The sequence below is a fragment of the Schistocerca cancellata genome, chromosome 8 (assembly GCF_023864275.1).
Source record: "Schistocerca cancellata isolate TAMUIC-IGC-003103 chromosome 8, iqSchCanc2.1, whole genome shotgun sequence".
In the NCBI taxonomy this organism is placed as follows: Eukaryota; Metazoa; Arthropoda; class Insecta; order Orthoptera; family Acrididae; genus Schistocerca; species Schistocerca cancellata.
In genome coordinates, this window is record NC_064633.1 from 54,579,375 (window position 1) to 54,651,463 (window position 72,089).

At 46.9% G+C, this 72,089-nt stretch overlaps 2 protein-coding genes across 2 annotated transcripts; both read right to left on the reverse strand.

The window, feature by feature from the left end:
• Positions 1–17,624: 17,624 nt before the first annotated feature.
• On the reverse strand, positions 17,625–23,280 carry LOC126095335 (mucin-4-like). The gene is made up of 7 exons (XM_049910140.1): positions 23,261–23,280; positions 22,013–22,940; positions 20,477–21,952; positions 19,517–20,032; positions 19,122–19,360; positions 18,749–19,004; positions 17,625–18,209 (listed from the first exon to the last, which is right to left on the reverse strand). Exons 1-7 carry the CDS (start codon positions 23,278–23,280, stop codon positions 17,625–17,627), a joined length of 4,020 nt encoding a protein of 1,339 aa, XP_049766097.1.
• Positions 23,281–24,736: 1,456 nt separating this feature from the next.
• Positions 24,737–37,235, reverse strand: LOC126095336 (mucin-4-like). Its single transcript, XM_049910141.1, has 17 exons — positions 36,210–37,235; positions 35,539–36,108; positions 34,952–35,383; positions 34,472–34,903; positions 34,100–34,423; positions 33,685–34,040; positions 33,045–33,603; positions 32,649–32,984; positions 32,277–32,600; positions 31,894–32,217; positions 30,744–31,546; positions 28,443–29,301; positions 28,059–28,382; positions 27,291–27,902; positions 26,270–27,066; positions 25,661–25,901; positions 24,737–25,600 (listed from the first exon to the last, which is right to left on the reverse strand). The coding sequence occupies exons 1-17, from the start codon at positions 37,233–37,235 to the stop codon at positions 24,737–24,739; spliced, it is 9,183 nt and encodes a 3,060-aa protein (XP_049766098.1).
• Between the last annotated feature and the right edge of the window lie 34,854 nt (positions 37,236–72,089).

Consider the following 72,089-nt stretch of genomic DNA (forward strand, 5'->3'; position numbering starts at 1 on the left):
AGTCGCAATAACTTCATATCTAAATAAATTACGTATATTTAATTTTGTGGAATGTAAATATAATTTTATAAATGTTGTTGTTGAGGTCTTCAGTCCTGAGACTGGTTTGATGCAGCTCTCCATGCTACTCTATCCTGTGCAAGCCTCTTCATCTCCCAGTACCTACTGCAACCTACATCTTTCTGGATCTGCTTAGTGTATTCATCTCTTGGTCTCCCCCTACGATTTTTACCCTCCACACTGCCCTCCAATACTAAATTGGTGATCCCTTGATGCCTCAGAACATGTCCTACCAACCGATCCCTTCTTCTGGTCAAGTTGTGCCACAAACTACTCTTCTCCCCAATCCTATTCAATACTTCCTCATTAGTTACGTGGTCTACCCATCTAATCTTCAGCATTCTTCTGTAGCACCACATTTCGAAAGCTTCTATTCTCTTCTTGTCCAAACTATTTACCGTCCATGTTTCACTTCCATACATGGCTACACTCCATACAAATACTTTCAGAAATGACTTCCTGACACTTAAATCTATACTCGATGTTAACAAATTTCTCTTCTTCAGAAACGCTTTCCTTGCCATTGCCAGTCTACATTTAATATCCTCTCTACTTCGACCATCATCAGTTATTTTGCTCCCCAAATAGCAAAACTCCTTTACTACTTTAAGTGACTCATTCCCTAATCTAATTCCCTCAGCATCACCCGACGTAATTCGACTTCATTCCATTATCCTCGTTTTGCTTTTGTTGATGTTCATCTTGTATCATTTTTTCAAGACACCATCCATTCCTTTCAACTGCTCTTCCAAGTCCTTTGCTGTCTCTGACATAATTACAATGTCATCGGCGAACCTCAAAGTTGTTATTTCTTCTCCATGGATTTTAATACCTACTCCAAATTTTTCTTTTGTTTCCTTTACTGCTTGCTCAATATACAGATTGCATAACATCGGGGAGAGGCTACAACCCTGTCTTACTCCCTTCCCAATAACTGCTTCCGTTTCATGTCCCTCGACTCTTATAACTCCCATCTGGTTTCTGTACAAATAGTATATAGCCTTTCGCTCCCTGTATTTTACCCCTGCCACATTTAGAATTTGAAATAGAGTATTCCAGTCAACATTGTCAAAAGCTTTCTCTAAGTCTACAAATGCTAGAAACGTAGGTTTGTCTTTCCTTAATCTTTCTTCTAAGATAAGTCGTAAGGTCAGTATTGCCTCACGTGTTCCAGTATTTCTACGGAATCCAAACTGATCTTCCCCGAGGTCGGCTTCTACTAGTTTTTCCATTCGTCTGTAAAGAATTCGTGTTAGTACTTTGCAGCTGTGGCTTATTAAGCTGATGTTCGGTAATTTTCACATCTGTCAACACCTGCTTTCTTTGGGATTGGAATTATTATATTCTTCTTGAAGTCTGAGGGTATTTCGCCTGTCTCATACTTCTTGCTCACCAGATGGTAGAGTTTTGTCAGGACTGGCTCTCCCAAGGCCGTCAGTAGTTCCAATGGAATGTTGTCTACTCTGGGGGCCTTATTTCGACTGAGGTCTTTCAGTGCTCTGTCAAACTCTTCACGCGGTATCGTATCTCCCATTTCATCTTCATCTACATCCTCTTCCATTTCCATAATTTTGTCCTCAAGTGCATCGCCCTTGTATAGACCCTCTATATACTCCGTCCACCTTTCTGCTTTCCCTTCTTTGCCTAGAACTGGGTTTCCATCTGAGCTCTTGATGTTCATACAAGTGGTTCTCTTATCTCCAAAGGTCTCTTTAATTTTCCTGTAGGCAGTATCGATCTCACCCCTAGTGAGATAAGCCTCTACATCCTTACATTTCAAAATTAGTGGCAGTCAGCCTGTGGATGATTTCGGTCGATTATAATATGTTTTTTTTCTTTTTTTTTCGAAAGTATGTGAAGAGCTCTCCTACTCGTCTGTTAGTCTTTGTTGTCATAGGACACGCTATAGCTGCATTCGTTGCACATCAATAACTAAGCTTTCTTTGGTGTAAACAAATCTAATGTTAGCTACCTAACCATTTGTAATTAAACTAAAGTGGATTAGTTAAGGCTCATGGGTTCTCATTTTAACAGTTCTCCTAATAGATATAAGAAAATTGAAATGCTTTATTGTTACAGCCAACTACCAACGTGAGCTTAACGAATCGTGGCGTGCAGATGCAACTTGGTACAGCGTTCCTGAGATTAACTGCCAACCATCACGAAGCGTTTTGCGAACTTGAATGCAAGCGCGTAACCATAAAGTATATGGCCACAGTGTACAAACTACGATTCCATTTCCCCGTCAATAATAGATACCGGCCCCGCAAAACAGATGGTGGCACTAAAAGTTATGATCTGCTCTAAATTTTACAGCATTTTCTTGAAGTCAGTTTGTCCACTAGCAAAAATTCACCCACCATCAACAATGGCTGTCTTGTCCTGTTATTTTAACAGTTTTCTTTCCAGTGATTAATTTTAATTCTTATAGAAAACTAAATTTAAGAAATCTTGCGTGAACAGACGCGTCATTTTGGTGCCCAACTTAAGCCGCGGAAAAATCGTTATACATGAATCATATATGTCTTTTCACTTTGTCATATATCCAGTGTGTGGGAGGACGTATTAATCTACAAATCTGGAGATCTCTGCGTACAGATGGAAACTGAATGTTAACCGGCGCGTATCTGATAAACCACTCGCCAGCATTGCTAGCCCGCCTTTCTATTCCGACTACTTCTTTCATAGTTCGCATATTTAAAGCGTGGCTTATGATGTATAAGATTTTTGAAAGGATTATTTTCATTATCGTTTTTGTACAACATTTCCGTATAAAGCATGGCTGTATCAGACGTTGCCGAGATGGCTGCTCTTGCACAGGGTGTCGGCATGATGGACAGTTACCCATTCTGCTGTCTCTGTAATTGGGCATCCGTCTTGTCTTTCGTAACTGTTAATCATTTTTTGCTGTGTTTATGTATTTCTGTCACAGCAGCTATTTCTAGAAATGCTGACCGGACACGGAAATGAATGAATGAATGATTTCGATTTCTGCAAATAATTTTACCTTACGTGGTTTATTGTGAGATTATGACAAAAATCGGAAAGGCTGAAAGCATGGATGCAAATCAGCAAAAACAAAACCAAACTCCAGTCTATGGCGACAATGCAGTCGAGCCGACTGAAGAGGTGGCAGATTCTTACACAGTAACCGGACCAGAAAATGTAAATGCCTTGTTCGAGAGAGTGGATGTACAATCGCAAATTTGCGAACCGGTCATGCCACCAGTACAGTCAGCTTCGCCGTTAGGCGACTTCATTGCGCGAATTAAATCGAGTTTCATGCAAGTTGTCAAAGAACGATCGACAATAATCTTAAACGACGATCTGATGAAATTGATAATAAATTCAGAGAAGAATCAGAAAATTTTCGGAAACAAAGTTCAGCTGTTATCAAATAACAGACAGAAAAGAAATTAAGAACAATTCGAAAGCATTGAAAATAAATTCAGACAACAATCCGAAAGCGTCGAAGATAAATTCAAACAACAATCTGAAAATTTATAACAGAAAAGTACCGCAATCGCCAATTATCAGTGCACACCACTGCATACAAAGTTCGGTGCCTTAGTAGAAGATACAAACACGCGGATCAATACGACATTGGACGAAGTCAAAGCAGAAATTTCAAATTTGACAGAAACGAAAGACAATCAATCCGAATATGAGACTAAAGTCTCGAGCCTCACTAACGGAGTAAATAAGCTGTCTGTTGAGCAGGGTCAGAAGGTGACACAAGAGCTAACTGCTCTGGGAGAAAAATACGTCAAAGCATTTCCGGAATGTGTTTCTAAAAAATAAACCGACACAACAAAAAGGTTGAACACGAAATACGTGCTGCGGTGCAAGCAGTAACCGCAGAGGTTGTGTACGAGCCTGCAAGCGAAACTTTTTAACAGAAGATTTGCTCCAATGGCGTGCTCAAGTAACTGACCTCAAACAACAGGAGTTGTTAACACTTCGCGTGACACAATACAGACTCCCTGGCGCATGCCGCAAACGTATGGGAATGTACCGGCGCACGAGCCGCAAGTTCAGAATGAAATAGGTCTTATATGGTGCAGGATGCAGTTATGATTCTACTGTCGCAGGACCGACATTAACAGCCGTGCTTTTGGAAGAAAGCCTTCTTAAGGGGCTCCGGAACGCCCTAAACTTGCAATGTTAAAATAACGCTTATAAATTACATCTTTCCTCACAAAGTATTTGAGGTAGGAAGTTGAACTTTTTACAGATTATTTATTGGAATATGGGCTACACCTTAACACATGGATTTTACAAAATTTTAGTTCAGTTATTAAAGATGATTTTTTTCAATTGTAATGAAAATTCACAACATTTTTTTGCAATTTTTTATTTATATATTCAAAAATATACAGTTTTTTGGAAAAAGGCTGTGTTAAATTATGCATAAGGTACTGTGTAACATTTACTGAAAGTTTGAAACAAATATGTTTGGAAGATCCTTAGAAAACATGTAATTCGTATGAGAAAATAAAAGTTTTGGGAATCGAGCGACAAAGATTGGATTAACTTTTTAGTGCATTCCAGGTCCATAGGATGGATTATCTTCATCCTCTGCAAACTCCTCCTCCAGCTTCCTCTTGTTCCTCCTCCTGTTTACTCTTGCTTGTATTTCTAGACTCTGTACAGCCCTGTCTGCAGCCCGAAGGCGTTCCTTGTCTAAAGCAAGCATCGCTCGTACCATGTTAGAACCTATCTTCATTCCCATATTTCTAAATACCTTGCACCCTACAATGTTGCCATCATTGAAAGTCGCAACAGCATCATACACACCAAAGTGAAGTGTTTCTATTCCAACAAATACAGTCTTGGGGATTCTCGACCATATAACACTATTTACACTTTCATTGGGGTTTTGAGTAAACATGAAACAATCGACAATCACACCAGCGATATATATTGAACCATCACAGGTTAGCCACAACACATACTTTATCTCACATCACTAAAATGTACCTGATGAACACGGACGTTAATAATAAGACCATTTGACAGCAGTTTAACAGCGCCACAGTGGGTCACGCCCATGTAGAACACATTTCAAAAAAAATTTAAAAATAGTTGTAGTCTTCGGAATTGAATAAATTATATATCTAGTAAAAGGTAATAGTCTGCAGATTCAGAAAACGCAAAAAAGTAAAAATTGAACTTTTCATGATTTTGAGCCTTCCGGAGCCCCTTAAGCACAGGCAGTTACTGTTGTTTATTCAAGGGGAAAAAAAAGTTCCCACTTCCTGTGATATTACACGCATTTTTAAGAACGTATTGCCAAAGACGTGGAACGAACGATAGAAAATTCAGTTTGTCGCCTCGTACATGCAGGGAAAATGCGCGTTGTACGCCGCGGCAACGGCAGAATCCTGTTCAACGTACGATAATATCGAAATATTCTAGTGCGCCATAGACGTGAAGCATTCAGCCCGGAGGCGTACAATGCTAAGCAAGGAAATCTTCCGAAATATCTTGAATAGTACACTGGGAAGACACGGTACTGGGACATTCCCATATGAAAGATGTGATACGCGTTTTAAAAGGTAAAGTGCCAATCAATATTCGGAAAAAACTAATACACACGCCCGAAGGTAATTCGGAAAATTTGTGGTGCATTCGACTGCTTTAATTTGAGACAACGAGAAAAGTATGAACCGTAACCGCACTGATGGCTCGCAATACACCACGAACCACAACAATGTCAATAGAGACGTTGTAAACGGCAACGTGCTGCGCCTGGTGGCGAGCACAAGAATGACAGCGCACACGCACAAAACCAGAAAAGTACCGGATTCATGCGTAGAAATAACAATAATACCCATAGGTATCACTGCGGGTATCAGAATAACAGACACTCTCAAAATGAGGGATACTGGGGGCAAAACCAAAACCAAACGGGAATCAGTGGCAGCCTAACGTTCGGGGGACACCGCCGACAAATTTTTCACACTCACCTCCCGGCTGGCAAGGCCAGCAGCATCAAGCCAGATATAACAACTAACCAATACAACAAAATAAAGCGTCAAACTATAAATTGTCCTATCTTTCTCCCTGGTATCGGCCACATAATAGAACGGTGGCGAAATGAATAATTTTATGACGCACATGATTCGTTACAACGAGGGAACTAACATAAAGGCTGAGTTATATAACAATCCAATGTCATGTTCAGAATGCTCTGAAGAGCAAGTTCAGGCAGCAATATACACTGTAGCAGGTGGAATAACAACCACCGTCATTGTAGATAAGGGATCGAAATTAAATGTACCTGCTTTAAATGTTTTTTAATAAAATATGTAAGACCAGATAGGTTCCGACTTGGCCTGTGCAGGATTATGTTGTCTCGGGAGCCTCTGGCGCGCGGCTACAAAAGACTAAAAACCAGGCAGAGATTGAAGTATTAATTAAAAGCAGAGCTGTAGAAAGCAAGTTTTTCATCGTTAAGGGCTTGTCTGTGTCCTGCCTATTCGGTATGGAATTTCTAGGAACGGGGCATGCAAATGTCGACCTCTGAAGTGGAACATGCCAAATAAATGTTGGAGGTAATGAATTTATTTTGAATTTGTTACTAACTCAGGCACGTCAAGGCAAATTTTGCCACAACCTTTAACTGAAGATTATAGGCAGCAAGGTGTTGTAGGCAAACCTTCATCTTGTTGACTATGAACATGGCAAGCTTGTACCTGATCATGGAAATGATGATTTACCTGATTCTAACATGATCTTCGCTAAGACACGAGAATCAGAATATCTTAGCGAATAACAGAAAGCTGAGCCGTCTGATTTGTTACTATCTTTTGTAAATGTGTTTCTTTGTAAACCTGAAGTCACAAGATAAACATTGTTCCACATGAAACATTTTCACGTCAAACTTATTCCATTCCGTGGTCGAAAATGGAGGCAGTCAAACGAGAAATACAAGAGATGCTTGTCTCAAATATTATTGTCAAAATACCTCATGAAGGATAATTTTTACTGGGGTGTCCAAATACAAACAAGATCAAAGTATTGTACCACCACCGCAGTATGGAAAAATTTATCCAGTAAAGATATGTCTTTACGCATTTTGAAGAACTTGTCCATAACCTGTTCTTATATACATACTTATTTTGTCATGTATGTTCGTGTATGTTTTATTTGTTTTTTCATCTTATACTATTCCTTGTTCCAATAAATTGACAAGATAATATTTGTAATTTGTAAAAGACTTCGTGTCTATGCGCGCTGACGAAATGTGTCCCATCAGTAGAAAGCTGAAAATCTAAAAAGTGTCATAATGAAGGAATTTATTCATTTCATGAGCATTAACTTGGAAGTAAGTCTTTTATTCTTAACAGATGAAAGAATTCTAAACAAACCTGCAATGAAGGAGAGCAATCAAATACATGTCAAACACTGACAAATCATTCATGTATAAAAACGAGGTGCTATGGATGAAACAATACCAAACTGTTTTGTGTAATGATGATTCCAAAAAAGAGTATGTTTCCGTGACAATGCACAGCTTGCACAGAATTTCATGTCAGTTTCAGACACTAGCAAGCAAATGTTATGTTTAGGATGGAGACGTATTACTAGTTTCCCATTTTTATGTTTTGTATAGAAGAAATAAAAACTTTGAGGTTCGCCGATGACATTGTTATTCTGTCAGAGACAGCAACGGACTTGGAAGAGCAGTTAAACGGAATGGATAGTGTCTTGAAAAAATGATATAAGATGAACATGAACAAAAGCAAAACGAGGATAATGGAATGTAGGCTAATTAAGTCGGCTGATGCTGAGGGAATTAGAGTAGGAAATGGGACACTTAAAGTAGTAAAGGAGTTTAGCTATTTGGGGTGCAAAATAACTGATGCTGGTCGAAGTAGGATATAAAATGTAGACTGGCAATGGCAAGGAAGGCATTTCTGAAGAAGAGAAATTTGTTAACATCGAGTATAGACTTAAGTGTCAGGAAGTCGTTTCTGAAAGTGTTTGTATGGAGTGTAGCCATGTATGGAAGTGAAACATGGACGATAAATAGTTTGGAAAAGAAGAGAATAGAAGCTTTTGAGACGTGGCGCTACAGAAGAATGCTGAAGATTAGATGGGTAGATCACATAACTAACGAGGAGGTACTGAATAGGATTGGGGAGAAGAGAAGTTTGTGGCACAACTTGACTAGAAGAAGGGATCGGTTGGTAGGACATGTTCTGAGGCATCAAGGGATCACCAATTTAGTGCTGGAGGGCAGCGTGGAGGGTAAAAATCATAGTGGGAGACAAAGAGATGAATACACTAAGCAGATTCAGAAGGATGTAGGTTGCAGTAGTTACTGGGAGATGAAGAAGCTTACACAGGATAGAGTAGCATGGAGAGCTGCATCAAACCAGTCTCAGGACTGAAGACCACAACATGTTTTGTATTAGAAATAAGATGTCATTGCATTTTTGTTGTGTATTTATTGCACTTTTCTCATATGTTTATGCATGTCTCGAATCTAAGGAGGGATGAGCCATGCGTTATTTACATGAAGGATGAAACCGCGATTGGAATTTGATTCTTTGCTGTTATTCGCGTGTAGCTGACGCTTTGTCACTTACATTTCCGTCACTTTAAGTCTGGAGCCTCGTACCACGCAATAGTTGTGCAACACAAATCTGGGTTCTAACCTTTTACTCCCGGAAAGGTATCTGAGAGTAGGAAAATCTGTCAAAACGAAAGCAAACAAACTGTTAGTTTTGTAAATTGTAAGGTAAATATCAAAACTTTTATGACGAGACTAAATTCTCGGCAGACAGTTGTCTAAGAGAAGTTCTACGGACTATATAGGCGAGAAAAAAGCAATATAGGAATGCAGAATAGAATGTCAAAGACAATTAAATGTGACGATCTGCTAGGGAAGTGAAACAAGCGAGGCTACTGTAAACAGTGCAGTACTCAGGTACGTCAAGCTGCGACGAGAAGAGACACGTGATTAAACAGTAAACGGGATGCTAGAAAACATAGACACAGTTCATAAAACACTCGTACATATGCAAACTTGGAGCTTCCATAAACGTTCGTCAATCAGTTCTGCCACGAACTACAGTGTGGAGCGCTACATGGAGTAACTGTTAGCGTGCAGTGTTGAGAGCGTGTTTTAAACCGAAAACTGTTACCGTGTGCGAGTGACTAAATGTTAAACAAGACACCCGTGTACGCACTGTAAATATGTGGTTAGTGCTATATATGAACTGTAAACGAATACTTACAGCAGTGAACAAACAAACTTTAGTTCGTGCTATGTGGTCTAACTAGTCACTGAAATGTGGCTTACCAACTTTATAAAAATGAAGAATACAAGTTTACACATACTTCTAAATAGTGATCCATCAACTAAATTCGAGTGCACTTGAAGAATATAAAAAGGCAGTCAGCGATTACAGCGTGTGCAGCTTAGCGTTTTCTAGCAGCTATTAAATAACTGGTACTGCTATTTTATCTTTTCCATAAACAATTTTGGACGCTGGTGAGCAAGTTGGCGACACTACAGCTGCTCGTTTCTCGCCAAGCCCGCCAAAGGGGGCGGGGCGCCTCCCGCACCTTAACGCCTTGCCCAGTCTGGGGTCGCGGAGTGACAAAACACAACGACAAACCTTTATAAATCCATATACCAACAGAACAACGAATCAGAATTGCATTACATAAATTCATATCGTCGAAATTCTACTTTTCTACACCTACAACCGCCGAACACCAAGTCAATAACAAACCTTCGTACTTACATCCAGTAGCAGAACAACTAGTCGACATAGCATTGTATAAATTCATATCGTCGAAATTCTCCGACCTCACGCCAACAGCCATCAGTCTTCAAGACATCACAAAACTTTGTAAATCCATCGCATAAGGTTCAAAATGGTTCAAATTTCAAATGGCTCTGAGCACTATGGGACTTAACATCTGAGGTCATCAGTCCCCTAGAACTTAGAACTACTGAAACGCAACTGTAGTAGTCGTGCGGTTCCGGACTGAAGCACCTACAACCGCTCGGCCACCGCGGCCGGCCATCGCATAGGGACAACGACTCGACATAACATTGTATAAAATCAAAACAACCGAATCTACAGAAATAAAACAAAGAGACTATGGTTGAACAGCAAATACCTGTGAAACATACCAGTTTAGGTGAAACGTTTATCCTTTACCATATATCCTATGTACTCTGATATACAGCATTCTGAATTATTTTTTTTCATCAGTCTACTGACTGGCTTGATGCGGCCCGCCACGAATTCCTTTCCTGTGCTAACTTCTTCATCTCAGAGTAGCACTTGCAACCTACGTCCTCAATTATTTGCCTGACGTATTCCAATCTCTGTCCTCCTCTACAGTTTTTGCCCTCTACTGCTCCCTCTAGTACCATGGAAGTCATTCCCTCATGTCTTAGCAGATGTCCTATCATCCTGTCCCTTCTCCTTATCGGTGTTTTCCACATATTCCTTTCCTCTCCGATTCTGCGTGGAACCTCCTCATTCCTTACCTTATCAGTCCACCTAATTTTCAACATTCGTCTATAGCACCACATCTCAAATGCTTCGATTCACTTCTGTTCCGGTTTTCCCACAGTCCATGTTTCACTACCATAAAATGCTGTACTCCAGACGTACATCCTCAGAAATTTCTTCCTCAAATTAAGGCCGGTATTTGATATTAGTAGACTTCTCTTGGCCAGAAATGCCTTTTTTGCCATAGCAAGTCTGCTTTTTATGTCCTCCTTGCTCCGTCCGTCATTGGTTATTTTACTGCCTAGGGTGCCGAATTCCTTAACTTCATTGACTTCGTGACCATCAATCCTGATGTTAAGTTTCTCGCTGTTCTCATTTCTACTACTTCTCATTACCTTCGTCTTTCTCCGATTTAATCTCAAACCATACTGTCTACTCATTAGACTGTTCACTCCGTTCAGCAGATCATTTAATTCTTCTTCACTTTCACTCAGGATAGCAATGTCATCAGCGAATCGTATCATTGATATCCTTTCACCTTGTATTTTAATTCCACTCCTGAACCTTTCTTTTATTTCCATCATTGCTTCCTCGATGTACAGATTGAAGAGTAGGGGCGAAAGGCTACAGCCTTGTCTTACACCCTTCTTAATACGAGCACTTCGTTCTTGATCGTCCACTCTTATTATTCCCTCTTGATTGTTGTACATATTGTATATGACCCGTCTCTCCCTATAGCTTACCTTTACTTTTTTCAGAATCTCGAACAGCTTGCACCATTTTATATTGTCGAACGCTTTTTCCAGGTCGACAAATCCTATGAAAGTGTCTTGATATTTCTTTAGCCTTGCTTCCATTATTAGCCGTAACATCAGAATTGGCTCTCTCGTCCCTTTACTTTTCCTAAAGCCAAACTGATCGTCACCTAGCGCATTCTCAATTTTCTTTTCCATTCTTCTGTATATCATTCTTGTAAGCAGCTTCGATGCATGAGATGTTAAGCTGATTGTGCGATAATTCTCGCACTTGTCAGCTCTTGCCGTCATCGGAATTGTGTGGATGATGCTTTTCCGAAAGTCAGATGGTATATCGCCAGACTCATATATTCTAAACACCAACGTGAATAGTCGTTTTGTTGCCACTTCCCCCAATGATTTTAGAAATTTTGATGGAATGTTATCTATCCCTTCTGCCCCATTAGACCGTAAGTCCTCCAAAGCTCTTTTAAATTCCGATTCTAATACTGGATCCCCTATCTCTTCTAAATCGACTCCTGTTTCTTCTTCTATCACATGAGACAAATCTTCACCCGCATAGAGGCTTTCAATGTATTCTTTCCACCTATCTGCTCTCTCCTTTGCATTTAACAGTGGAATTCCCGTTGCACTCTTAATGTTACCACCGTTGCTTTTAATGTCACCAAAGGTTGTTTTGACTTTCCTGTATGCTGAGTCTGTCCTTCCAACAATCACATCTTTTCGATGTCCTCACATTTTTCCTGCAGCCATTTCGTCTTAGCTTCCCTGCACTTCCTATTTATTTCATTCCTTAGCGACTTGTATTTCCGTATTCCTGATTTTCCCGGAACATGTTTGTCCTTCCTCCTTTCATCAATCAAATGAAGTATTTCTTCTGTTACCCATGGTTTCTTCGCAGCTACCTTCTTTGTACCTATGTTTTCCTTCCCAACTTCTGTGATGGCCCTTTTTAGAGATGTCCATTCCTCTTCAACTGTACTGCCTACTGCGCTATTCCTTATTGCTGTATCTATAGCGTTAGAGAACTTCAAAGGTATCTCGTCATTCCTTAGTACTTCCGTTTTCCACTTCTTTGCGTATTGATTCTGCCTGACTAATGTCTTGAACTTCAGCCTACTCTTCATCACTACTATATTGTGATCTGTGTCTATATCTGCTCCTGGGTATGCCTTACAATCCAGTATCTGATTTCGGAATCTCTGTCTGACCATGATGTAATCTAATTGAAATCTTCCCGTATCTCCCGGCCTTTTCCAAGTATACGTCCTCCTCTTGTGATTCTTGAACATGGTATTCGCTATTACTAGCTGAAACTTGTTACAGAACTCAATTAGTCTTTCTTCTCTTTCATTCCTTGTCCCAAGCCCATGTTCTCCCGTAATCTTTTCTTCTATTCCTTCCCCTACATCTGCATTCCACTCTCCCTTGACTATTAGATTTTCGTCCCCCTTTACATACAGCATTACCCTTTCAATATTGTCATACACTTTCTCTATCTGTTCATCTTCAGCTTGCGACGTCGGCATGTATACCTGAACTATCGTTGTCGGTGTTGGTCTGCTGTCAATTTTGATTAGAACAACCCGGTCACTGAACTGTTCACAGTAACACACCCTCTGCCCTACCTTCCTATTCATAACGAATCCTACACCTGTTATACCATTTTCTGCTGCTGTTTATATTACCCGATACTCATGTGACCAGAAATCCTTGTCTTCCTTCCACTTCACTTCACTGACCCCTACTATATCTAGATTGAGCCTTTGCATTTCCCTTTTCAGATTTTCTAGCTTCCCTACCACGTTCAAGCTTCTGACATTCCACGCCCCGATTCGTAGAACGTCATCCTTTCGTTGATTATTCAATCATTTTCTCATGGTAACCTCCCCTTTGGCAGTCCACTCCCGGAGATCTGGATGGGGGACTATTCCGGAATCTTTTGCCAATTGAGAGATCATCATGACACTTCTTCAATTACAGGCCACATGTTCTGTGGATACACGTTATGTGCCTTTAATGCAGTGGTTTCTATTGCATTCTGCATCCTCATGTCGTTGATCATTGCTGATTCTTCCGCCTTTAGGGGCAATTTCCCACCCCTAGGACAAGAGAGTGTCCTGAACCTCTATCCGCTCCTCCGCCCTCTTTGACAAGGCCGTTGGCAGAATGATGCTGACTTCTTATGCCGGAAGTATTCGGTCGCCAATGCTGATTATTTATCAAAATTTAGGCAATAGGATCGAACCCGGGACCAAAGACGTTTTGATTATTAATCAAAGACGCTACCCCTAGGCCACGGGTAGTTCTTCCGAAGTGTGCTACTAATGTAATCTTTTATTTACCTATTTATGTGCACATGTAAATACTTTTTCAATTAACCTTTATGTGAATGATTGAAACAGCTTTTTATGAGAATAAGCACTTTTAATTTTTCAAACATGTTGTATAAACAACAGCTCAGTGAAAAATACGTGCTTCTTAACTTTCCTGAAAGAAATATAAACAATTTCAAGTTCTGTGCCGAAGACTGGAAAGATATTTTGTAAATGAAGTAGCTTCAAGCCTTCGTGGGGACAAATGGAGCATTACACCGACAGAGCCAGTGCTGACCACGATATGATTACTTCTTATAAATTATGCAAACATAAACAAAAAGAAAACCTCTTCGATATACCACTATCCTAACACTTCTGGCTATCGTAGATGTTTAAATACTGAACCATGTTCATTGCTCTGGACAAAGCAAAACCAAATTACGAGAACCCCTAAACGTAGCTCTGTCACATTTGTAAGTACGCTGTTTAGGTTATTATGTTGGTAACGCCACGTAGCGCTCTGTATGAAAATCGCTGGCAGTGCTGTGTGCAGTCTGTGACGGGTTGGCATTTTTGGAATATTCGCTGTTGTAGTGTTGGGCAGTTGGATGTGAACAGCGCGTAGCGTTGCGCTGTTGGAGGTAAGCCGCCAGCAGTGGTGGATGTGGGGAGAGAGATGGCGAAGTTTTGAGAGAGGATGATCTGGACGTGTGTCCATCAGAGACAGTGAATTTGTAAGACTGGATGTCATGAACTGATATATATATTATGACTTTTGAACACTATTAAGGTAAATACACTGTTTGTTCTCTATCAAAATCTTTCATTTGCTCACTACGCCTATCAGCAGTTAGTGCCTTCAATAATTAGAAACTTTTATTTAGCTGGCAGTATTGGCGCTCGCTGTATTGCAGTAGTTCAGGTAACGAAGGTTTTTGGGAGGTAAGTGATTCATGTAAGGTATAGGTTATTGTTAGTCATTGCCATTCTTTTGTAGGGATTATTGAAAGTCAGAATGCGTTGCGCTAAAAATTTTGTGTGTCAGTTTAGTGTTGATCAGAATAAGTGAAGAGCGAAATGTCTGAGTACGTTCAGTTCTGCTCAGCTGTTTGAAAATCAAATAACGCAAGGGATTTACCAGCACAATAATGTATTAATTTTTCAAAGGGGACGTTTCACATTCTTCTTACTCTAATTTGATTACTGCCACTTGAGTGGCTACTCATAGTTACTGCTACACGCCGAAACAACCACTACGCTCAGCTTCACTCCCTGAGTCATTATTCGTGATTAACAGCTTACTCTGCCAGACAGTGAGCCACACCTATTGCCTGTGGCACCCTTATTGCCCACATCAACCTAGTGAAAATGAACACTCACATTTGGGCTTTCTGAAAAATACCATCGTTACACCTACCGAACTGACGAGTGCCACTGAACCCCTGGGAAAGACGGCCGGAGTGGCCGAGCGGTTAAAGGCACTACAGTCTGGATCCGCACGACCGCTACGGCCGCAGACTCGAATCCTGACTGAAGAGTGTGGGTACACTCAGTAGGATGAGTGGTGGTGAGAATGCATCGTGAGACACAGTGTATGCGCTGCCATCCGAAAGAAAAGCTTCTATTCAACTTTAATTACGCACTGAGTCATTGGCTCAGTGGGGACAGTCCACTGACCGTGGCCGTTGCTGGCTCATAGTCCGCTTCTCCCGTCTGGCGAGGAGATGCTAGTGTAGGGTCCCTTCGATGTGAATCACAGGCCAGTCCACTGACCGAGGCCGGTGCTGGCTCATAGTCCGCTTCTCCCGTCTGGCGACGTGATGCTAGTGTAGGGTCCCTTCGATGTGAATCACAGGCCAGTCCACTAACCAAGGCCGGTGCTCGCTCATAGTCCGCTTCTCCCGTCTGACGAGGAGATGCTAGTGTACGGTCCCTTCGTTGTCAATCACAGGCCAGTCCACTGACCATGGCCGGTGCTCGCTCATAGTCCGCTTCTCCCGTCTGGCGAGGAGATGCTAGTGTAGGGTCCCTTCGATGTGAATCACAGGCCAGTCCACTGACCAAGGCCGGTGTTGACTCATAGTCCGCTTCTCCTGTCTGGCAAGGAGATGTTAGTGTAGGCTCCCTTCGATGTGAATCACAGGCCAGTCCACTGACCGTGGCCGGTGCTGGCTCATAGTCTGCTTCTTCCATCTGGCGAGGAGATGCTAGTGTAGGGTCCCTTCGATGTGAATCACAGGCCAGTCCACTGACCAAGGCCGGTGTTGACTCATAGTCCGCTTCTCCTGTCTGGCAAGGAGATGTTAGTGTAGGGTCCCTTCGATATGAATCACAGGCCAGTCCACTGACCGAAGCCGGTGCTGGCTCATAGTCCGCTTCTCATGTCTGGCGAGGAGATGCTAGTGTAGGGTCCCTTCGATGTGAATCACAGGCCAGTACACTGACCGAGGCCGGTGCTGGCGCATAGTCCGCATCTCCCATCTGGTGAGGAGATGCTAGTGTAGGGTCCCTTCGATGTGAATCACAGGCCAGTCCACTGACCGTGGCCGGTACTGGCTCATAGTCCGCTTCTCCTGTCTGGCGAGGAGATGCTAGTGTACGGTCCCTTCAATGTCAATCACAGGCCAGTCCACTGACCATGGCCGGTGCTCGCTCATAGTCCGCTTCTCCCGTCTGGCGAGGAGATGCTAGTGTAGGGTCCCTTCGATTTGAATCACAGGCCAGTCCACTGACCAAGGCCGGTGTTGACTCATAGTCCGCTTCTCCTGTCTCGCGAGGAGATGCTAGTGTAGGCTCCCTCCGATGTGAATCACAGGCCAGTCCACTGACCGAGGCCGGTGCTGGCTCATAGTCCACTTCTCCCGTCTGACGAGGAGATGCTAGTGTAGGGTCCCCTCGATGTGAATCACAGGCCAGTCCACTGACCGTGGCCGGTGCTGGCTCATAGTCCGCTTCTCCAGTCTGGCGAGGAGATGCTAGTGTACGGTCCCTTTGATGTGATTCACAGGCCAGTCCACTGACCGAGATTGGTGCTGGCTCATAGTCCGCTTCTCCCGTCTGGCGAGGAGATGCTAGTGTAGGGTCCCTTCGATGTGAATCACAGGCCAGTACAATGATCGAGGCCGCTGCTGGCTCATAGTCCACTTCTCCCGTCTGGCGAGGAGATGCTAGTGTAGGCTCCCTTCGATGTGAATCACAGGCCAGTCCACTCACCGCAGCCAGTTTTGGCTCATAGTCCGCTTCTCCCGTCTGGAGAGGAGATGTTAGTGTAGGGTCGCTTCGATGTGAATCACAGGCCAGTCCACTGACCGTGGACGTTGCTTTCTCATAGTCCGCTTGCCCCGTCTGGCGAGGAGATGCTAGTGTAGGCTCCCTTCAATGTGAATCACATGCCAGTCCACTGACCGTGGCCGGTGGTGGCTCATAGTCCGCTTCTCCCGTCTGGCGAGGAGATGCTAGTGTAGGGTCCCTTCGATGTGAATCACAGGCCAGTCCAATGACCGAGGCCGGTGCTGGCTCATAGTCTGCTTCTCCCGTCTGGCGAGGAGATGCTAGTGTAGGGTCCCTTCGATGTGAATCACAGGCCAATCCACTGACCGAGGCCGGTGCTGGGTCATAGCCCGCTTCTCCTGTCTAGCGAGGAGATGCTAGTGTAGGGGCCCCTAGATGTGAATCACAGGCCAGTCCACTGACCGTGGCCGGTGCTGGCTCACAGTCCGCTTCTCCAGTCTGGCGAGGAGATGCTAGTGTAGGGTTACTTCGAAGTGAATCAAAGGGCAGTCCACCGACCGAGGCCGGTGCAGGCTCATAGTCCGCTTCTCCCGCCTGGCTAGGAGATGCTAGTGTAGGGGCCCAACGATGTGAATCACAGGCCAGTCATATGACCGAGGCCGGTGTGGATCATAGTCCGCTTCTCCCGTCTGGCGAGGAGATGCTAGTACAGGCTCCCTTTGATGTGAATCACAGGCCAGGCCACTGACCGTGGCCGGTGCTGGCTCATAGTCCGCTTATCCCGTCTGGCGAGGAGATGCTAGTGTAGGCTCCCTGCGATGTGATTCACTGGCCAGGATATTGACCATGGCCGATGGTGGCACATAGTCCGCTTCTCCCGTATGGTGAGGAGATGCTAGTGTAGGCCCCCTCCAATGTGAATCACTTGACAGGCCACTGACCGTGGCCGGTGCTGGCACATAGTCTGCTTCTCCCGTCTGGTGAGGAGATGCTAGTGTAGGCTCCCTTCGATGTGAATCACTGGACAGGCCACTGACCGTGACCGGTGCTGGCTCATAGTCCGCTTCTCCCGTCTGGTGAGGAGATAGTAGTGTAGGATAACTCAGATGTGATTCATTGGCCAGGCCAATGACCGTGGTCTGTGCTGGCTCATAGTCCGCTTCTCCCGTCTGGCAAGGAGATGCTAGTGTAGGGTCCCTTCGATGTGAATCACAGGCCAGTCCACTGACCAAGGCCGGTGTTGACTCATAGTCCGCTTCTCCTGTCTGGCGAGGAGATGCTAGAGAAGACCCCCTTCTATGTGAATCACAGGCCAGTCCACTGACCGAGGCCGGTGCTGGCTCATAGTCCGCTTCTCCTGTCTGGCGAGAAGATGCTTGTGTAGGCTCCCTTCATGTGAATCACAGGCCTGTCATCTGACCGAGGCCAGTGCTGGCTCATAGTCCGCTTCTCCCGTCTGGCGAGGAGATGCTAGTGTAGGGTCACTTCGATGTGAATCACAGGCCAGTCCACTGACCGAGGTCGGTGCTGGCTCATAGTCCGCTTCTCCTGTCTGGTGAGGAGATGCTAGTGTACGGTCATTTCGATGTGAATAACAGGCCAGCCCACTGACCGTGGCCGCTGCTGGCTCATAGTCCGCTTCTCCCGTCTGGCGAGGAGATGCTAGTATAGGGTCCCTTCGATGTGAATCACAGGCCAGTCCACAGACCGCGGCCGGTGTTGACTCATAGTCCGCTTCTCCTGTCTGGCGAGGAGATGCTAGTGTAGGGTCCCTTCGATGTGAATCAAGGGCCAGTCCACTGACCGCGGCCGGTTTTGGCTCCTAGTCCACTTCTCCTGTCTGGCAAGGATATGCTAGTGTATGGTTCCTTCGATGTGAATCACAGGCAAGTCCACTGACCATGGCCGGTGCTGGCTCATAGTCCGCTTCTCCCATGTGGCGAGGAGATGCTAGTGTAGGGTCCCTTCGATGTGAATTACAGCCCAGTCCACTGACCGAGGCCGGTGCTGGCTCATAGTCCGCTTCTCCCGGCTGGCGAGGAGATGCGAGTACAGGGTCCCCTCGATGTGAATCACAGTCCAGTCCACTGATCGAGGCCGGTGCAGGCTCATAGTCCACTTCTCCCGTCTGGCGAGGAGATGCTAGTGGTGGGTCCCTTCAATGTGAATCACAGGCCAGTCATATGATCGTGGCCGGTGCTGCCTCATAGTCCGCTTCTCCCGTATGGTGAGGAGATGGTAGTGTGGACTCCCTCCGATGTGAATCATTCTACAGGCCACTGACCGTGGCTGGTGCTGGCTCATAGTCTGCTTCTCCCGACTGACGAGGAGATGGTAGTGTAGGCTCCCTTTGATGTGAATCACAGGCCATGCCACTGACCGTGGCTGGTGCTGGCTCATAGTCCGCTTCTCCCGTCTGGTGCGGAAATGCTAGTGTAGGGTCCCTCCGATATGAATCACTGGCCGGGCCACTGACTGTGGCCGGTGCTGGCTCATAGTCCGCTTCTTCCATCTGGTGAGTAGATGCGAGTGTAGGCTCCGTCCGATGTTAATCACTGGCGAGGCCACTGACCGTGGCCGGTGCTGGCTCATAGTCCGCTTCTCAGGTCTGGTGAGGAGATGGTTGTGTTAGCTACCCCCGATGTGAATCACTGGCAAGGCCACTGACCGTGGCCGGTGCTGGCTCATAGTCCGCTTCTCCCGTCTGGCGAGGTGATGCTAGTGTAGGCTCCCTCTGATGTGAATCACTGGATAGGCCACTGACCGTGGCCGGTGCTATCCCATAGTCCACTTCTCCCGTCTGCTGAGGAGATGCTAGTGTAGGCTCCCTCCGATGTGAATCACTGGCCAGGCCACTGACCGTGGCCGGTGCTGGCTCATAGTCCGCTTCTCCCGTCTGGTGAGGAGATGCTAGGGTAGGTTCCCTCCGATGAGAATCACAGGCCAGGCCACTGACCGTGGCCGGTGCTGGCTCATAGTCCGCTTCTCCCGTCTGGCGAGGAGATGCTAGTTTAGGCTCCCTTTGATGCGAATCACAGGCCAGTCCACTGACCGAGGCCGGTGCTGGCTCATAGTATGCTTCTCCCGTCTGGCGAGGAGATGCTAGTGTAGGGTTACTTCGAAGTGAATCACAGGCCAGTCCACTGACCAAGGCCGATGCAGGCTCATAGTCCGCTTCTCCCGTCTGGCGAGGAGATGCTAGCGTAGGGGTTCTTCGATGTGAATCACAGGCCAGTCATATGACCGAGGCCGGTGCTGGCTCATAGTCCGCTTCTCCCGTCTGGCGAGGAGATGCTAGTGTAGGCTCCCTTCGATGTGAATCACAGGCCAGGCCAATGACCGTGGCCGGTGCTGACTCATAGTCTGCTTCTCCCGTCTGGCGAGGAGATGCTAGGGTAGGCTCCCTCCGATGTGAATCACAGGCCAGGCCACTGACCGTGGCCGGTGCTGGCTCTTAGTCCGCTTCCCCCGCCTGGCGAAGAGATGCTAGTTTAGGCTCCCTTCGATGTGAATCACAGGCCAGTCATATGATCGTGGCCGGTGCTGCCTCATAGTCCGCTTCTCCCGTGTGGTGAGGAGATGCTAGTGTAGGCTCCCTCCAATGTGAATCACTGGCAAGGCCACTGACCGTGTCCGGTGCTGGCTCATAGTCCGCTTCTCCCGTCTGGCGAGGTGATGCTAGTGTAGGCTCCCTCTGATGTGAATCACTGGATAGGCCACTGACCGTGGCCGGTGCTATCCCATAGTCCACTTCTCCCGTCTGCCGAGGAGATGCTAGTGTAGGCTCCCTCCGATGTGAATCACTGGCCAGGCCACTGACCGTGGCCGGTGCTGGCTCATAGTCCGCTTCTCCCGACTGGTGAGGAGATGCTAGTGTAGGCTCCCTCCGATGTGAGTCACTGGCCAGTAAACTGACCGTGGCCGGTGCTTGCTCATAGTACGCTTCTCCCGTCTGGCGAGGAGATGCTAGTGTAGGCTCCCTTCGATGTGAATCACAGGCCAGGCCAATGACCGTGGCCGGTGCTGCCTCATAGTCCGCTTCTCCCGTCTGGCGAGGAGATGCTAGGGTAGGCTCCCTCCGATGTGAATCACAGGCCAGTCCACTGACCGTGGCCGGTGCTGGCTCATAGTCCGTTTCTCCCGTCTGGTGAGGAGAAGCTAGTGTAGGATCCCTCCGATGTGATTCACTGGCCAGGATATTGACCGTGGCCAATGGTGGCTCATAGTCCGCTTCTCCCGTATGGTGAGGAGATGCTAGTGTAGGCTCCCTCCAATGTGAATCACTGGACAGGCCACTGACAGTGGCAAGTGCTGGCTCATAGTCTGTTTCTCCCGTCTGGTGAGGAGATGTTACTGTAGGCTCCCTCCGATGTGAATCACTGGACAGGCCACTGACCATGGCCGGTGCTGGGTCATAGTCCGCTTCTCCCATCTGGTGAGGAGATGGTAGTGTAGGCTCCCTCCGATGTGAATCACTGGCCAAGCCACTGACCATGGCCAGTGCTGGCTCATAGTCCACTTCTCCCGTCTGGTGAGGAGATGATAGTGCAGGCTCCCTACGATGTGAATCATTGGCCAGGCCAATAACCGTGGTCTGTGCTGGCTCATAGTCCGCTTCTCCCGTCTGGCGAGGAGATGCTGGTGTAGGGTCCCTTCGATGTGAATCACAGGCCAGTCCACTGACCGAGGCCGGTGTTGACTCATAGTCCGCTTCTCCTGTCTGGCGAGGAGATGCTAGTGTAGGCTCCCTTCGATGTGAATCACAGGCCAGGCCAATGACTGTGGCCGGTGCTGCCTCATAGTCTGTTTCTCCCGACTGGCGAGGAGATGCTAGTGTAGGCTCCCTCCGATGTGAATCACAGGCCAGGCCACTGACCGTGGCCGGTGCTGGCTCATAGTCTGCTTCCTCCGTCTGGCGAGGAGATGCTAGTTTAGGCTCCCTTTGATGCAAATCACAGGCCAGTCCACTGACCGAGGCCGGTGCTGGCTCATAGTATGCTTCTCCCGTCTGGCGAGGAGATGCTAGTGTAGGGTTACTTCGACGTGAATCACAGGCCAGTCCACTGACCAAGGCCGATGCAGGCTCATAGTCCGCTTCTCCCGTCTGGCGAGGATATGCTAGCGTAGGGGTTCTTCGATGTGAATCACAGGCCAGTCATATGACCGAGGCCGGTGCTGGCTCATAGTCCGCTTCTCCCGTCTGGCGAGGAGATGCTAGTGTAGGCTCCCTTCGATGTGAGTCACAGGCCAGGCCATTGAGCGTGGCCGGTGCTGGCTCATAGTCCGCTTCTCTCGTATAGCGAGGAGATGCTAGTGTAGGCTCCCTGCGATGTGAATCACAGGCCAATCCACTGACCGTGGCCGGTGTTGACTCATAGTCCGCTTCACCTGTCTGGCGAGGAGATGCTAGTGTAGGCTCCCACCAATGTGAATCACTGGACAGGCCACTGACAGTGGCAAGTGCTGGCTCATAGTCCGTTTCTCCCGTCTGGTGAGGAGATGCTAGTGTAGGCTCCCTCCGATGTGAATCACTGGACAGGCCACTGACCGTGGCCGGTGCTGGCTCATAGTCCACTTCTCCCGTCTGGTGAGGAGATTTTAGTGTAGGCCCCCTCCGATGTGAATCACTGGCCAAGATACTGACCGTGGCCAGTGCTGGCTCATAGTCCGTTTCTCCCGTCTGGTGAGGAGATGCTAGTGTAGGCTCCCTCCGATGTGAATCACTGGACAGGCCACTGACCGTGGCCGGTGCTGGCTCATAGTCCGCTTCTCCCGTATGGCGAGGAGATGCTAGTGTAGGGTCCCTTCGATGCGAATCACAGGCCAATCCACTGACCGAGGCCGGTGCTGGCTCATAGTCCACTTCTCCCGTCTGGTGAGGAGATGCTAGTGTAGGGTCCCCTCGATGTGAATCACAGGCCAGTCCACTGACCGTGGCCGGTGCTGGCTCATAGTCCGCTTCTCCAGTCTGGCGAGGAGATGCTAGTGTACGGTCCCTTCGATGTGATTCACAGGCCAGTCCACTGACCGAGGCCAGTGCTGGCTCATTTTCCGCTTCTCCCGTCTGGCGAGGAGATGCTAGTGTAGGCTCCCTTCAATGTGAATCACAGGCCAGGCCAATGACCGTGGCCGGTGCTGCCTCATAGTCTGCTTCTCTCGTCTGGCGAGGAGATGCTAGGGTAGGCTCCCTCCGATGTGAATCACTGGCCAGGCCACTAACCATTGCCGGTGCTGGCTCATAGTCTGCTTCTCTCGTCTGGCGAGGAGATGCTAGGGTAGGCTCCCTTCAATGTGAATCACAGGCCAGTCCTCTGACCGAGGCCGGTGCTGGCTCATAGTATGCTTCTCCCGTCTGGCTAGGAGATGCTTGTGTAGGGTTACTTCGAAGTGAATCACAGGCCAGACCACTGACCGAGGCCGATGCAGGCTCATAGTCCGCTTCTCCCGTCTGGCGAGGAGATGCTAGTGTAGGGTCCCTTCAATGTGAATCACAGGCCAGTCATATGATCGTGGCCGGTGCTGCCTCATAGTCCGCTTCTCCCGTGTGGTGAGGAGATGCTAGTGTAGGCTCCCTCCAATGTGAATCACTGGCCAGGCCACTGACCGTGGCCTGTGCTGGCTCATAGTCCGCTTCTCCCGTCTGGTGAGGAGATGCTAGTGTAGACTCCCTCCGATGTGAATCACTTGATAGGCCACTGACCGAGGCCGGTGCTGGCTCATAGTCCACTTCTCCCATCTGGTGAGGAGATGCTAGTGTGGGCTCCCTCCGATGTGAGTCATTAGCCAGGCCAATGACAGTGGTCTGTGCTGGCTCATAGTCCGCTTCTCCCGTCTGGCGAGGAAATGCTAGTGTAGGCTCCCTCCGATGTGAATCACTGGCCAGGCCACTAACCATTGCCGGTGCTGGCTCATAGTCTGCTTCTCCCGTCTGATGAGGAGATGCAGGTGTAGGCTCCCTCCGATGTGAATCACTCTACAGGCCACTGACCGTGGCTGGTGCTGGCTCATAGTCCGCTTCTCCCGACTGACGAGGAGATGGTGGTGTAGGCTCCCTCCGATGTGAATCACAGGCCGGGCAACTGACCGTGGCCGGTGCTGGCTCATAGTCCGCTTCTCCCGTCTGTTGAGGAGATGCTAGTGTAGGCTCCCTCCGATGTGAATCACAGGCCGGGCCACTGACCGTGGCCGGTGCTGGCTCATAGTCCGCTTCCCTCGTCTGGCGAGGAGATGCTAGTGTAGGCTCCCTTCGATGTGAATCACAGGCCAGGCCACTGACCGTGGCCAGTGCTGGCCCATAGTCCGCTTCTCCTGTCTGGCGAGGAGATGCTAGTGTAGGCTCCCTTCGATGTGAATCACAGGTAAGGCCACTGACCGGGGCCGGTGCTGGCTCACAGTCCGCTTCTCCCATCTGGCGAGGAGATGCTAGTGGAGGCTCCCTCCGATGTGAATCACAGGCCGGGCCACTGACCGTGGCCGGTGCTGGCTCATAGTCCGCTTCTCTCGTCTGGCGAGGAGATGCTAGTGTAGGCTCCCTTCGATGTGAATCACAGGTAAGGCCACTGACCATGGCCGGTGCTCGATCATAGTCCGCTTCTCCCGTCTGGTGAGGAGATGCTAGTGTAGGATCCCTCCGATGTGAATCACAGGCCAGACCACTGACCGTGGCCGGTGCTGTATCATAGTCCGCTTCTCCCATCTGGCGAGGAGATGCTAGTGTAGGCTCCCTCCGATGTGAATCACTGGCCAGGCCACTGACCGTGGCCGGTGCTGGCTCATAGTCCGCTTCTCCCGTCTGGTGAGGAGATGCTAGTGTAGGCTCCCTCCTATGTGAGTCACTGGCCAGTAAACTGACCGTGGCCGGTGCTTGCTCATAGTACGCTTCTCCCGTCTAGCGTGGAGATGCTAGTGTAGGCTCCCTTCGATGTGAGTCACAGGCCAGGCCCATGACCGTGGCCGGTGCTGCCTCATAGTCCGCTTCTCCCGTCTGGCGAGGAGATGCTAGGGTAGGCTCCCTCTGATGTGAATCACAGGCCAGTCCACTGACCGTGGCCGGTGCTGGCTCATAGTCCGCTTCTCCCGTCTGGTGAGGAGAAGCTAGTGTAGGATCCCTCCGATGTGATTCACTGGCCAGGATATTGACCGTGGCCAATGGTGGCTCATAGTCCGCTTCTCCCGTATGGTGAGGAGATGCTAGTGTAGGCTCCCTCCAATGTGAATCACTGGACAGGCCACTGACAGTGGCAAGTGCTGGCTCATAGTCTGTTTCTCCCGTCTGGTGAGGAGATGTTACTGTAGGCTCCCTCCGATGTGAATCACTGGACAGGCCACTGACCATGGCCGGTGCTGGCTCATAGTCCGCTTCTCCCGTCTGGTGAGGAGATGGTAGTGTAGGCTCCCTCCGATGTGAATCACTGGCCAAGCCACTGACCATGGCCAGTGCTGGCTCATAGTCCACATCTCCCGTCTGGTGAGGAGATGATAGTGTAGGCTCCCTACGATGTGAATCATTGGCCAGGCCAATGACCGTGGTCTGTGTTGGCTCATAGTCCGCTTCTCCCGTCTGGCGAGGAGATGCTAGTGTAGGGTCCCTTGGATGTGAATCACAGGCCAGTCCACTGACCGAGGCCGGTGTTGACTCATAGTCCGCTTCTCCTGTCTGGCGAGGAGATGCTAGTGTAGGCTCCCTTCGATATGAATCACAGGCCAGGCCAATGACTGTGGCCGGTGCTGCCTCATAGTCTGCTTCTCCCGTCTGGCGAGGAGATGCTAGTGTAGGCTACCTCCGATGTGAATCACAGGCCAGGCCACTGACCGTGGCCGGTGCTGGCTCATAGTCCGCTTCCTCCGTCTGGCGAGGAGATGCTAGTTTAGGCTCCCTTCGATGTGAATCACAGGCCAGTGCACTGAACGAGGCCGGTGCTGGCTCATAGTATGCTTCTCCCGTCTGGCGCGGAGATGCTAGTGTAGGGATACTTCGAAGTGAATCACAGGCCAGTCCACTGACCGAGGCCGATGCAGGCTCATAGTCCTTTCTCCCGTCTGGCGAGGAGATGCTAGCGTAGGGGCCATTCGATGTGAATCACAGGCCAGTCATATGACCGAGGCCGGTGCTGGCTCATAGTCCGCTTCTCCCGTCTGGCGAGGAGATGCTATTGTAGGCTCCCTTCGATGTGAATCACAGGCCAGGCCATTGAGCGTGGCCGGTGCTGGCTCATAGTCCGCTTCTCCCGTCTGGCGAGGAGATGCTAGTGTAGGCTCCCTGCGATGTGAATCACAGGCCAGTGCACTGGCCGTGGCCGGTGCTGGCTCATAGTCCGCTTCTCCCGTCTGGTGAGGAGAAGCTAGTGTAGGATCCCTCCGATGTGATTCACTGGCCAGGTTATTAACCTTGGCCAATGGTGGCTCATAGACCACTTCTCACGTATGGTGAGGTGATGCTAGTGTAGGCTCCCTCCAATGTGAATCACTGGAGAGGCCACTGACCATGGCCAGTGCTGGCTCATAGTCCGTTTCTCCCGTCTGGTGAGGAGATGCTAGTGTAGGCTCCCTCTGATGTGAATCACTGGACAGACCACTGACCGTGGCCGGTGCTGGCTCATAGTCCGCTTCTCCCGTCTGGTGAGGAGATGGTAGTGCAGGCTCCCTCCGATGTGAATCACTGGCCAAGGCACTGACCGTGGCCGGTGCTGGCTCATAGTCTACTTCTCCCGTCTGGTGAGGAGATACTAGTGCAGGCTCCCTCCGATGTGAATAATTGGCCAGGCCAATGACCGTGGCCGGTGCTGCCTCATAGTCCGCTTCTTCCGTCTGGCAAGGAGATGCTAGTGTAGGGTCACTTCGATGTGAATTACAGGCTAGTACACTGAACGAGGCCGGTGCTGGCTCATAGTATGCTTCTCCCGTCTGGCGTGGAGATGCTAGTATAGGCTCCCTCCGATGTGAATCACAGGCCAGGCCACTGACCGTGGCCGGTGCTGGCTCATAGTCCGCTTCCTCCGTCTGGCGTGGAGATGCTAGTTTAGGCTCCCTTCGATGTGAATCACAGGCCAGTCCACTGAACGAGGCCGGTGCTGGCTCATAGTATGCTTCTCCCGTCTGGCGCGGAGATGCTAGTGTAGGGATACTTCGAAGTGAATCACAGGCCAGTCCACTGACCGAGGCCGATGCAGGCTCATAGTCCTTTCTCCCGTCTGGCGAGGAGATGCTAGCGTAGGGGCCCTTCGATGTGAATCACAGGCCAGTCATATGACCGAGGCCGGTGCTGGCTCATAGTCCGCTTCTCCCGTCTGGCGAGGAGATGCTAGTGTAGGATCCCTCCGATGTGATTCACTGGCCAGGTTATTAACCTTGGCCAATGGTAGCTCATAGACCACTTCTCCCGTATGGTGAGGTGATGCTAGTGTAGGCTCCCTCCAATGTGAATCACTGGAGAGGCCACTGACCATGGCCAGTGCTGGCTCATAGTCCGTTTCTCCCGTCTGGTGAGGAGATGCTAGTGTAGGCTCCCTCTGATGTGAATCACTGGACAGACCACTGACCGTGGCCGGTGCTGGCTCATAGTCCGCTTCTCCCGTCTGGTGAGGAGATGGTAGTGCAGGCTCCCTCCGATGTGAATCACTGGCCAAGCCACTGACCGTGGCCGGTGCTGTCTCATAGTCCACTTCTCCCGTCTGGTGAGGAGATACTAGTGCAGGCTCCCTCCGATGTGAATAATTGGCCAGGCCAATGACCGTGGCCGGTGCTGCCTCATAGTCCGCTTCTCCCGTCTGGCAAGGAGATGCTAGTGTAGGGTCACTTCGATGTGAATTACAGGCTAGTACACTGATCGAGGCCGGTGCTGGCTCATAGTTCGCTTTTCCCGGCTGGCGAGGAGATGCTAGTGTAGGCTCCCTTCGATGTGAATCACAGGCCAGTCCACTTACCGCAGCCGGTTTTGACTCATAGTCCGCATCTCCCGTCTGGCGAGGAGATGTTAGTGTAGGGTCGCTTCGATGTGAATCACAGGCCAGTCCACTGACCGTGGACAGTGCTTTCTCATAGTCCGCTTCTCCCGTCTGGCGAGGAGATGCTAGTGTAGGCTCCCTTCAATGTGAATCACATGACAAGCCACTGACCATGGCCGGTGCTGGCTCATAGTCCGCTACTCCCGTCTGGCGAGGAGATGCTAGTGTAGGGTCCCTTCGATGCGAATCACAGGCCAATCCACTGACCGAGGCCGGTGCTGGGTCAGAGTCCGCATCTCCTGTCTGGCAAGGAGATGCTAGTGTAGGGTCCCCTCGATGTGAATCACAGGCCAGTCCACTGACCGTGGCCGGTGCTGGCTCATAGTCCGCATCTCCAGTCTGGTGAGGAGATGCTAGTGTACAGTCCCTTCGATGTGATTCACAGGCCAGTCCACTGACCGAGGCCAGTGCTGGCTCATTTTCCGCTTCTCCCGTCTGGCGAGGAGATATTAGTGTAGGGTCGCTTTGATGTGAATCACAGGCCAGTCCACTGACCGTGGACGGTGCGTTCTCATAGTCTGCTTCTACCGTCTGGCGAGTACATGCTAGTGTAGGCTCCCTTCAATGTGAATCACATGCCAGTCCACTGACCATGGCCGGTGCTGGCTCATAGTCCGCTTCTCCCGTCTGGTGAGGAGATGCTAGTGTAGGGATCCTTTGATGTGAATCACAGGCCAGTCCACTGTCCGAGGCCGGTGGCGGGTCATAGTACGCTTCTCCCGTCTGGCGAGGAGATGCTAGTGTAGGGTCCCTTCGATGTGAATCACAGGCCAGTCCACTGACCGAGGCCAGTGCAGGCACATAGACCGCTTCTCCCATCTGGCGAGGAGATGCTAGTGTAGGGGGCCATCGATGTGAAACACAGGCCAGTCTCATGACCGAGGCCGGTGCTGGCTCATAGTCAGCTTCTCCCATCTGGCGAGGAGATGCTAGTATAGGCTCCCTTCGATGTGAATCACAGGCCAGGCCACTGACCGTGGCCGGTACTGGCCCATAGTCAGCTTCTCCCGTCTGTTGAGGAGATGCTAGTGTAGGCTCCCTCCGATGTGAATTACTGGACAGGCCACTGACCGTGGCCGGTGCTGGCTCATAGTCCGCTTCTCCCGTCTGGCGAGGATATGCTAGTGTAGCGTCCCTTCGATGTGAATCACAGGCCAGTCCACTGACCGAGGCCGGTGTTGACTTATAGTCCGCTTCTCCTGTCTGGCGAGAAGATGCTAGTGTAGGCTCTCTTCGATGTGAACCACAGGCCAGTCCACTGACCGAGGCCGGTGCTGGCTCATAGTCTGCTTCCCCAGTCTGGCGAGGAGATGCTAGTGTACGGTCCCTTCGATGTGATTCACAGGCCAGTCCACTGACCAGGGCCGGTGCTGGCTCATAGTACGCTTCTCCCGTCTGGCGAGGAGATGCTAGTGTAGGGTTACTTCGAAGTGAATCACAGTCCAGTCCACTGACCGATGCCAGTCCAGGCTCATAGACCGCTTCTCCCGTCTGGCGAGGAGATGCTAGTGTAGGGGCCCATCGATGTGAAACGCAGGCCAGTCATATGACCGAGGCCGGTGCTGGCTCATAGTCCGCTTCACCCGTCTGGCGAGGAGATGCTAGTGAAGGGTCCCTTCGATGTGAAACACAGGCCAGTCCACTGAGTGAGGCCAGTGATGGTTCATAGTTCGCTTCCCCTGTCTGGTGAGGAGATGCTAGTGTAGGCTCCCTTCATGTGAATCACAGGGCAGTGCACGGACCGTGGCCGATGCAGGCTCACAGTCCACTTCTCCTGTCTGGTGAGGAGATGCTAGTGTACGGTCCCTTTGATGTGAATAACAGGCCAGTCCACTGACCGTGGCAGGTGCTGGCTCATAGTCCGCTTCTCCCGTCTGGCGAGGGGATGCTAGTGTAGGGGCCGTTCGATGTGAATCACAGGCCAATCCATTGACCGAGGCCGGTGTTGACTCATAGTTCGCTTCCCCTGTCTGGTGAGGAGATGCTAGTGTAGGCTCCCTTCATGTGAATCACAGGTCTGTCCACTGACCGTGGCCGGTGCTGGCTCATAGTCCGCTTCTCCCATCTGGCGGGGAGATGCTAGTGTTGGCTCCCTTCGATGTGAATCACAGGCCAGTCCACTGACCGTGGCCGGTGCTGGCTCATAGTCTGCTTCTCCTGTCTGGCGAGGAGATGCTAGTGTAGGGTCCCTTCGATGTGAATTACAGGCCAGTCCACTGACCGAGGCCTGTGCTGGCTCATAGTCCGCTTCTCCCATCTGTCAAGGAGATGCTAGTGTAGGGTCCCTTCGATGTGAATCAATGGCCAGTCCACTGACTGTGACCGGTGCTGGCTCATAGTCTGCTTCTCCCTTCTGGCGAGGAGATGCTAGTGTAGGCTCCCTTCGATGTCAATCACAGGCCAGACCACTGACCGAGGCCGGTTCTGGCTCATAGTCCGCTTCTCCTGCTGGCGAGGAGATGCTACTGTAGGCTCCCTTCGATGTGAATCACCGGCCAGTCCACTGACTGAGGCCGGTGCTGGCTCATAGTCTGCTTCTCCTGTCTGGCGAGGAGATGCTAGTTTAGGGTCCCCTCGATGTGAATCACAGGCCAGTCCATTGACCGAGGCCGGTGCTGGCTCATAGTCCGCTTATCCCGTCTGGCGAGGAGATGCTAGTGTAGGGGCCCTTCAATGTGAATCACAGGCCAGGCATATGCCCGAGGCCGGTGCTGGCTCATAGTCCGCTTCTCCTGTCTGGCGAGGAGATGCTAGTGTATGCTCCCTTCGATGTGAATCACAGGCCAGGCCACTGACCGTGGCCGGTGCTGGCTCATAGTCTGCTTCTCCCGTCTGGCGAGGAGATGCTAGTGTAGGCTCCCTGCGATGTGAATCACAGGCCAGTCCACTGACCGTGGCCGGTCAGGCTCATAGTCCGCTCCTCCCGTCTGGTGAGGAGATGCTAGTGTAGGCTCCCTCCGATGTGATTCACTGGCCTGGATATTGAACGTGGCCGGTGGTGGCTCATAGTCCGCTTCTCCTGTATGGTGAGGAGATGCTAGTGTAGGCTCTCTCCAATGTGAATCACTGGCCAAGCCACTGACCGTGGCCGGTGCTGGCTCATAGTCCACTTCTCCAGTCTGGTGAGGAGATGCTAGTGTAGGCTCCCTCTGATGTGAATCACTAGACAGGCCACTGACCGTGGTTGGTGCTGGCTCATAGTCCGCTTCTCCCGTCTGGTGAGGAGATGGTAGTGTAGACTCCCTCCGATGTGAAGCACTGGCCAGGCCACTGACCATGGCCGGTGCTGGCTCATAGTCCACTTCTCCCGTCTGGTGAGGAGATGCAAGTGTAGGCTCCCTCCGATGTGAATCATTGGCCAGGCCAATGACCGTGGTGTGTGCTGGCTCATAGTCCGCTTCTCCCGTCTGGCGAGGAAATGCTAGTGTAGGCTCCCTCCAATGTGAATCACTGGCCAGGCCACTGACCGTTGCCGGTGCTGGCTCGTAGTCCGCTTGTGCCGTCTGGTGAAGAGATGCTAGTGTAGGCTCCCTCCAATGTGAATCATTGGCCAGGCCACTGACCGTGGTCTGTGCTGGCTCATAGTCCACTTCTCCCGTCTGGCGAGGAAATGCTAGTGTAGGATACCTCCGATATGAATCACTGGCCTGGCCATTCACCGTGGCCTGTGCTGGCTCATAGTCCGCTTCTCCTGTCTGGCGAGGAGATGATAGTGTAGGCTCCGTTCGATGTGAATCACTGGGCAGCCAATGACCGTTGCCGGTGCTGCCTCATAGTCCGCTTCTCCCGTTTGGTGAGGAGATTCTAGTGTAGGCTTCCTCCAATGTGAATCACTGGACAGGGCACTGACCGTGTCCAGTGCTGGCTCATAGTCCGCTTCTCCCGTCTGGCGAGGAGATGCTAGTGTAGGTTCCCTCCGATGTGAATCACTGGCTAGGCCACTGACTGTGGCCGGTGCTGGCTCATAGTCCGCTTCTCCCGACTGACGAGGAGATGGTAGTGTAGGCTACCTTTGATGTGAATCACAGCCCATGCCACTGACCGTGGCTGGTGCTGGCTCATAGTCCGCTTCTCCCGTCTGGTGAGGAGATGCTAGTGGAGGCTCCCTTGGATGTGAATCACAGGCCATGCCACTGACCGTGGCTGGTGCTGGCTCATAGTTCGCTTCTCCTGTCTGGTGAGGAGATGCTAGTGTAGGCTCCCTCCGATGTGAATCACTGGACAGGCTACTGACCGTGGCCGTTGCTGGCTCATAGTCCGTTTCTCCCGTCTGGTGAGGAGATGCTAGTGGAGGCTCCCTTGGATGTGAATCACAGGCCAGGCCACTGACCGTGGTCGCTGCTGGCTCATAGTTCGCTTCTCCTGTCTGGTGAGGAGATGCTAGTGTAGGCTCTCTCCGATATGAACCTTGGCCGGGCCACTGACTGTGGCCGGTGCTGGCTTATAGTCCGCTTCTTCCATCTGGTGAGTAGATGCTAGTGTAGGCTCCCTTCGATGTGAATTACTGGCCAGGCCATTGACCGTGGCCGGTGCTGGCTCATAGCCCGCTTCTCCCTTCTGGTGAGCAGATGCTAGTGTAGGCTCCCTCCAATGTGAATCACTGGACAGTCTACTGACCGTGGCAGGTGCTGGCTCATAGTCCGCTTCTCCCGTCTGGTGAGGAGATGCTAGTGTAGGCTCCCTCCATTGTGAATCATTGGCCAGGCCACTGACCGTGGTCTGTGCTGGCTCATAGTCCGCTTCTCCCGTCTGGCGGGGAAATGCCAGTGTAGGCTACCTCCGATGTGAATCACTTGCCAGGCCATTGACCGTGGCCGGTGCTGGCTCATAGTCCGCTTCTCCCATCTGGTGAGGAGATGCTAGTGTAGGCTCCCTCCGATGTGAATCACTAGCCAGGCCACTGTCCGTGGCCGGTGCTGGCTCATAGTCCGCTTCTCCCGTCTGGTGAGGAGATGCTAGTGTAGGCTCCCTCCGATGTGAATCACTGGCCAGGCCACTGTCCGTGGCCGGTGCTGGCTCATAGTCCGCCTCTCCCGCCTGGTGAGGTGATGCTAGTGTAGGCTCCCTACGATGTGAATCACTGGCCAGTCCACTGACCGTGTCCGGGGCTGGCTCATTGTCCGCTTCTTCCGTCTGGTGAGGAGATGCTAGTGTAGGCTCCCTCTAATGTTAATCATTGGCCAGGCCACTGACCGTGGTCTCTGCTGGCTCATAGTCCGGTTCTCCCGTCTGGCGAGGTGATGCTAGTGTAGGCTCCCTCCAATGTGAATCACTGGCCAGGCCACTGACCGTGGCCTGTGCTGGCTCATAGTCCGCTTCTCCCGTCTGGCGAGGAGATGCTAGTGTATGCTTCCTCTGATGTGAATCACTAGCCAGGCCATTGACCATGGCTGGTGCTCGATTATAGTCCGCTTCTCCCATCTGGTGAGGAGATGCTAGTGTAGGCTCCCACCGATGTGAATCACAGGCCATTCCACTGACCGTGGCTGGTGCTGGATCATAGTCCGCTTCTCCCATCTGGCGAGGAGATTCTAGTGTAGGCTCCTTCCGATGTGAATCACTGGCCAGGCCACTGACCGTGGCCGGTGCTAGCTCATAGTCCGCTTCTCCGGTCTGGCGAGGAGATGCTAGTGTAGGCTCCCTTCGATGTGAACCACAGGCCAGGCCACTGACCGTGGCCGGTGCTGGCTCATAGTCTGCTTCTCCCGTCCGGCGAGGAGATGCTAGTGTTGGCTCCCTCCGATGTGAATCACTAGACAGGCCACTGACCGTGGCCGTTGCTGGCTCATAGTCCGCTTCTCCCGACTGACGAGGAGATGGTAGTGTAGGCTACCTTTGATGTGAATCACAGCCCATGCCACTGAGCGTGGCTGGTGCTGGCTCATAGTCCGCTTCTCCCGTCTGGTGAGGAGATGCTAGTGGAGGCTCCCTTGGATGTGAATCACAGGCCATGCCACTGACCGTGGCTGGTGCTGGCTCATAGTTCGCTTCTCCTGTCTGGTGACGAGATGCTAGTGTAGGCTCCCTCCGATGTGAATCACTGGACAGGCTACTGACCGTGGCCGTTGCTGGCTCATAGTCCGTTTCTCCCGTCTGGTGAGGAGATGCTAGTGGAGGCTCCCTTGGATGTGAATCACAGGCCAGGCCACTGACCGTGGTCGCTGCTGGCTCATAGTTCGCTTCTCCTGTCTGGTGAGGAGATGCTATTGTAGGCTCTCTCCGATATGAACCTTGGCCGGGCCACTGACTGTGGCCGGTGCTGGCTTATAGTCCGCTTCTTCCATCTGGTGAGTAGATGCTAGTGTAGGCTCCCTTCGATGTGAATTACTGGCCAGGCCATTGACCGTGGCCGGTGCAGGCTCATAGCCCGCTTCTCCCGTCTGGTGAGCAGATGCTAGTGTAGGCTCCCTCCGATGTGAATCACTGGACAGTCTACTGACCGTGGCAGGTGCTGGCTCATAGTCCGCTTCTCCCGTCTGGTGAGGAGATGCTAGTGTAGGCTCCCTCCATTGTGAATCATTGGCCAGGCCACTGACCGTGGTCTGTGCTGGCTCATAGTCCGCTTCTCCCGTCTGGCGAGTAAATGCCAGTGTAGGCTACCTCCGATGTGAATCACTTGCCAGGCCATTGACCGTGGCCGGTGCTGGCTCATAGTCCGCTTCTCCCATCTGGTGAGGAGATGCTAGTGTAGGCTCCCTCCGATGTGAATCACTGGCCAGGCCACTGTCCGTGGCCGGTGCTGGCTCATAGTCCGCTTCTCCCGTTTGGTGAGGAGATGCTAGTGTAGGCTCCCTCCGATGTGAATCACTGGCCAGGCCACTGTCCGTGGCCGGTGCAGGCTCATAGCCCGCTTCTCCCGTCTGGTGAGCAGATGCTAGTGTAGGCTCCCTCCGATGTGAATCACTGGACAGTCTACTGACCGTGGCAGGTGCTGGCTCATAGTCCGCTTCTCCCGTCTGGTGAGGAGATGCTAGTGTAGGCTCCCTCCATTGTGAATCATTGGCCAGGCCACTGACCGTGGTCTGTGCTGGCTCATAGTCCGCTTCTCCCGTCTGGCGAGTAAATGCCAGTGTAGGCTACCTCCGATGTGAATCCCTTGCCAGGCCATTGACCGTGGCCGGTGCTGGCTCATAGTCCGCTTCTCCCATCTGGTGAGGAGATGCTAGTGTAGGCTCCCTCCGATGTGAATCACTGGCCAGGCCACTGTCCGTGGCCGGTGCTGGCTCATAGTCCGCTTCTCCCGTTTGGTGAGGAGATGCTAGTGTAGGCTCCCTCCGATGTGAATCACTGGCCAGGCCACTGTCCGTGGCCGGTGCTGGCTCATAGTCCGCTTCTCCCGCCTGGTGAGGTGATGCTAGTGTAGGCTCCCTCCGATGTGAATCACTGGCCAGTCCACTGACCGTGTCCGGGGCTGGCTCATTGTCCGCTTCTTCCGTCTGGTGAGGAGATGCTAGTGTAGGCTCCCTCTGATGTGAATCACTGGACAGGCCACTGACCATGGCCGGTGGTATCTCATATTCCGCCTCTCCCGTCTGACGAGGAGATGATAGTGTAGGCACCCTTCGATGTGAATCACTGGCCAGCCAATGACCGTTGCCGGTGCTGCCTCATAGTCCGCTTCTTTCGTTTGGTGAGGAGATTCTAGTGTAGGCTTCCTCCTATGTGAATCACTGGACAGGGCACTGACCGTGTCCAGTGCTGGCTCATAGTCCGCTTCTCCCGTCTGGCGAGGAGATGCTAGTGTAGGTTCCCTCCGATGTGAATCACTGGCCAGGCCACTGACCGTGGCCGGTGCTGGCTCATAGTCCGCTTCTCCCGTCTGTTGAGGAGATGCTAGTGTAGGCTCCCTCCGATGTGAATCACAGGCCGGGCCACTGACCATGGCCGGTGCTGGCTCATAGTCCGCTTCTCTCGTCTGGCGAGGAGATGCTAGTGTAGGCTCCCTCCGATGTGAATCACAGGCCGGGCCACTGACCGTGGCCGGTGCTGGCTCATAGTCTGCTTCTCCCGTCTGTTGAGGAGATGCTAGTGTAGGCTCCCTCCGATGTGAATCACAGGCCGGGCCACTGACCGTGGCCGGTGCTGGCTCATAGTCCGCTTCTCTCGTCTGGCGAGGAGATGCTAGTGTAGGCTCCCTTCGATGTGAATCACAGGCCAGGCCACTGACCGTGGCCAGTGCTGGCCCATAGTCCGCTTCTCCTGTCTGGCGAGGAGATGCTAGTGTAGGCTCCCTTCGATGTGAATCACAGGTAAGGCCCTGACCGGGGCCGGTGCTGGCTCACAGTCCGCTTCTCCCATCTGGCGAGGAGATGCTAGTGGAGGCTTTCTCCGATGTGAATCACTGGTCAGGCCACTGACCATGGCCGGTGCTCGATCATAGTCCGCTTCTCCCGTCTGGTGAGGAGATGCTAGTGTAGGATCCCTCCGATGTGAATCACAGGCCAGGCCACTGACCGTGGCCGGTGCTGTATCATAGTCCGCTTCTCCCATCTGGCGAGGAGATGCTAGTGTAGGCTCCCTCCGATGTGATTCACTGGCCAGACCACTGACCGTGGCCGGTGCTGGCTCATAGTCCACTTCTCCCGTCTGGTGAGGAGATGCTAGTGTAGGCTCCCTCCGAAGTGAATCACTGGCCTGGCCACTGACCGTGGCGGGTGCTGGCTCATAATCCACTTCTCCCGTCTGGTGAGGAGATGCTAGTATAGGCTCCCTCCGATGTGAATCATTGGCCAGACCACTGACCGTGGTCTGTGCTGGCTCATAGTCCGCTTCTCCCGTCTGGCGAGGAAATGCTAGTGTAGGCTCCCTCCGATATGAATCACTGGCCTGGCCATTGACCGTTTCCGGTGCTGGCTCATAGTCCGCTTCTCCCGTCTGGCTAGGAGATGCTAGTGTAGGCTCCCTCTGATGCGAATCACTGGACAGGCCACTTACCATGGCCGGTGCTATCTCATAGTCCGCTTCTCCCGTCTGGTGAGGAGATGCCAGTGTAGGCTCCCTCCGATGTGAATCACTGGACAGGCCACTGACCGTGGCCGGTGCTGGCTCATAGTCCGCTTCTCCCGTCTGGCGAGGAGATGCTAGTGTAGGCTCCCTTCGATGTGAATCACAGGCCAGGCCACTGACCGTTGCCGGTGCTGGCTCATAGTCCGCTTCTCCCGTCTGGCGAGGAGATGCTAGTGTAGGCTCCCTGCGATGTGAATCACAGGCCAGGCCACTGACCGTGGCCGGTGCTGGCTCATAGACCGCTTCTCCCGTCTGGCGAGGAGATGCTAGGGTAGGCTCCCTTCGATGTGATGGGACGTCACCGCCTATGTGTGGTGTGCTGCATTGGCTCTCTCCTGGGCCATGGCAACTCCTTGCGACTGGCCTGCACACATTCATGGTGGGTGCACGCGGAGACTGTAGTGCGCAAGCCACAATCCTCTGACCTCCGGCAGGCATCGAACGGTGGCTGGCTAGGACGGAAGGTCAGTGGTTCTGTCTCAGCAAATCCATCAAGGAACTCAGTGCTTTCAGTGATAGGCCAAGCCAGTCTCGAACCCGTGGATGCTGCTGATGATGACCACTCGCCTCGTCGTCTTGATTGACTCTGGCTTCATTGTGGTGCTGCTGGACCCTGAAGTGTCTCTGTCTTCAAACTATTTATGTGGCCCTGCTGTGCATTTGCTACACCAAAACGTGGCACCCTGTCGTTAGGACCAGAACAAGAATCTTGCCAAATTGATGACATCGACCTACTCACAAGGGAACCTCCCCATCGCACACCACTCAAATTTAGTTACAAGTTGGCACAGTGGATAAGCCTTGAAAAACTGTACACAGATCAATCGAGACAACGGGAAGAAGTTGTGTGTAACTATGAAAAGATATGCAAAATATACAAACTTAGCAGTCCATGCGAAAGATAGGCAAGGTGAAGGACAATGAGAGCTCACGAGCGCCGTGGTCCCGTGGTTAGCGTGAGCAGCTACAGAACGAGAAGTCCTTGGTTCGAGTCTTCCCTCGAGTGAAAACTTTAATGTTTTATTTTCAGACAGTTATTATCTGTCCGTTCGTTCATTGACGTCTCTGTTCACTGTAATAAGGTTAGTGTCTGTGTTTTGCGACCGCACCGCAAACTTGCAGTTCGGAAAATATTCATTGACCTTGTTATTGAAGTCGCGAGCTGTATTTGGTGGATTCATATTGCCCACGGAATACATCTCATGTATTTAATGTACTCTCATCCAAAGTAGCGAACAGTCAACTGCCAGCCAGGCAGCCTCTTTAGCAGGAATACTATCTCTTCCGTGCGCTGCAGTCGACTGTTTCAATGTTTGTTTAGGTGTAGCGTCCCCAAACTACGGCGCAGTTACCTCGCATCGGACGGACAGACGGACAGATAATATTTGTCTGAAGATAAAAAATTAAACATGTCACCTGAGGGAAGACTTGAACGAAAGACATTTCATTCCGCAGCTGCTCACGCTAACCACGGGACCACGGCGCTCCTGCGCTCGCGCTATCCTTGAAGTTGCGTATCATGCGCATGGACTTCTCAGTTTGTATATTTTGCTTATTTTTTCATAGTTCCACACAACTTCTTCCTGTTTTCTCCATTGTCCTGTGTTCAGTTTTTCAAGGCTTATCCACTGTGCCAACTTATAACTAAATCTGAGGGGGATGTGATGGGGAGGTTCCCTTGTCAGTACGGTTATTACCACTTCACGGTATTGTTTTGCACTGAGTGTGACTAGCCAGTCTCGCAATCCTTCTGTGTACATATTATCTGACTCACATTCGTCGTACTGCGGCTGCTAGCCACAGCTGCTATTCCATTACCTCACAGTGGCTTTCTTACACCTTCTTATTAATTTCACTGAACACTCAGTAATGACACAACAGAATATAATTAGTGTTACGTTTAGTATTGTATCGTTACAACGGGCTGATGAGATTCCTTCCCATTTCAGAGACTGTGAGGGGATTTCATCAGATCCCTCTTGAATATACAGAGAGATCTTTAGGCATATATCATAATATTTGTTGTTTGTGTACCACTGGCCTCTCACAACGAAGTGTGTCCTTTACAAGCATATATCCGATCTTATATTTGTTTTGGTACAAATAAGTGTGAATCAGCATCACTTCCACGTCTTGTCCCACCATTTAACCAGTTGTGTATGACTGAAACGAGTGAATACAAGTTTTGGTGAGAGTAGGTAGCAGCTGTCTGATAATGCAGTGTCGTCTGCTCTTCCATTTCTGCTAATAGCTTTATGGGAAGTAGAAAGGCACAGAGGTCGAGCTGGGTTACCAGAGCTAGTAAAGTGCCTCACACAACAGATAGGTTTGCAGGTATAACGGATGGTGAATTTGAAATATTTAATGTGCAAATTTTCAGTCATTTCATTTCAGTTTCTGTTGAAATCGGGATTAGTCATATTAGTTTGCATGGAAACAAATTTCGTGTGTAGTATCAGTATGATATTTTAAGTTTTGATTAGAACAGTGTGTGTATGAATGAGCTAGGTTCCACGTGTGTAGTAAAAAAAGTTAATTGGTTCCCCTGGCTGTTAGGGTAGTGTATTCATTAAAAAAATATAAATTTATTAGATGGAACTTTGAGAATTGTGAATTTGAATTTCAGTTCGTTTGTACACTACTGGCCATTAAAATTGCTACACCAAGAAGAAATGCAGATGATAAACGGGTTTTCATTGCACAAACATATTATACTAGAACTGACATTTGATTACATTTTCACGCAATTTGAGTGCATAGATCCTGAGAAATCAGTACCCAGAACAACCATCTCTGGCCGTAATAACGGCGTTGATACGCCTGGGCATTGAGTCAAACAGTGCTAGGATGGCGTGTACAGGTACAGCTGCCCATGCAGCTTCAACACGATAACACAGTTCATCAAGAGTAGTAACTGGCGTATTGTGACGAGCCAGTTGTTCGGCACCATTGACCAGCCGCTTGCAATTGGTAAGAGATCTGGAGAATGTGTAGGCCAGGGCAGCACTCAAACATTTTCTGTATCCAGAAAGGCCCGTACAGGACGTGCAATATGTGGTCGTGCAATATCCTGCTGAAATGTAGGGTTTCGCAGGGATCGATTGAAGGGTAGAGCCACGGGTCGTAACACATCTGAAATGTAACGTCCACTGTTCAAAGTGCCGTCAGTGCTAACAAGAGGTGACCGATACTTGTAACCAATGGCACCCCATACCACCACGCCGGGTGATACACCAGTATGGCGAAGACGAATACACGCTTCCAGTGTGCGTTCACGCGATGTCGCCAAACACGAATGCGACCATCATGATGCTGTAAACAGAACCTAGATCCATCCGAAAAACCGACGTTTTGCCATTAGTGAACCCAGGTTCGTCGTTGAGTACATCATCGCAGGCGCTCCTGTCTGTGATGCAGCGTGATGGGTAACCGCAGCCATTTTCTCCGAGCTGCTAGTCCATGCTGCTGCAAACGTCGCCGAACTGTTCGTGGAGGTGGTTGTTGTCTTGCAAACGTCCCCATCTGTTGAATCAGGGATCGAGACGTGGCTGCACGATCCGTTACAGCCATGCGGATAAGATGCCTATCATCTCGACTGCTAGTGATACGAGGCCGTTGGGATCCAGCACGGCATTCCGTATTACCCTCCTGAACCCACCGATTCCATATTCTGCTAACGGTCATTAGATCTCGATCAACGCGAGCAGTAATGTCGCGATACGATAAACCGCAATTGCGATAGGCTACAATCCGACCTTTATCAAAGTCGGAAACGTGATGGTACGCATTTCTCCTCCTTACACGAGGCATCACAACAACGTTTCACCAGGTATCGCCGGTCAACTGCTGTTTGTGTATGAGGAATCGGTTGGAAACTTTCCGGCACCAACCTTGTGTGAATGCTCTGAAAAGCTAGTAATTTGCATACCACAGCATCTTCTCCCTGTCGGTTAAATTTCGCGTCTGTAGCACGTCATCTTCGTGATGTAGCAATTTTAACGGCCAGTAGTGTAAGTTTGGAATCTGAAAGTCGGTGGCTTTGCACAGCCACACTGCCACATTGTTGATGGTGGAATTCAAGACCACTCTTTGACAACTCGTAGTAAATGTGTGCAACTTAAGTGTGTGAGAACTGTATGAAATGTACTTCTAAATCTTATCGAATTTTATGCTGTAAAATGATATCTTTTCATTGTGGGATTCAGGGCTTGAACTAGGTGTGTACAGAGCAAAAATGTACTGCATTATTCAGTCAGTCGCTAATTTGCTTACCTAAATGATTTGGTTCAAGAAAATGAATACCAACTGCCGTAATACCAACAGCCAGGTGGGAACGACTGGGAAGAGAAGGCTATGGGGTCAGACAAACACACCCTGACTGACCTCCCTCCAGGACGACAACGCGACAGCTGCGGCCCCTACATGAAGACGACATAAGCACCGCACCGGACTGGTGCAGCCCACTTGGAAAGCAGTTTCTACGTCAGCCACTTCATTAGTGACGCATTGTAGCTTCTATCATTAGATACCTCTATGTAGCACAGCCCTCGTGTTTGTCTATTCTGAAGAAGACTAATTAGTCGGTATGTCGCCCTTTGCTTGCGACACATCTATCAAAGTATTGTATTTGCCTTGATTGTAATAAAACTCATTAATACGTGCTGTTTGATTGTTTGTTTAGCGAACGGAGTATGCAAGATTCAAAATGGTTCAAATGGCTCTGAGCACTATGGGACTTAACTTCTGAGGTCGTCAGTCCCCTATAACGTAGAAGTACTTAAACCGAACTAACCTAAGGAGATCACACACGTCCATGCCCGAGGCAGGATTCGAACCTGTGACCGTAGCGGTCGCGCGGTTCCAGATTGTAGCGCCTAGAACCGCTCGGCCACTCCGGCCTGCAGTATGCAGGACTCCTATACACAACAATATTAATGCCTCATTTTCACCGTCTTCAGGTCCCTGAATAAATAGACAGAATTAAGCTTAAAATAGACAACAAATATGATATGCAGCATCAGTTATCATTATTTAAAATGAATTGATCACTTATATACACTCCTGGAAATTGAAATAAGAACACCGTGAATTCATTGTCCCAGGAAGGGGAAACTTTATTGACACATTCCTGGGGTCAGATACATCACATGATCACACTGACAGAACCACAGGCACATAGACACAGGCAACAGGGCATGCACAATGTCGGCACTAGTACAGTGTATATCCACCTTTCGCAGCAATGCAGGCTGCTATTCTCCCATGGAGACGATCGTAGAGATGCTGGATGTAGTCCTGTGGAACGGCTTGCCATGCCATTTCCACCTGGCACCTCATTTGGACCAGCGTTCGTGCTGGACGTGCAGACCGCGTGAGACGACGCTTCATCCAGTCCCAAACATGCTCAATGGGGGACAGATCCGGAGAACTTGCTGGCCAGGGTAGTTGACTTACACCTTCTAGAGCATGTTGGGTGGCACGGGATACATGCGGACGTGCATTGTCCTGTTGGAACAGCAAGTTCCCTTGCCGGTCTAGGAATGGTAGAACGATGGGTTCGATGACGGTTTGGATGTACCGTGCACTATTCAGTGTCCCCTTGACGATCACCAGTGGTGTACGGCCAGTGTAGGAGATCGCTCCCCACACCATGATGCCGGGTGTTGGCCCTGTGTGCCTCGGTCGTATGCAGTCCTGATTGTGGCGCTCACCTGCAGGGCGCCAAACACGCATACGACCATCATCGGCACCAAGGCAGAAGCGACTCTCATCGCTGAAGACGACACGTCTCCATTCGTCCCTCCATTCACGCCTGTCGCGACACCACTGGAGGCGGGCTGCACGATGTTGGGGCGTGAGCGGAAGACGGCCTAACGGTGTGCGGGACCGTAGCCCAGCTTCATGGAGACGGTTGCGAATGGTCCTCGCCGATACCCCAGGAGCAACAGTGTCCCTAATTTGCTGGGAAGTGGCGGTGCGGTCCCCTACAGCACTGCGTAGGATCCTACGGTCTTGGCGTGCATCCGTGCGTCGCTGCGGTCCGGTCCCAGGTCGACGGGCACGTGCACCTTCCGCCGACCACTGGCGACAACATCGATGTACTGTGGAGACCTCACGCCCCACGTGTTGAGCAATTCGGTGGTACGTCCACCCGGCCTCCCGCATGCCCACTATACGCCCTCGCTCAAAGTCCGTCAACTGCACATACGGTTCACGTCCACGCTGTCGCGGCATGCTACCAGTGTTAAAGACTGCGATGGAGCTCCGTATGCCATGGCAAACTGGCTGACACTGACGGCGGCGGTGCACAAATGCTGCGCAGCTAGCGCCATTCGACGGCCAACACCGCGGTTCCTGGTGTGTCCGCTGTGCCGTGCGTGTGATCATTGCTTGTACAGCCCTCTTGCAGTGTCCAGAGCAAGTATGGTGGGTCTGACACACCGGTGTCAATGTGTTCTTTTTTCCATTTCCAGGAGTGTATATTAGTAAAACATACGACACGAGACAGCAAAAGTATGAAGGAGGTAAACAGAAATGCATGATATACAAATATTGATCTCAGAATTGTCATGCACTCATTAGCCGTGTCAATAAAAACCCCATAAAATGCAATGCTAACATAATATTACGACATGAAGTACCAGGTCTCACATCGTGATAATTAGAATAGGCTTCATTGATAAATGCTCTGTCATGTTGTAAAAACAACAGTATTACATGCAGTGGTTGTACTGTAACGAAATGTGCTGAAGACAGAGAATTTGTCACATTATGTCAATATTGAAAAATGGGAACCGAAATAAAGAATCCATAAGCATGATAAAGGAATAAAGGAAACTAACCCAAGCACTGTAACTGAATCGTGAAGAGATGCTATAGCCGTTAAAAAGGCTAGAAAGTCAGAAGCGAACTTTGCATTTAGGCCAAATTAAGAGTGGAAGATAGCAAAAATAATTATTTTTTATCTTATTTTATTTCTTGTAGTATGTAGCTGTGATCAATATGTCCTATTACTAGCGCTTCATATCGACAAAAAAGACCAAATTTAAGAAAGAATGTAACAAAGCTATGAAACACAAAATAGTGTAAAACCAAAAGCATCAATAAAGCAAACTCTCAAGCTGTGTATGCTTGTGTAGAAGCATAGAGGAAGTGAACTGTAAAACTTAGTCAACCCTTACAGTAGGTACACCTATATATTATAATATGAGAATTATTATAGTAAAATGATGTCAATTATTACAAACTCTAATAACATAGAATAAAGTAGTTTATGAAAAAAACATGTTAAAATAATGGGAAAAGATCCTCAACAAAATATGACTGCGTGAACAAAGGACCAAAAGAAACTGAATAATATAAATAAGATAGGATGTAAACCAATATCAGTAAAATCGCAGAAACACTGCACAAATGTGTGAGACGAGACAAGAACGAGCACATAGAAAACTTGTGCAATTAGGAAAATGGATGGCGTGCAAAGCAGTCAATATCTACGGAAGAAGACTCAAACTATGGAAACTGATAAAAAACAATCACCCGTCAGCTCATCAAAAATATACCTAAATATTAATGATGAGAACACATAAGGCAATGATAAAAAGGTTGAGAGCCGAAAGAGTGGAACGAAGGTATGCACACCCGAATCAGAAAACCCATTGATAAGCTAAACAAAGCCTGAAGATGACCTGCCAGTCAGGCTGCTACGTTACATAAATAAATAAATCAAAGTAAGGCCTTATGCTAAGAAAGTAACCAACACCAAATTGCGACAGTTATCTCCATAACTACCGTAGCGCCAAAAATGTTAGTAACGAGATCAAACGTTATTACGGGTGCAAAGTTAATGGCACAGCAAGACGTATTTTTCTCTCTTTGCTTTCAGTAGTCTGTTAACTTTTCAACTGTATACAAGAATAGTTTATATCCCTAAAAGAAGTAGTAAGGCAGCAATTTTTGCCTCCGTGATATAATACAATACCAGTTTGTCTGAAAATTTTATTCTACATCTCCATCTACATCCATACTCCGCAAGCCACCTGACGGTATGTGGCGGGGGGTACCTTGAGTAGGTCTATCGGTTCTCCCTTCTGTTCCATTCTCGTATTGTTCGTGGAAAGAAAGATTGTCGGTATACTTCTGTGTGGTCTCTAATCTCTCTGATTTTATCCTCATTGTCTCTTAGCGAGATATACGTAGGAGGGAGCAATATACTGCTTGACTCCTCCGTATGTACTCGAAACTTCAACAAAAGTCCGTATCGAGCTACTGAGCGTCTCTCTTGCAGAGTATTCCATTGGAGATTATCTATCATCTCCGTAACGCTTTTGCGATTACTAAATGATCCTGTAATGATGCGCGCTGCTCTCCGTTGGATCTTCTCTATCTCTTCTATCAACCCTATCTGGTACGGATCCCACACCGGTGAGCAGTATTCAAGCAGTGCGCGAACACGTGTGCTGTAACCTATTTCCTTTGTTTTCGTACTGCACTTCCTTAGGATTCTTGCAATGAATCTCAGTCTGGCATCTGCTTTACCGACTATTAATTTTATATGGCCATTCCACTTTAAATCACTCCTAATGCCTACTCCCAGATAATTTATGGAATTAAATGCTTCCACTTGCTGTCTTGCTATACTGTAGCTAAATGACAAAGGATCTTTCTTTCTGTGTATTCGCAGCACATTACACTTGTCTACATTGAGATTGAATTGCCATTCCCTGCACCATGCGTCAATTCGTTGCAGATACTCCTGCATTTCAGTACAATTACCCATTGTTACAACCTCTCGATATACTACAGCATCATCCGCAAAAAGCCTCAGTGAACTTACAATGTTATCTACAAGGTCATATATATATATATATATATATATATATATATATATATATATATATATATATATATATTGTGAATAGCAACAGTCCTACGATACTCCCCTGCGGCACACCTGAAATCACTCTTACTTCGGAAGACTTTCTCTCCATTGAGAATGACATGCTGCGTTCTGTTATCTAGCACCTCTACAATTCAATCACACGGTTGGTCTGATAGTCTAGATGCTCTTACTTTGTTCATTAAACGACTGTGGAGAACTGTATCAAACGCCTTGCGGAAGTCAAGAAACACGGCATCTACCTGGGAACCCGTGTCTGTGGCCCTCTGAGTCTCGTGGACGAATACCGCGAGATGGGTTTCATACGATCGTCTTTTTCGAAACCCATCCTGATTTCTACAGAGTCGGTTTCAAGTCTCCAGAAAAGTCATTATACTCGAACATATTACGTGTTCCAAAATTCTACAACTGATCGACCTTAGAGATATAGGTCTATAGTTCTCCACATCTGTTCGACGTCCCATCTTCAAAACGGGAATGACCTGTGCCCTTTTTCAATCTTTTGGAATGCTACGCTTTTCTAGAGAACTTTGGTACACCGCTGGAAGAAGGGGGGCAAGTTCCTTCACACACTCTGTGAAAAATCGATCTGGTATCCCATCAGGTCCAGCGGCCTTTCCTCTTTTGAGCGATTTTAATTGTTTTTCTATCCTTCTGTCACCTATTTCGATATCACCCTTTTGTCATCTGTGCGACAATCTAGAGAAGGAACTACAGTGCAGTCTTCCTCTATGAAACAGCTTTGAAAAAAGACATTTGGTATTTCGTCCTTTAGTCTGTCATCCTCTGTTTCAGTACTATTTTGGTCACAGAGTGTCTGGACATATTGTTTTGATCCACCTACCGCTTTGACATAAGATCAAAATTTCTTAGGATTTTTTGCCAAGTCAGTACATAGAACTTTACTTTCGAATTAATTGAACGCCTCTCGCATAGCCCTCCTCACACTACATTTCGCTTGGCGTAATTTTTGTTTGTCTGCAGGGCTTTGGCTATGTTTATGTTTGCTGTGAAGTTCCCTTTGCTTCCGCAGCAGTTTTCTAACTCGATGGTTGTACCACGGTGGCTCTTTTCCATCTCTTACGATGTTGCTTGGCACATACTCATCTGACGCATATTGTACGATGGTTTTGAACTTTGTCCACTGATCCTCAACACTATCTGTACTTGAGACAAAAATTTTGTGTTGAGCCGTCAGGTACTCTGAAATCTGCTTTTTGTCACTTTTGCTAAACAGAAAAATCTTCCTACCTTTTTTAATATTTATATTTACGGCTGAAATCTTCGATGCAGTAACCGCTTTATGATCGCTGATTCCCTGTTCTGTGTTAACTGTTTGAAATAGTTCGGGTCTGCTTGTCACAAGAAGGTCTAATATGTTATCGCCACAAGTCGGTTCTCCCTTTAACTGCACAAGGTAGTTTTCAGATCGCACTTAAAAAAAATTCACTGGATTCTTTGTCCCTGCCACCCGTTATAAACGTTTGAGCATCCCAGTCTATATCTGGTAAATTAAAATCTCCACTCAAAACTATAACATGGTCGGGAAATCTACTCGAAATATTATCCAAATTGTCCTTCAGGTGTTCTGCCACAACAGCTGCTGATGCAGGGGGTCTATAGAGACATCCAGTCACCATGTTTTAGCCTACTTTAACCGTGACCTTCACCCAAATTATTTCACATTTCGGATCTACGTCAATTTCCTTCGATACCATTGCATTTTTTATCGCTATAAATACGCCTCCCCCTGCACTGTCCAGCCTGTCTTTGCGGCATACATTCCAATCTGAGTTTAGTATTTCATTACTGTTTACATATGGTTTCAGCCAACTTTCCGCCCCTTGTACATTGTGAGCGTTTATTAATGAGAGCAGTTCTGGGACCTTTCTATAGACGCTCCCGCAGTTTACTATTACCACATTAATATTGTCATTCCCTTTTGCGTTTTGTCTTCTGCTACCTTGTCGCGTGTCCGGAGCCGTCTTGTCGGGCCTAGGAAGGGAATTCTCTAACCTTAGAAACCCACATGTGCACCTCACACGTACCCCATTACCCTTTTAGCCGCTTTCTGCGTGTAGTGCACGCCTGCCCTATTCAGGGGGACCCTACATTTCTCCACCCGATAGCGGAGGTCGAGAAATGTGCACCCCTGATCTCCGCATAATTGTCTGAGCCCCTGGTTTAAGCCTTCCACTCGGCTCCAAAACAGAGGACCGCGATGGGTTCTGGGAATGACACTACAAATCGTTAGCTCAGATTCCACCCCGCGAGCGAGGCATTCCGCCTTCATCAACTCCGCGAATCGCTTGTATGAACTGAGGATGACCTCTGAATCCAGACGGCAGGAGTCATTGGTGCCGACATGAGCAACAATTTGCAGTCGGGTGCACCCAATGCTCTCTATCGCCGCCTGCAGGGCCTCCTCCACATCTCGGATGAGACCCTCCGGCAAGCAGACAGAGTGAACACTGGCCTTCTTCCCCGACTTTTCCACTATTTCCCTAAGGGGCTCCATCAGCCGTCTAATATTGGAGCTAGTAATCACTAATAAACCCCTTCCCTCCTGCTCGGACCTTGCTGAAGGAGCTGCCACATGTCTACTACAGGCAGAGCGGGCGATGCCACACGGCCAGCCTCCACATTGACCCTCCGTCTCGTACGACGGGAACGCTGATGAGCCCGCCACTCCCCTTGGGGTGGCCCACCCGCGCCTGGTACCCGCGAAGATGTGTCGACAGCAGGGACTGTGGGTGAAGCATGTAACACCTGGGGTGTACCATGCGAAGCACCAAACTCAACACTGCAGCTACACTCCGAGGCAGCAGCCTGAAGACGGCTGACCGTGGCCGTGGCCGTGGCCAGCTCCTCCTGCGTCCGTACACAGAAGTCACACATCCTATCCATCCTAATAAATCAACAATTAAGTAATCAACTTTTAACTAGACTGCTAATTCACTAAAGGCGGCTGATCGCTGACTAAACTGTGGTTACTAGACACTTCTTGGAAACAATGAAAAATAAGCACTGTCTCTCGACTGTATTGAAAACAAACATGAAATCTATGGAACACTATCACTAGTACTCAAAAATTAAAGCGTCCTAAAAGCAATATTACACGGAAAAAGAAGTGACAAGTAATAAAAACACAGTTAATACTTACATTTACGTAGCTTGTTGCACAGGAGATTTGAAGCAGACGGCAGTTACGACGAGGTGGCGATTTACGATGTGTGGTCGGATAACTGATCATTTCTTTGGATGGTTCTGGACTGCACCACACACTAACATTTTGTTGTAGCGTTGCATTAGTTCAAGTTGGGCGCTAACAGAAGCGAGCGGCAACAGTTACATGTTCCTGTGAAAGCGGAGATCTGTAGAAGGGAGCTTAGAAAGGAAGCCGCTTCGTGTTTGACCGAGAGGGATGTTTTACTTCTCTAAAGAGACCGGAGCGGAGGCAGCGGAGTCCCTCGTTGGTGAGACCGGTGACTGGATGTTAGACTCACTCCTACCACTAAAAAATCGGTGAAAACCACCGGACGGTGGAAGTCCGGGGTGGACAGCGATAACATTTTTAAAAAGAACGAGGCGTCCTCTTAGTAAAAAGGAATGCGCAGGGTCACGAAAGGGGGACACGAGTTGATCCTTCGCAGATCTTCTCACTGAGACAGTGAGCCACGTTTCCTGCCAGAAAGCAGAGAAGTCAATTTAATTGGTGGAGTCCTTAGTCACACGAAGAGTTCTGGAGTGTTCTAGAACAGTGTTCCACACGGTGTATTAACTGCGGGCTGCCACATTTATGACCCGTGTAGTGGGAGGCAGTCATTTGGTAACAGGACCGCGTTTTCGGTGCAGGGAGAGCACGCAGAACCTCTCTGGAAACTAGCGTACGGCGTGAAGGTGGTCTCTCTTGCCAGTGTCGAAAGAGGACACAAGTCGCAGCGAGTTACTTGGAGACTTTTCTGACCGTAGTGTCAGTGAAGGGTGTCAGTATCACCCTGCCTGGTATGTCTACCTAATAAACGGGCGCTCTACTATGTGGAATGTCACAGATGGTCTCCTAATCTCCAAGCTAGAGTAACAGTAGGATCTAACATTCGGCATTAATTTTATACGAGGGCAGTTCAATAAGTAATGCAACACATTTTTTTTTCTGAAACAGGGGTTGTTTTATTCAGCATTGAAATACAACAGGTTATTCCCCAATCTTTTAGCTACACAACACTATTTTTTAAAGTAATCTCCATTCAGTGCTACGGCCTTACGCGACCTTGAAATGAGGGCCTGTATGCCTGCACGGTACAATTCCACTGGTCGATGTCGGAGCCAACGTCGTACAGCATCAATAACTTCTTCATCATCCGCGTAGTGCCTCCCACGGATTGCGTCCTTCATTGGGCCAAACATATGGAAATCCGACGGTGCGAGATCGGGGCTGTAGGGTGCATGAGGAAGAACAGTCCACTGAAGTTTTGTGAGCTCCTCTCGGGTGCGAAGACTTGTGTGAGGTCTTGCGTTGTCATGAAGAAGGAGAAGTTCGTTCAGATTTTTGTGCCTACGAACACGCTGAAGTCGTTTGTTCAATTTCTGAAGAGTAGCACAATACAGTTCAGAGTTGATCGTTTGACCATGGGGAAGGACATCGAGCAGAATAACCCCTTCAGCGTCCCAGAAGACTGTAACCATGACTTTACCGGCTGAGGGTATGGCTTTAAACTTTTTCTTGGTAGGGGAGTGGGTGTGGCGCCACTCCATTGATTGCCGTTTTGTTTCAGGTTCGAAGTGATGAACCCATGTTTCATCGCCTGTAACAATCTTTGACAAGAAATTGTCACCCTCAGCCAGATGACGAGCAAGCAATTCCGCACAGATGGTTCTCCTTTGCTCTTTATGGTGTTCGGTTAGACAACGAGGGACCCAGCGGGAACAAACCTTTGAATATCCCAACTGGTGAACAATTGTGACAGCACTACCAACAGAGATGTCAAGTTGAGCACTGAGTTGTTTGATGGTGGTCCGTCGATCATCTCGAACGAGTGTGTTCGCACGCTCCGCCATTGCAGGAGTCACAGCTGTGCACGGCCGGCCCGCATGCGGGAGATCAGACAGTCTTGCTTGACCTTGCGGCGATGATGACACACACTTTGCCCAACAACTCACCGTGCTTTTGTCCACTGCCAGATCACCGTAGACATTCTGCAAGCACCTATGAATATCTGAGATGCCCTGGTTTTCCGCCAAAAGAAACTCGATCACTGCCCGTTGTTTGCAACGCACATCCGTTACAGACGCCATTTTAACAGCTCCGTACAGCGCTGCCGCCTGTCGGAAGTCAATGAAACTATACGAGACGAAGCGGGAATGTTTGAAAATATTCCACAAGAAATTTCCGGTTTTTTCAACCAAAATTGGCCGAGAAAAAAAAGTGTTGCATTACTTATTGAACTGCCCTCGTACTTTTTATTTTTCTGTTCTTGAAAATAAATAATGTGACTGTATCCAGTTGTATTAGTTGCAGTGGGATATCTACTCACCGTCTTCGACGTCCTCATTAAACTGGAGTAGAATATCAGCACGGCTAGGTACCTCATCTAATGCATCCCTCTAAATGTAGGTTGTCAATGACAAGGGCATTTAATTCATTTAGAGGAGTGAAACACTACTGGAGATTAAAATAGCTACACCACGAAGATGACATTCTACAGACGCGAAATTTAACCAGGAAGAAGATGCTGTGATATGCAAATGATTAGCTTTTCAGAGCATTCACACAAGGTTGGCGCCGGTGGCAACACCTACAACGTGTTGACATGAGGAAAGTTTCCAACCGATTCCTCATACACAAAAAGCGGTTGACCGGCGTTGCCTGGTGAAACGTTGTTGTGATGCTTCGCGTAAGGAGGAGAAATGTGTACCATCACGTTTCCGACTTTGATGAAGGTCGGATTGTAGCCTATCGCGATTGCGGTTTATCGTATCGCGACATTGCTGCTCGCGTTCATCGAGATCCAGTTACTGTTAGCAGAATGTGGAAACGGTGGTTTCAGGAGGGTAATACGGAACGCCGTGCTGGGTCCCAACGGCCTCGTATCACTAGCAGTCGAGATGACAGGCATCTTATCCGCATGGCTGTAACGGATCGTGCAGCCACGTCTCAATCCCTGAGTCAACAGATGGGGACGTTTGTAAGACAAAAACCATCTGCACGAACAGTTCGACGACGTTTGCAGCAACATGGACTATCAGTTCGGAGACCATGGCTGCGGTTACCCTTGACGCTGCATCATAGACAGGAGCGCCTGCGATGGTGTACCCAACGACGAACCTGGGTGCACGAATGGCAAAACGTCATTTTTTCGGATGAATCCAGCTTCTGTTTATAGCATCATGATGGTCGCATCCGTGTTTGGCGACATCGCGGTGAACGCACACTGGAAGCGTGTATTCGTCATCGCTATACTGGTGTACCACCCGGCGTGATGGTATGGAGTGCCATTGGTTACACGTATCGGTTACCTCTTGTTCGCACTGACAGCACTTTGAACAGTGGACGTTACATTTCAGATGTGTTTCGACCTGTGGCTTTACCCTTCATTCTATGCCTGCGAAACTCTACATTTCAGCAGGATTACGCACGATCGCATGTTGCAGGTCCAGTACGGACTTTTCTGGATGCAGAAAATGTTCGACTGCTGCCCTGGCCAGCACATTCTCCAGATCTCTCACCAACTGAAAACGTCAGGTCAATGGTGGCCGAGCAACTGGCTCGTCACAATACGCCAGTCACTACTCTTGACGAACTGTGGTATCGTGTTGAAGCTGCATGGGCAGCTGTACCTGTACACGCCATCCAAGCTCTGTTTGACTCAATGCCCAGGCCTATGAAGGCCGTTATTACGGCCAGATGTGGTTGTTCTGTGTACTGATTTCTCAGGATCTATGCAACCAAATTACGTGAAAATGTAATCACATGTCAGTTCTAGTATAATATATCTGTCCAATGAATAGCCGTTTATCATCTGCATTTATTCTCGGTGTAGCAATTTTAATGGCCAGTAGCGTATTTACGTTGCGGGCACATCAGGCAGCCACACATACTCGCACCATATGTACACAACAACACACCGGGGTTTAAATAGTCGTACCTTAATTCCCTAACATACTAAATCATAAGCACTCAAGATACCCCAAAATACCTTTAGAATTATGAATCATAGGTATAATGTATACAGCACCGGTGAACCAGGCAGTTCTAATCGAGAACATCAAAGCATGAAATCCCAGTCAAAAATACCTTACAGCCCTAAGTAAATCAGTACAACAACAACGTATTCTTATTAATACGTCGTTAGGTTCAAAACACAGGAAGCATTCATTAGGAAATCGTCGTGGATTCAGTTAAACATGATCAGTTCACTATTAGACAATCATACACTCATACTCACATACACACACGGTCAGATATATCATCTCACTAATCATCAAACGAAGCTCAAAATGTCCTCTATCTTTTCTAATCCCTCAGTCATCAATAATCAACTTCGCTACTGAAATTCATACCAGCCAGTCTACCGTTACTCAACATGTGTCATCAATGACCTTCAGGCTGCCTTTCGTGTTTGACAAATCGGCATGTTGGTCACTTACCAATCTTCAAATGCCAGATGGCTGAACTACGTATTAAGTGGCATTTTCCAGGACTACCCATCTTCTGGTGTCAATAATTAACATTAGCTCGTAATAACAAATTTCCAGATCTTGTTAGAGCTTCAAATCACGTCACAATAAGGCCTCACATAAAATCAAAATTTTTTAGTCTCTCTTCAGTCACATGTTTACAAAATCAAACTATCCTTGACGTATAAATGGAGCAGACGGTTACTTCGTAGAGGGGGTCACACACTTCCTATTTTGTTTTCCTAACACTGCTGCTATGCCTCTTGCATCAGTAAATTCAATAGAATACGAACATCATCAACGCTGGACACGAACCTCTTGTTTTAGGTCGGCAAGAACATCCACCTTCATATCAACATTCCTCTACTAAACACTGACTTATCATTAGGCACTGGCAATATTCATCAACTCACTGTGGCGAACCTCTTCTTTCAAGTCGACAAACTACATTCATCTACACATGAACATCATTCTGGGGCTTACAGACGCTCAACGTCGAGGTTATCAGTGATACACCATTCTCCTAGGCGCAGTCTTCTCATTAAGCACCGACAAAAAATTAATTATCTCAACTACAATGACCTCTGGGACAAGCAGCAGTTCTGGGTAGCACTTCCTGCCTGCTGCCCAACTGCACTCACCAACTTTGAACGAAAAATCATCCCACAACGTCTCCGCGTAAGAGAAACTAACAATACAGTCCTTTTATCTATCTTTATATGGAATCCAATAACCCACTTTGAAAAATTCATTTTAACAAACATTTTACAAAGTTTCATTATACCGCCACAACCTGTACGGTATCAATCAATACAACAGAAAATTACGTTATTGGAATAGAGACGAGCTCCTCTGAACTTCATAAGGATTACTTCCCTAATATTACAATAGAGCACTATATTAAAATTTTCGTCCAGGAACTACACACAAAATTACACTCATAATCTATAATCTCCATTCATTAGAGATCAAAATTTCTTTACACAATCAAAACCTCAAACAGTGTACAGAACTACACACATTCACCATACCAGATACACAACATGAATTCATGAGAAAACAATGCACCAAAAGAAATCAAAAGTCCAAAAATTACTGTGCGCTTTCACTCCGTATAAACCATCTCCGTAGATAACCTCAGCATCAATCACATTATCATACCCGAAAAGTCTGGCCACTCTAGTAACTAAAACACGAAACTTAATGAAGAATTCCTTCCCTTCTCACAACAACCACTTATTTTGTTGAACAATAACACAGTCAATACCTATTTTGTAAATAAAAAAGCCTTCTCTTGCTGCATTGCATTTTATTCTCCCGGACGCGTAATTAATAAAACAGTTCACTTCTCGCTTTTTATGTAAATAGTTACCTACAGTTTTTCGCATTTTTAGTATCTGCGTTTCCTCTCATCTGGTCACCTGCTGGAGGTCGGACTACCGCTCTGTTTCCGAAAAACAAAGCATATCTTCCCACTTGGGGAAGAAAATGTTCGAAATATAAAAACATGCTTATGTTTCGTAAATAGAGTGACAGTGCGACCTCCAGCATGTAACTAGATGAGAGGAAACGCAGATGCCAACTAAAAACGAGAAGAACTGTAATTAAATACTTATCTACATAAAAGCTGGAAGTGAAGTATTTTATAATCAAAACAAAAGTGTCATAACTGTATCATTATAGATCCCACGGATGATGCCTTATAGTGAAAAAAGGCGAAACGGGCCTAGAAGAATAAAATACATTGCAGCAAGAGCAGGCGATTTTACATACAAAACTAATATTTCTGTGATTTCGGCGAAGGATAGGCATGCAAACAGTCTCGTTAATACCACAGTTAAGTCTGCCTGGTTACCCTTACAAAATTTGCTAATTAATGTATGAATAACAGATACTGCATATTCCCTGTATACTTGACACGCTAATGGCTGCTATCTCGGAATCTCACTCCTCTAATGCATTAGCGCGTTGTCTTGTTCAAGAGGTTGGTTTCCTGGCCGAATGTTTCTTGGATTATCTGTGCATAATTCAACACTTGGTGAAACTGCAATCGCTTTCTTACCTATTGTTTTATTTCCATATAGGTTACCATTGCCGTAATTCGTTTCATTCCAGTTTTTTCGATTTCGTCCATTCTCATCATTCCTGTCATTCCGTTGATTCAAATTCTCCCTAAGCGGTCTTTCCCGCGGTGGACTCTTTCTCCACTCGCAACGACTAGTATTACTCCAATTCCGCCCACTGTGATAACAGGGCCGGTACCGTGTGACGGATCTGTCTCTATCCCACGTCCCTTGTGCCAGTCTTTCCTGCAGCTCCTGTTACGAGGCGATTCGTAGAAATAATTCTGTCCTCGCTAATTATTTCGTACCGGTTATCCCCCCCCCCCCATCACATTCCACTTCCTGTAATAACGTTGTAAAAGTTTCAAGCCGGCCTCGGTGGCCGAGCTGTTCTAGGCGCTTCAGTCCGGAACCGCGCGACTGCTACGGTCGCAGGTTCGAATCCTGCCTCGGGCATGGATGTGTGTGATGTCCTTAGGTTGGTTAGATGTAAGTAGTTCTAAGTTCTAGGGGGCTGATGACCGCAGATGTTAAGTCCCATATTGCTCATAGCCATTTGAACCATTTCAAAGTTTCAACATCGTCGTTGCATCGTCCCGCTAGGATGATGTGTCTGAGGTACACAGGCAGTTTGTCACACAAATTGAATTAATTCTGACTACATAGGTTGTGCAAAAACTGCTTTTTTCGTAACATCTGTTCGAAGAACTTTGCTGAGGTCGAATACCCTGAATGCTGATAATCTGGCATGATTATGACTCTGAGTTTCACACGATGTTGCGCGTCCTCCAAACGATATGCGGACAAGAGTTCTCGGAATAGTTTCCGTAGTTGAATACTTATTGCTCCAAAGCTCTCGTCAAAATTTCTAGTCATCTCTTCGAATCTCTTGTTTATATTGTCACTCCGAATTTTACTTTTTTCTGCCCGAGTTTGTCTCTGTTCGGACAGAATTTTATTTTACTCCTCCGTTTCTCAACATTTCTTTGTTCTGCTTATCACTTTGTTCGATCCGAGTTTTATTTTGTTCTTCCCTTTCATTCAATTTATTCCAAAGTAGCATTAGAGGATTCCCCGAATTCGGAGAAATAGTGACATCACTTAAATCGTTACTGCAGCTTCGAGATTTGTCTTCTACACCACTGGGATCCACTGTCGCGCACGTACAAAATATATCACTATCTCTACAAGCGTTATCAGTACCTCGCTCAGAAGAAAATGCAACAGTTCTTTGTTCAGAGTCCGCAATCTCAAACATGAAATGAATAAATTATAGTAACCGTGTATTGTCACCAGCCGTATCTTCTATTCCTAACTGCTTCCCAAGAGATACTTCGGAATCTACATCGTGTCGAGATTTTCCGAAAGTAACTCGTACGCACACAGAGATTTAAATTTAGCCATCGGACCACAAAATATTCAGAGGCTTTTCTCAGTCCTCCTACCATTGACGCCACAAATCACACGATGTACAAAAGAAATATATGAAGCATAATTGTTTCTCACTATATATATGTATGTCGTTCCGTTCCTACTGCCTATAGATCCCGCTGTACGACGCCCCCATTGTCCTCAAATTCTTAACTCAACTATCTATATCTATATCTCTATATATATTAGTTAAGAATTTGAGGACAATGGAGGCGTCGTACAGCGGGATCTGTAGGCGGTAGGGACGGATATACGAGGTATGTTGAAACCCCGTCTCCTCTATATGTTCTTTGTGTTACGCAACCTTCCCTTATACAGTAACCTATGAAACCTTCCCTTAGGTTTCTATCTCTTGCTTAGTAATAGCAAATGAAATCTTCCCTTTGAAATTAATTCTCTTTCTTAATCTTCGCATACAAATTTAAAAGCTGCTTATTAAATGTGATTTTCTCATTATTTCGACGAAACATAGAATGTGTCGTCGTCGTGGCCCTCAGTCGTTCGTTACCTGCAATAGCCCAAAATTGTTCCTTACCTTCTTTACTGTTACTGGATCGCCATCTGACTGCTACATCGAACTGCGACATGAATATACTTACTCTGTTTTACTGTACTCTATTACCTGCTGGTGGGTTGTCATAATAAGTGGCTGTATTTATTACCAAAGCTGACGTTATTCTTTAATAGCAAAGCTGACGTTATTCTTTAATAGCAAAGCTGACGTTATGCTTTGATTAATTTGACTGAAGTTACATAATTCATAGTTAATCTTTTTCTTGACAACAATAAATTTTTGCGAAGTTTTACGTTGATGGTTTTAGAGATGGATTATAATCAGTAATGCAATATTGCCGGCAAAAATTTATTATATTCTGAATGAAATGATTTTACAAACGTTCAAATGGGACTTACTTTTTACAATAATCTAACAACTAGCAATGCGCGAACATACCTTCAGTAGTCTTGAGTTTCTCAAAAAAATTAATTCAATAATATTAGTTCCTCTTATGATAATAGTTAGCTGATGTCTCTGTACATCCGTTTATAATCTCTTGTAAATCATAGTTAGTGGCTGGCAGGCACACCGCTCCTCTCAACCTGTCGCTTCAGACCTGCTACCGACTCGCTTCACATCTCACTTACTACTGACTTCCTACGAACGCTAAAGTGCGGTGTCTCCTGCCAACAATGCTTTCTGGTGCAAACAATCCCTACTACCATTACAAAATATATGAATGCGCGGTCTTTCCCGCTCTTTTCTTAAAATGTGTCCATACGCGGTCTCTCCCGCCCTTTTTAAAATTATATGAATGTGCGGTCAGTCTTGCCAACAATACTTTGGTGCAGACATTCCCTGCTACCACAATTATTTCCAACATGACAAATATTAATTATTCCTACTTAATCCTATTAATAAAATATAAACATCTTTCATAAATTGTGGTTTGACAGTAGACTATAAAAATATACACGTCTTACAATGTTCACAAAGAAAGTTCCGTTTGGTTATATGAAACAAATGTGAACAGACACAGAAAAATATTTATTTTACAAAAATCTAAAACTGTTAACTAATTTTCTACATAGCTTTCGAAATTTTGTAGGCACTTGTCATAGCGTGGCACAAGGTTTGTATGTCTTCTTCACAGAAGGCTGTTAAGTCCCATAATGCTCAGAGCCATTTGAGCCATAGAAGGCTGCCGCCTGTATATTCAACCACATGGTAACATGTTCTTTCAGCTCGTCATCATCGTTGAACCGTTGACCACCAGGACAGATTTTGGGTTTAAGAAGAGAAGAAAGTCGCAATGAGCGAGGTCCAAGCTGTACGGAGGATGATCAAACGCATCCCACGAAATTCCCGTAAGAGTTGTTTGGTCACATTCGCCGTGTGAGGTCATGCATTATCGTGAAAAAAGAAACAACAACTTTTGACAGTAATCCTCGGCGCTTGTTCTGTATTGCGCGGCGCAATTTCTTAACGGTCCCGCAGTAATCATGTGCGTTGATTGTTTGGTCTCGTGGTAAGAAATCAATCAGCAAAATGCCTTTTATGTCCAAAAAAACGGTGCACATGACTTTTCGAGGTAACAAGATTTGCTTAGGCTTAATCTTAGTTGGGGTTGAAGTGTGCCTCCATTCCACTGAGTGACGTTTTGTTCCAGTGGTGTCATACGATACCGAAGTTTCATCCCCCGTGACTATCCGAGAAAGAAAACCATCGCCTTCTTCACTGTAGCATGTCAAAAACTGAAGTGCACTGCCGATCCGTTGTTTTTTGTGTTGTTCAGTAAGAATTTTAGGTACCCAGCGTGAGAAAAGTTTTCGAAATTTCAGTTTTTCAGTAATAATTTCATGAGTTAGTAGTCGTGAGATTTGCGGATCTTCCATAGCAAGTGCACACTTACTGTTGTGCTTCATCTTCTCTTCAATTGTGTGTACCAGTTCATCAGTAACCACAGACGGGCGACCACTTCGTTCTTCATCATGCACTTGATCACGTCCTTCATTGAACAGTCTGCCCCATCTTGTAACCATTGAATCACTCATAGCATTTTGCCCATAAACCTCGCAGATTAACCGATGAATTTTCTTTGGTTTAACTTTCTTTTCATGTAGAAAACTAATCACAGATCTGATTTCACACGCGGCGGCGTTTTCAATTACGGCTGAAATTATAAAGAAGCACTACAAAGCACACGTCGGCAGCAGCGATCTGAAAATGGCGTACATGTCTTCTCCTTGAGTCAGAGTAACTGCCGCGCATGCTCGGAACTGCGATCGTAGCGCTGCCGCGGATAGAAATAGAAACGGAACTTACTTTGTGGACGACCCTCGTATTATAATCACTGCAAGGCTAGTTGTGGCACATTTTCCCCTCATGACGTATTGCTTTGTCAGAGGGTTGCATCAGGTACTTCTCGTACACACAGAGAAAACTCGGTACCTATATTATGATATCTGTTGCCTGTGTGCGACTTGCCTCTCGGAAGGTTGTGAGTCGTTTACTTGGATATGTATTTTTTTTTCATTGTTACGTTGCAAATAAGTGGGCTTCTGAATCACTTCCACGTCGTTGTTCCACCATTTAACCTGTTGTGTGTGACTGAGCCGAGTGAATGTGAGTTTTTGTGCCAGTAGCTAGTAGCTCGCTGCTACTGCAGTCTCGTCTAGTGCTCCATTTTTGCTGATAGAAGTAGAAAGGTAAAGAGGTCTAGTTTGTTCATCATAATTGGTACAATAGCACACAAAAGAATTTGGCTGGTAGGTGAGACAGCATTATCTTTGGTCACCCCTCTCCCTGCCCCACACACCCTCACCCACGACCACCACCGCCACAGGTGTAGTGGAAGCGGCAGGCTGCAGCTGAGAAGGTTGCAGTTCGTCTAGGTCCTGGTGAGTATGGACTGATCTGTAGGTAAACCACGGATTGTCGAATTTGAAATATTTAAGTTGCAAATTGCAGTTTCTGCTGGAATGGGGTGGAGGTTAACATATAACTTTTCAAGGGGATAAATTTCATGTGTAGTTTCAATTTCTTTATTTTATTAGGTTTGCTCAGAATAGTGTGTGTATGAATGAGCTGTGTTTCATGTGTGCGATAGAACGAAACGGACTTAGTTTCCCAGACTAGTATGATAGTGTATTCATTCTAAATTTTAGCGTAAACGTATTAAACGGAATTGTGAGAACCGTGAGTTTGTTTTTTCATTCCACCAGTTTTAGTAAAAATATACTCTGTGTATGAACAAGCGAAATTCCACGTGTATGGTAGAACGAAAAAGACTTGGTTCCCCAGACTACTACGGTAGCGTATTCATTCTAAAAATATAAGATAAATTTATTAGATGGAACTCTGAGAACCGCGAGTTTGAATTTCAGTTTGTTTGTAAGCTTGGAACTTGAAGCTAGGTGGAATTGTACAGCCACACTACCACGTGGTTGACAGTGGAATCTAAGGCCATTGTTTGGTAACTTACAGCAAATGTGAGCACCTTTATGCGTGAGTATTGTATGAAACATATTTTTAAATCTTACTGAATTTTCCGTTGTAAAGAGATGCCTTTTCGTTGTGGGATTCAGGGTTGAACCAGATGTGACCAGGGTAAAAGTAAGCGACATTATTCAATCAATACGTAATATGGAATACAGTTGCATAGCTGTATTAGCGATTTTTCAACAAGTGACCAGTTTCAAGTACTTGATAACATTTAAATCATTCTCTCGTGAAATTTTCGGTAAATGCCAACGCCTTCAGCGTTCGTGGATCATTTGTATGCCTGAAATGTTCTTCAGTATTTTGATGAACGACGGTTTTCTGTTTATGCCTTGTGCCTTATGAGTCCGCGAGCTTTTCAGTACACGATCTCTGTCTTAGCCCTGATGTTCCCAGCTGAATAGTTGTTGAGTTTTGTGCCGTAGCAGTAGTAGTACAGAATTTATTGTGGTTTTTTTGACGTAAGTGAGTGTAAGAATGTTAAATTAATTTTCCGAATTCCTGTTTGCTTTGACCATGGAAGCCAACCTACAACAGTATCTAGATATGTTGCGTTAAGATAATTCTTAAGCTTTCACGGAATTTAGAGGATCGAATCTGTTTATTGATATTTGCATACTATGGATAATATGCTAAAATATTCCATGATATCTAGAACAAGATCCTATTCCCATGATTAATGGATTTATGGAAAACTAAACTGAGATATTCATTAATGAAGTTAGACGTTCTATTCCGTTCCCATAATTAATACGCTAAATGTGAAAGAAATTCTAACACAAATTCTTATAGACGAATGGAAAAACTCGTAGAAGCCGACCTCGGGGAAGATGAGTTAGGATTTTGGAGAAATGTAGGAACCAGCGAGGTAATACTTACCTTACGACTTACCTTAAAAGGATAGCCTACATTTATAACGTTTATAGACTTCTAGAAATCTTTTGACAATGTTGACTGGAATAGCGTCTTTGAAATTCTGAAGGTAGCAGGGTTAAGTACAGGGAGCGAAGGGACATTTACGACTTGTACTGCAACCAGATGGCAGTCATGGGAGTTGAGGGGCATGAAAGAGAAGCAGTGGTTAAGAATGGAGTGAGACATCGTTGTAGCCTATCCCTGATGTTACTGAATCTGTGCACTGAGAAAACAGTAAAAGAAACAAAAGAAAAATTAGGAGTAGGAATTAAAGTTCAAGGAGAAGAAATAAAAACTGTGAGGTTTTCCGATGACATTGCAGTTCTGTTGGAGACAATAAAGGACTTCAAAAAGCAGTTGAAGCGAATGGACAGTGTCTTAGAAAGGAGGAAATGATTCAAAATGGCTCTGAGCACTATGTTACTTAACATCTAAGGTCATCAGCCCCTAGAACTTAGGACTACTTAAACCTAACTAACCTAAGGACATCACACACATCCATGCCCGAGGCAGGATTCGAACCTGCGACCGTAGCGGTCACACGGTTCCAGACTGTAGCGTCTAGAACCGCACGGCCACCAGGCCGGCCTAGAAAGGAGGAGATATGATGAACGTCAATAAAAGCAAAACAAGGATAATGTAGTCTAGTCGAATAGAATCAAGACGAATCGAGGGACTTAAAGCAGTAGATGAGTTTTGTTGTTTGGGCAGCAAAATAACTGATAATGGCCGAAGGAGAGTGGATATGAAATGTAGACTGGCAATGGCAAGAAAAGCAAGTCTTAGGAAGCCTTTTCTGAAGGTATTTGTATGGAGCGTAGCGATGTACGGAAGTGAAACATGGACGATAAGCGGGTTAGACAAGAAGAGAATAGAAGCTTTTGAAATGTGGTGCTATATAAGAATGCTGAAGATTAGGGCTGGATTCAGACCCGGGAAATCATGCACCAGTAAAAAACCTAGCACTCACAGAACACACAGAGGAAGGGTTTGAAAACATACAAATAATAGCTGTAGCATTGGTGGACTTCTGCATACGACACAGTCAACCACAGAAAGCTCATGGAAAAACTGTACTGTACATTTAAGGATCATCAGTTCACAAAAATCATTGAATCTCTGCTGCAAAACAGACAGTTCTATGTAATGCAGGACGGAAAAAAAAGCCGATGGCGTCGACAAAAGAACGGTCTCGCCCAGGGCAGTGTGCTGCCCCCCCCCCCCCTACTATTTAACCTATACACCAATGATCAACCAACACCGGAACGTACTACCCATTTCTTGTATGCCGGTGATCTGGCCATTACAGCGCAAGGAAATAGCTTCGAGGAAGTAGAAGGGAAATTACAAAGCTCGCTACACTTAATGTCTGAATACTATAAAGAGAACTCCCTCAAACCAAATCCATCTAAGACACAGGTTAGCGCTTTCCACCTCTGCACAAAACAGGTAAACAGGAAGCTGAACGTCACCTGGTATGGCAACATACTGGCCCATGCGGACAAACCGACATATCTTGGTGTCGTGCTGGATAGATCACTGACGTACAGATATCACTGTGAAAAAACCTGCCAAAAAGTTGCTGCCAGGAACAATACTTTAAGAAAACTGACGAATAGTAAATGGGGAGCTAGTCCGACTGTATTACGAACAACTGCTCAAGCACTTTGCTTCTCCACGCCAGAATATGCATGCCCTGTATGGTCTCGATCCACACATGCAAAAAAAGTCACTACAGTCCTTAATCAAACATGCAGGCTAACAACAGGATGCATGAAACCCACTCCACTTGGGAAAATATACAAAGCAGCTTGATTCTCATCTCCTGAATCCCGAAGAATTGCGCACGAACATACAGAAAAATTTAAACCGAGTTTCGACGAGCGCCACCCGCTGCATGGTTCTTCATGTGGACGTAGCAGGCTTAAATCCCGCAAGAGATTCCTCACTAGTGAATTGAACGAGCTTCCGAAGGACTACCCTGCCTCACGAGAAATACCCAGCGACAGTACATCAAGCTGGAAGATTTGGAGAACACTGAACCGCATCAGAACAGGCGTAGCATCAGTTAGAGCAAACCTAGTCAAATGGGGCTTCAAGGACGAATGAGACAAACAAATGCGACTGTGGTGAAGTTCAGGATATGGAACACCTTCTACAGTGTTCCATCTGCCCCACAAGGTGTACCCTTGACGCACTATGGCTTGAGAAGAGAGAAACATTTGACTTGGCCCGACATTGGACTGAAAGGCTTTAAAACAAATCTCCGGACACGAAAAAGTAAAGTAAAGTAATCTGAAGATTAGATGGGTTAATCACGTAACTGATGAGAAAGTACTGAATAGAATTGGGGAACAAAGATATTTGAGGCAAAATTTGACTAAAAGAAGGGATCGGTTGTCAGGACACATTCTGAAACATCAAGGGATCACCAATTTACGAATTGTGGGAGTAAAAATCGTAACGGGAGACCAAGAGATGAATACAGGAAGCAGATTCAGAAGGATGTAGGGTGCAGTAGTTATTTGACAGTATATAGCAGCATCGACTGCTGCATTAAACCAGTTTACGGGTTGAAGCCACAGCAACAACAACAGATGTGAAAGATCGTATGCTGTTGCGCGTTTCTTTAAAAAGATTGACTGATGTAACTAGCGATTACGACCTATAGAAAATTTGAGATTAAATGACATTAAATGGGCTATAATGTTAATAGTTAGAGGCACGGGGACTAAAATCAAGTATAATAATCTTCGACTGTGCTAGTAAAAGTAATATACTCAACCACTACTTTTCTTTCCACTCATTTTAAATGACATAAATCAAATCTCGGGACTGGAAGCCAAAATGGCACAGCCTTTAATCCGTAGAAAGTACTTTTAGTCTTTCCTCTACTGATGAGAATCAATAACTTCTATTCCGATATTTTCTAATCGACATTTCTGAATTGACTATAGTTTAAGGCGCGATTTGCAAAGTGTACTTCATCATTTTCTATTACCTTTTGACGCTCCCCAAAAGTAAAGTTTGAGCAAGAGCTCACACTTGTTGACAAATCCTTGCATGACGGACGGCTGGCCGCAGTTTCAATTCCTGTCAGTTGTTGCGGAAAGATACTTTCGATCGTGACTGTCAGGGTTAATGCACTGATGATATATCTCCAACACAGACCCCCATGACAATCTCACTTTTTATGAGCGGTCATTGTAATACACTCCTGGAAATGGAAAAAAGAACACATTGACACCGGTGTGTCAGACCCACCATACTTGCTCCGGACACTGCGAGAGGGCTGTACAAGCAATGATCACACGCACGGCACAGCGGACACACCAGGAACCGCGGTGTTGGCCGTCGAATGGCGCTAGCTGCGCAGCATTTGTGCACCGCCGCCGTCAGTGTCAGCCAGTTTGCCGTGGCATACGGAGCTCCATCGCAGTCTTTAATACTGGTAGCATGCCGCGACAGCGTGGACGTGAACCGTATGTGCAGTTGACGGACTTTGAGCGAGGGCATATAGTGGGCATGCGGGAGGCCGGGTGGACGTACCGCCGAATTGCTCAACACGTGGGGCGTGAGGCCTCCACAGTACATCGATGTTGTCGCCAGTGGTCGGCGGAAGGTGCACGTGCCCGTCGACCTGGGACCGGACCGCAGCGACGCACGGATGCACGCCAAGACCGTAGGATCCTACGCAGTGCCGTAGGGGACCGCACCGTCGCTTCCCTGCAAATTAGGGACACTGTTGCTCCTGGGGTATCGGCGAGGACCATTCGCAACCGTCTCCATGAAGCTGGGCTACGGTCCCGCACACCGTTAGGCCGTCTTCCGCTCACGCCCCAACATCATGCAGCCCGCCTCCAGTGGTGTCGCGACAGGCGTGAATGGAGGGACGAATGGAGACGTGTCGTCTTCAGCGATGAGAGTCGCTTCTGCCTTGGTGCCAATGATGGTCGTATGCGTGTTTGGCGCCGTGCAGGTGAGCGCCACAATCAGGACTGGATACGACCGAGGCACACAGGGCCAACACCCGGCATCATGGTGTGGGGAGTGATCTCCTACACTGGCCGTACACCACTGGTGATCGTCGAGGGGACACTGAATAGTGCACGGTACATCCAAACCGTCATCGAACCCATCGTTCTACCATTCCTAGACCGGCAAGGGAACTTGCTGTTCCAACAGGACAATGCACATCCGCATGTATCCCGTGCCACCCAACGTGCTCTAGAAGGTGTAAGTCAACTACCCTGGCCAGCAAGATCTCCGGATCTGTCCCCCATTGAGCATGTTTGGGACTGGATGAAGCGTCGTCTCACGCGGTCTGCACGTCCAGCACGAACGCTGGTCCAACTGAGGCGCCAGGTGGAAATGGCTTGGCAAGCCGTTCCACAGGACTACATCCAGCATCTCTACGATCGTCTCCATGGGAGAATAGCAGCCTGCATTGCTGCGAAAGGTGGATATACACTGTACTAGTGCCGACATTGTGCATGCTCTGTTGCCTGTGTCTATGTGCCTGTGGTTCTGTCAGTGTGATGATGTGATGTATCTGACCCCAGGAATGTGTCAATAAAGTTTCTCCTTCCTGGGACAATGAATTCACGGTGTTCTTATTTCAATTTCCAGGAGTGTATTTACCAACACGAAACACACAACCGTTTCATATAATTAAGTCACCATGCACTATGGTCAACTGGAAAAAGTTATGCAACCAATAATAGACTACAGTCTGATAAAAAGAACTATTCCATTTGGTTTGTGTTCTTCGGTGTGTAAATTTAATTCGTATAACAAGTGAACTTAGTTTCTTCTTACACACACTAGCAAAACTACTTATTCCATATCATAAATGTGATTTAATGAGCAGCCAGCAGACAATGACTTTAAATTCCTCAAAGCATAGAACAGTATAGGGAACACTAGGTAAATACTTACAGAAATGCAAGTACATTTGTTTAAACACAACTAGTAGCACAACCAGTAAAATAAACCATGCGGTTAAGTGATTGTTTAGGAACACGTAGATGGCTTGTTAAGTTAGCGCCCAGCGATAAAAAAATAAAAAGTAGTAAAAAGTGACCTTCATGATTTGTTGATTCGACAAGCACACTGACTCATCAAGTAGTAAATTACTGTATTTCTAATTCAATTGCTGACCAACGTAAACTACAATAGTGAAAAGTAAGACTTTGTTGGTGTAAAGTGTGTGGCACCGCCTGTCCACAACGCTTTAACAACAGGCGGCTGCTTTTCCATCCTATTCAAAGGTGACATTACTGAGTAAGATTCGCGTGACACGTATTTCGAGCATGAGAGACTGTTTCTCGCTACTGCAGTGTTTATTTGAACCAGTCTCAACGGTCCAGCTTGATAACGAGGAATCTCAAGTTAGATTTAATACACGCTCTGCAGAAAATATCATCTGACCCTATCAAGAGCCAACTCTGAGGAGGCTCCGTGCAATCAATAAACCCAATTAGGCCCTCTCTGTGAACTTTCTGTAAGAGAACCGACGACGGTAAACGTGCAGAACCTATTATAAACGCTTGGAACATCAAGGGCATACTTAATTTTCACTGCGGGCTCGTTCATTTCAGACCAATATTCCTCCATCAAATATGCTTTGAAAGAGTTCGCTGCGCAGCGCTCCGAATATCGCCACTGTGAAATGAAAGTTCGATTTGCCTACACGTTGTAAGTAGGCTGTTTATGTTTTTTTTATGTAAGTAGGCTGTTTAGGTTTTCTTATTGGCAACGTTACGTAGCGCTCTGTATGAAAATCACTGGCTGTGCTGTGTAAATACATTTGAAATTTGTTATACTGGATATTATGAACTGCTATATATATTATGATTATTAAGGTAAATACATTGTTTGTTCTCTATTAAAATCTTTCATTTGCTAACTATGCCTATCAGTAGTTAGTGCCTTCTGTAGTTTGAATCTTTTATTTAGCTGGCAATAGTGGCGCTCGCTGTATTGCTGTAGTTCGAGTAACGAAGATTTTTGGTGAGGTAAGTGATTTGTGAAACGTATAGGTTAATGTTAGTCAGGGCCATTCCTTTGTTCCATATGTTCCATATGTTCCATATGTTCCACATGTCGACCCTTAGCCGAGGATACCTCACTGGAATCTTCTGATTTTTTCTTGTAGTTTGTGTAATTAGTGTAGATTTTGTTTATTGCTATTGCGTAATTGTAGAGAGAATCTCCTTTGTAGTTTCAGTCTTTCATTCTTGTACAGTAAAACAGTTGTGGCATGCATGTAGATTTGCACCAAGTATTTCGCAGCTGCGCTTGCAATTAACTAGATATTATTTTCAGTACTATGTTAATGTGTTCCCCTATTTTTCCTCTTCAAATTGTGTTTTTCTGTGTTGTCTTGTGAAATATTGTGATAATAATGGCGTGTGAAAAACGTAATACTAGGCTCCAAAGTAAACTGAGAAATGACAGTGAAGACGAAAGTAGTGTGTTAGCGCCACCATGTAATGAATTAACTAATGTTCAACATAGTAATTTGGTAACTGTGCGTAGGGAAATGGAGCGGGCGGCTAACAATGGCGTAGACAGTGAAACAATTAGTGAACAGGAAAGCATTATCGATCGATCGCTTGGCAACAGCTCGCCTCAGGAATCCGAAATGACAGGACACAATATTGCAAATATTGTAGATTCAGGTTTTGCGTCCTCACCCTTTTCTCAAATAAGTCAAGACACATTTTCTGCTTGTCAAAATGTGAATGTTGCTGGTGCAAATGCACTGCCGAAAAACGTAGAGGAACAGATTCCAGACACTAATGCATTGTTATTACAATTAATGCAACAAATGGGACAAAATCTTCAAAAGTTAGACACAATGGAACATAATCTTCTAAAGTTAGACACAATGGAACAAAATCAGAGACAAACACAGCAAAAGCTTCAAAAGTTAGACACAATGGAACAAAATCTTCAAAAGTTAGACACAATGGAACAACATCTTCGGAAGTTAGACACCACACTTGAACAAACACGTGAAGATTTAACTACTGAGTTACATAACATTGAATCGAAATGTCAAAAAGTCTGTAATGACGTAAAAACACAAATTTGTGAGCATTTTCAACCTATTTTGTCGCGGCACGAAAATGCATTACTGAATCACGAAGCAGCCATAAAAGATCTGCAAACCATTGTTCATGAAAATCATGAGACCTTGTGGGCTAAAATTGACTCAGTTGCATCTACCGATTCGGTTACGCAACTTGCAAAAACTCAGGAAAACTTAAAGGACACAGTAGATTCGATTTCAACACAAATGGACACTCTGAAACTTGGTTCAGAAAATCACACTGAGGAAATGTGTTCACTATCGGAGAAAGTAGCCGAACTTTCGGATCAGGTCACTAACTTACCTACAAAGGTAGATGATGATCTGAATGACACAAGACCTGTAGCCTTCACTGACACAGAAGAGTATGAACAAATTAGAAAATTCAAACAAAATCAAAATCAAATCAATACACAGTACAAAAGAGAAATCCGGGAAGTACAAGATCAGTTGACGCAGGTAATACAAGAATTACATATTTCAGAGGACACTCGCGCTCCAGTACGGGAAGAGGGACATAGAAATACGGAACAACCACAAAATAATAACACAGGACACTTCGGAAATTATGAAAGAAATTGGCAAGGCGCATTGGATTTTGAGATGGAACTGCCGAAACGAAGTAACAATGAGCAATGTGCGACTCGCTGACACGATGATTTCGACTATAAGCTGTTCATTACTACACGTAAATTCAAAACATTTAAGAATTCTGGCAACGACATTCATCCACAAGCATGGCTTCATCAATTTTCTCATTGTTTTCCTCCCAACTGGTCATTGGAGCACAGGTTAGAATTTATGTGTGGCTACTTGGAGAATGAACCAGCTGTAAGAATGCGATCGGTCATTCACGATTGTCACAGTGAAGGAGAATTTTATCATGCCTTCCTCTCAGCATATTGGTCTCAAGCTACACAAGACCGAGTAAAGCATAGCATTATAATGATGAAACTTTTCGAACAATCTGAGTTTTCCAGTCTTGTAAAATATTTTGAAGACATGTTGCACAAGAATCAGTACCTGTCAAACCCATACAGCCCCTCAGAACTCATACGCATTTGCTTAATCAAATTACCTGAACATTTACGACATATTATTTTAGCAGGACGTTGCAAGGACGACATTGAAGCTTTTCAGGGACTGTTACAAGAACTGGAAATTGACACTGACAATTGCGGAACGCGAAAACAGGAACAAAACAACTACAGATCACATCCGCCACAATTCCGCGATGACAGAAATAATATACGACAAGGTTATTTTTTCAATGTAAATCATGAGCGAAACAGACACCACCCATATGACAACCGTTGGCAGAGTAATAATAGTTACAGAAAAAGATCGCATTTCCGTAGTAATGAATATGACAGAGATTACCTTAGAGACAGACAATATGGGAACCAAAACAATTATTATCAAGGGAGACAGAATAACTTCAGACGTAACAGTTCAGCGCGCAGTTATTATTCAGGAAGAAATTCTCCACCACATGACCGACAAGAAAGAAACTGTGGGTTCTACCGACATGACGACAGAGGATATAATCATAACGACAGACCTGAATTTTATCAGATCTGGCGGGATTCAAATAGAGCAGGTCACTTTTGACAACGTGAATTTGTAGAAGCTAGGTCTCCTAATCCCAGTAACAACACGCGCCAACAAAGAAACAGACAATGACTCGCACTGCAGGCAGCCACCTGCGCCTGCTGGCTCAGGGAAAAATAACATAGTCGCTAACCTTGAGAAAAATTCCAGTATTCTTTAACGACGGATACCACATGATAACTGCGTTAAAGTTGAAACTCTGCGTACTAGGAAGAGTATAGGTTTACACCACATTTCACATGTAAAACCGTTTATTGAAAGATAATCTGCTTTTTAACTTTGTCTTTGCCATATAACTTTTCACTTTACATTGCTAGTATGCTTTGTCAGACTTAGAATCTGTTAACATGCAACAATGTTGGAAGTTTAATATCAAATCAAGAACCAAGAGAACTTACTTAAACAGAAATTACGATTGCATTGTTATAGTGAACAGACGACACAATATTGTTATTTGTACATTCTTGCTTGTTAGTTACACGATTACGTAACGACTATAAGGCTCACATACTTAGAACATTTACCAGTACTGCTAATGAGATTTTAATGTAACATTTTGGTTTACTTGAAAATACATTCTGAATTAAAGTACTTTCTGAGAGATACCAGATGACACAGTGGTTAGTTTATGTGACAGCTACACGATTATATCACGACGTTACTAATGAGTGACAATTTACAATGTTGCTTTTGCGGTGTATCTGTTTTATATCTGCACAGTTTTTCAGAATTATTCTGTAAAGTAAGACATGTTTTAGTGGTGACTTTTGTGCTATAGCTACAAGGAGACAGCCTTTTCCATAGGACAACAATACGTTACAGCACAGTACTTTCTTCATCACAGCAATAAGCGTAATAACTAAGATATCTATACCCAAAGCATTTCACTTTTGTTTATCATGAGGTAAGTGCATTGACTTCTGCAGAACATAGCTTTCGGAGGACGATAACTACGACACTTCCACAGAGATTATCTTACAGCAAGACGCACATTTAGCGCTACAGTACACGTATTTGAGTGATTAATTTTGTACTTAAAACATTTATTTTTAAAGATATTTGAAGTACAATGGTACAAAGGTTTTCCGTGATACATTTCATTCCATTGTTGTAATCTGAAACACCTGAGGGTATAATTACATTAATCCTCAGGGGGTACACGCTTACTTTGTGTACCATGTGTTTGGCAAGCACAAGGAGCCCTAGCTAATATGGTATTTGCTTATACAACTTTACACATCGGTACCATATTTCTCCAACACAGAATTACATAGCCACCTGATTATTTAACAGAGAAACAAACTTTTTTACTATGGCAGTGACACATGTTTACGCAATTACACAGTTGAATAACTTCACACTTATGAAATTGTATTTTGTATGTACTGTGTGAACTGTTCATATTTTTTCAGAACCATTGTGATACTATGAGAGCTTTGAATGATGTATTTGGTATGAGATCATGATTTTTAAAGTACGTTTGAGGCAATTGACACTTTTGACATGAGCAGAGAATTTTTTTAGGTTTTGAAATTATTGGAGG

What these genes read in the sequence shown, in the direction of transcription:
- LOC126095335 (XM_049910140.1), bottom strand. Translation starts at nt 23,280, where the DNA reads ATGAGCCTGCATCGGCCTCG. An exon ending in ATGAGCCAGCACCGGCCTCG is followed by an intron (nt 21,953 to 22,012) that starts GTCATATGACTG and finishes TATCCTCGCCAG; the next exon opens with ACGGGAGAAGCGGACTATGA. An exon ending in ATGAGCCAGCACCGGCCACG is followed by an intron (nt 19,361 to 19,516) that starts GTCAGTGGCCTT and finishes TCTACTCACCAG; the next exon opens with ATGGAAGAAGCGGACTATGA.
- LOC126095336 (XM_049910141.1), bottom strand. Translation starts at nt 37,235, where the DNA reads ATGAATGTGTGCAGGCCAGTCGCAAGGAGTTGCCATGGCCCAGGAGAG. An exon ending in ATGAGCCAGCACTGGACACG is followed by an intron (nt 35,384 to 35,538) that starts GTCAGTGCCCTG and finishes TCTCCTCGTCAG; the next exon opens with ACGGGAGAGGCGGAATATGA. An exon ending in CGGCCACGGTCAATGGCCTG is followed by an intron (nt 34,424 to 34,471) that starts GCAAGTGATTCA and finishes TTTACTCGCCAG; the next exon opens with ACGGGAGAAGCGGACTATGA.